General features: G+C 38.0%; 2 protein-coding genes across 3 annotated transcripts; one reads left to right on the forward strand and one right to left on the reverse strand.

Moving 5' to 3' along the window:
• The first annotated feature begins 16,661 nt into the window (after nt 1–16,661).
• SMARCA4_2 (Transcription activator BRG1) lies at nt 16,662–44,189 on the forward strand. The gene is made up of 13 exons (XM_051211025.1): nt 16,662–19,448; nt 20,803–21,233; nt 21,799–21,976; nt 27,543–27,785; nt 30,205–30,426; nt 33,060–33,353; nt 34,419–34,673; nt 35,348–35,716; nt 36,576–36,761; nt 38,545–38,747; nt 39,800–40,007; nt 41,328–41,706; nt 42,868–44,189. Exons 1-13 carry the CDS (start codon nt 18,867–18,869, stop codon nt 43,215–43,217), a joined length of 3,900 nt encoding a protein of 1,299 aa, XP_051071055.1. The 5' UTR covers nt 16,662–18,866; the 3' UTR covers nt 43,218–44,189.
• Nucleotides 44,190–47,480: 3,291 nt separating this feature from the next.
• MS3_00003280 (uncharacterized protein) lies at nt 47,481–58,443 on the reverse strand (the record flags this gene model as incomplete). Of its 2 annotated transcripts, XM_012945291.3 has the most annotated exons (7): nt 57,752–58,443; nt 57,642–57,719; nt 57,500–57,600; nt 55,947–56,227; nt 54,303–54,615; nt 48,950–49,179; nt 47,766–48,138 (listed from the first exon to the last, which is right to left on the reverse strand). In XM_012945291.3, exons 1-7 carry the CDS (start codon nt 57,822–57,824, stop codon nt 47,766–47,768), a joined length of 1,449 nt encoding a protein of 482 aa, XP_012800745.2. In that variant the 5' UTR covers nt 57,825–58,443. The 2 variants fall into 2 exon arrangements, with proteins under 2 accessions (XP_051071056.1, XP_012800745.2); XM_051211026.1 differs by having other exon boundaries at nt 47,481–48,138; nt 54,303–56,227.
• Between the last annotated feature and the right edge of the window lie 13,646 nt (nt 58,444–72,089).

Consider the following 72,089-nt stretch of genomic DNA (forward strand, 5'->3'; position numbering starts at 1 on the left):
TCTCAACGAAAGCTTCACCTACAACTCAACAGGACCCCCAGAAGTTAACATGTGTTCTGACTTGGTGTATCAGAAACCGCAGCATCTAAATTAAAACACTTCCCTGGCCCGGATACTGTTCATCCTACTATACTGATGGAAACAGCTTTAATCTTGGCGACACCACATAGCTTGATGATCTCACATTCGCTAAGCTGAGGCACTTTATCGGGAAACTAGAGGCTGGCTTACATCACAACAACTTTCAGAAGAGGTCCACGCAGCAAACCTTCAAGCTACCGACCGATAGCACTTTCTTCCATACTGTCAAAAGTTATGAAGTCCTTGATATGAGATTGTCTACGTGACTACTTACCACCCAACTTCTTTTCACCTCAACAGCACTGTTACAGAAACGGTTATTCCTGTATAACCAGACTGCTGACTGCGCTGGACAAATGTACAACCATCCTTGATCACAAGGAGAAGGTTGGTGTCACATACCTTGACTTCTCAAAAGCTTTTAATAGGGTCAACCATATATGTCTTATCAATAAGCACAAACGATTAGGTATCAAATCGCCTTTAACTGATTGGCTCACTTCATATCTAAAAAATCGACATTTAAAAGCCAGGGTTAGCTTCTCTTAGGTAACTCGCCTCTAGAGGTATCCCGAGTTGAAAAATACCTTGGAGTGCTGGTACCATACGATCTGAGGTATTACACCAATAGCGTTAAAAATGCCTTCCGATAAAACTTCGCACTGATAACGTGGAAGCGTTGCCCATTTCGTCAGAACTTCTACCTCATTTTCAACAGTTTTAATCGACCCCATTCAGAGTATGGAAACATAGTTTTTCTTCCCTCGCTGCAAAATGAAGAGAATTCATTAGAACGTATCTAGAGACGAGCCACGAAACCAGTTCGGGGACGTGAATAAAGCACGCCTTTAATCACTGGACCTTAACCCATCAGAGTATGTCCGTCTTAGAGGCGAACTTCTAATGAATTAAAATTCAGTGCATTCACTTAGACACTTAATTCAAGTCTCAACCTAAACCTAAGGGGTAACACTCAGAAACTAGAGACAAAACAGCGGAACTGACCGTAGGCACAACTTCTACTCTTGAAAAGTAGTCGAATGCTGGAATTCACTGCCGGCTGAGCTATTACTAGCGTCTTCTCAAGAGTGTTTTTAGAGAAAACGTGACATATTCTTAGGGACTAAGTAGAACGTCTCGCTATAATTTACTAATATTCTTTCTCTTTTATCGTTAAATATACCCACGTTTCTGCCTGGAGGGTTCAGCGATCCACTGTCACTAGATAAAGACGCCCGTCAAGTCCAAGCTTCTTCTCCGTTCAGAACCACTTGAACTATTCGAAATTTTTGTTATGAACGTTTCTATATTTCGGATTATTGAATTCGCTGAATTTTCATATCACTCACTCCATTGTGCTAAGAGAGCACACAGGTGATCTGTACCATTCGATTTTACCTTATAGTAAATTCTTAGACTTCAGTCACTTAACAACACAGTGGAATTCACCGATCTCTTTTCAGCTCTCGAATATCACCAATATACTTAATACAATAGAATTATTGCGGATGAGTAGCAAAGTCACCTAAATTGTGAAAAACGAGGACATGAAATCTCACAGAAACATCACGTAATGACCTCAAATGAGAAATTCAGTTTTATTTGTTTGTTACACATATATTGGATTTTGCAAAAGTGGTGAAGCGGCACTGTCAGTTTTAACGTGACCTGGCGCCAATGCAAATCGAGGTTACTTGTCCGGTAAACATAGCTTTGCTCAAGTATTGTGAGTAGCATTTTATGAAAACCAACATTAACCTATATACTTCATCACAACACCAAAAGTACCATCAACAACATAGCCGCTTCCGAATAATGTAAACCTACGTTCTCCAAAGATCTCTATATACCGGTCAGTACAAGAAGACGTTACACAACTTAAATGACTTTTCCTCTTTAGTAACGATGACAGAAATACTTGTCCGAACAGAGGCAATAAGTAAACGAAAAGCAGCCACACAGGAAAAACGTGCCATTGAACTTAATAATAATCGCTCTGCACTCACCATACTCCTCCAAAGTAAACTTAAACGTTCTAAATCGAGAGGAGTATATTCATTAAAGGCAAACAAGTATACGAAGATCCCAAACTTGTCACAGAATTATTTAGTGAACACTTTTGTTTCTCACTAACTAACGAAAAACCATTTAATGATTCCGAACCAATCCCAGTACCTCCCTGTGAAATTGCTAATGTAGAATTCAATGTACAAAATATCTCCAAGGCAATCAGTACATTGAAACACTCCTACACTGATGGACCAGACGGTATTCCATCTAGCATGCTAAAACATGGAGGTGATGATATGTGTGTTTTGCTTCTCAAACTATTCGCGATATCACTCTCTACAGCGTGTTACCCTAATGCCTGGGAAACTACACATATCATTCCCAAAGTAAAAACAGAACCTGAAGCAAACGTTGAAAATTACCGGCCCGTAAACATAACTTCAGTGGTCTCCAGAGTGATGGAAAAAGTAGTTAAGGCGGCTGTAGTCCAACATCTACTTGGCAATAATCTCATCTCGACCTCCCAGCATGGATTTCTTAGGTCCAGATCATGCGATACATGCCTAGTAGACTACCTGAATGATATAACTCTAAAACGAGACGGCGGACTCCTTGTGTCAGTCCTATTCTTGGACTTTAAGAAAGACTTTGATAAGGTCCCACACAAAAGGCTACTCGTCAAACTAAAGTCCTTCGGAATAAACAGACCACTGTACTCATGGTTTGCTTCGTTCTTAACAGAACGTAAACAGATGGTAAAGTACAACGACTGTCTCTCGTCACCTAGACCAATCACCAGTGGAGTCATCCAGGGAAGCGTATTAGGTCCACTTTTGTTTCTTATGTATATAAATGATATATGTAACACCATAGAATTTGGGAAACCATACTTATATGCTGATGATCTCAAAATAGTATACAGCTATAAGCCTGAGGCACTAAGCGGAAGTGTATCCCAGATCCTAAAGGACCTCAATAACTTAACCATATGGAGTGAAAAATAGCAATTACCATTTAACCTCAAAAAGTGCGGGATCAAGCACTTTGGAAAGCATCCCTATAAACCGCAACTTCACTTAAATAAAAGTAAAGTCCAAACACTCGAATCAGTACACGATTTAGGAACTAATTACACAGGAAGCCTGAACTTTGAAGAACATACCTCCTCTATTATTTCTAAATCTAGACGGCTAATTGGTTTTATAATGAGAAACTTTTTCACAACAGAGGCTAAGCTTACTCTTTACAAAATATGCGTACGGCCCTCCCTTGAATACTGCTCTTTTGTCTTCTCTAATATGAATATCACAGACAAGATAAGAGTAGATGTTCAAAGACGTTTCACTCGTCAATTGCTAGGGTGTAACTCGAATCTCGATTACACAGATAGATGTAAGCACCTCTCCTTAGAACCTTCATGGCACCGTAGGCTAAAGAACAATTTAATTCTCCACAAAGTAATATATGGTCTCTCCTTTCAAACCTCCTGTCCGACTATGACCCACGATCCAGCCTATAGATTTAGAAACAACGCATATACACTACTTACCGTAGAACACCAAAAACAAATGCGTTGTAAGTTTTTACAGTAAGGTATAGTTTATTGTGGAACAGGCTGCCAATGCCTATCCGTAACTGTGATACGTTTACCAGATTCAAAAAGCTAATTACCGTATTTCCAGACTCTAAAGAGCTCCAACATTTCCTTCAACTCCCGCCCACCAACGAGGCACTTTATTACTGACCGCCTAGTATCTAGACAGAACAAGAATATAACTAACCCCTGTTATTAATACGAATATAACCAAATCACAGAACACATGGTTTACCCTATTCCATTATTCGTTGATTATTAATCATTGCCTTATGCTCCTAACTCTCACTTAAAGTTCCTAAATCTCTCTAATGGTTGAAGATACACTATTCTTCCTAAGTGTCATGCCTTTTTTTTCTGTTGCAAGTAGACAGATAACTCACTAATCTTATGGATGCTGATCTACTAAGGCCGATCATACAGAGCTCAAAATCTGGCTACAAAGTCTTGTGAGTTTCTTACCCTAAAATCCTTTTTTCCCAACAATTTTATACCCTCTCACATCCCTTGATTTGCTATTAGTCCTTACTTCCTTAAACCATTAGTTATCTTTATAGCAGTGTGATATACTATGTGGACATCTAACCCATAAAACAAACTTCTTAACTATCTGATTTGCTTGTAACATGGATCTAGTAAAGACAGTGTATTCCAACTATGGGCTTTGCTTAAAGCAGTATTCATACTTACCACAAACGTAAGAGAGCCTAACATCACAAAAGGAGGGAGGGTGGCGTTACTGACCAGCAAACATGATGGTGGGGAGATAACTTCAACCCACCCATGTCTGTAGGGCAGAACATTTTGTTTAATTACAGCTCCCTATGGTTTAGTGGGATGTTACGAACTTAAGGTATTAATGCTGATTTATCATGCAAAAGACCTCATTAAATCGTGTTACAAACGTTGAATTGGTTTCACTTCCCTCCCAGTAATTCTATTGCAAGCAAACTAGACAATTCGATAATATACGAAGCCTACTCAAGATCCTGTGATACCTAAAACGAATAATAATAATAATACAAAAAAAGATGAAAAGGGCTCCAACAGCCTCCATAAAAAAGGGAGATAGTCAATTGTATATCACAATACTGTTTTAGCACTATATTTTATGACCACACATAATCTCATACTTTCAGCTCCTTTCTGAATCCCCTCCATTTGTCAGTTGTATGTCCACTCATACCTTGTTAACACTTATTTTCTTTAACCTATTAAAATGCTCTTCCTTAACAAAAGAAAATTAGACTGAGTAATCATACCTTAAACATTCCTTCATGAATATTGGCTACTCTGCCTCTCGTGTTCTCTTTTACTTGCTCTCTCTTTCAGCCCCTTGAGATATGGAACGGGTGACTTCATCCTCCACCATCCTTAAAGCCTTAGATATTCCAAAGGGACATAAGGTTGCGATTTCTAGAAGCTCCCACCTTCAATGGACCTATCCTTGACCATCAGTTGCACATTCGCTACGCAACTTTCCTGAAGCGCCCCGACGGTGATACTGACTAAAACCATCTACATTCATATCTTTTATATTATCAACCCAGCTGAGTAATTTGCTACAGTGGATATTGTATCATTTGTAAAAATTTGATCTTGCCTGTAAACTGGCCTGCCTCATGCAACAAACTGTTATTTGAGAATAAATTATTATTATTATTATCCCCGACCCATATTTTGCGCAACATAAGTCAAGTGTGACTAGTTAACTGGAAAATATTTTTACTCAGCTATTTTTCTTATTTGTTTATCAGAACACATGAAGGTTTGCGCTGCAACGTCGAATATTACTGAGTCGTCCATGCTATATCATATAGAGTTCCCATAGTCCAGAGACTTATATTAGTCGGGATATTCAGAAGCATTCAGTCTGCTGTGTCACTGTAGTCATGAAACGGCTCCTTTCTCAATGAGTTAGGAATCCTCCATAACTACTACCTCATTGAAATTACTGAGTGAGCTTTATTTAGCCTTCACGTAAACAACTTGAATACCTTGGAGAAATATCAGGTTCGACAGAATTTTTACCCATTAGTTTCGGTAGATCTGTAGTGGTATTGGTCTCTAACCATACGACCTTTTAATCTGAGAGTATAAAAACATAGAAGACTCACTTTTAACATGTAACACTAGAAAATGTCAATTATGGTGAAGACGGAGACAATTAATCAAAATATCATGGCTCGTTTATGTAAATGCGGTCACTCTGCATAACCCTACGGTGCAGGTATTTCCCTCATGCTGTACGTATTTACCCTTGTATACATGAGTTTCTTCCACTCTGAATGCAAGTTATTGCTTCAGAACTGGTCTGCGTCAACACCTGAACTAAGGATAGGGAGTGAAGTAGTCGAACGCGTTGACAACTTCACTTATCTTGGAAGTCTGATCAACCCTAATGGGTTGGTGTCTGACGAAATCTCAGCACGGATTCGAAAAGCTCGCTTGGCTTTTGCCAACTGACGTCACCTATGGCGAATGCGAGATATCCGTTTATCAATAAAAGGACGAGTATACTGCTCAGCAGTTCGTTCTGTTTTACTTTATGGGTGCCGAACGTGGTCATTAAGAGTTTGAGATTCTCGTAAGCTACTAGTATTTGACCATAGATGCCTTAGAAATATTGCTGGCATCGGCTGGGATCACCGGGTAAGTAATAGTGAGGTTAGACGCGCAGGGTATTAGGGAATGATGGTAAATCGGTTGATGAGGTTGTTAATCTTCATCGACTGAGATGGTTGGGTCACGTGTTGCGTATGCCTGAACACTAATTGCCACAACGCGAAATGCTGACTAGTGTTGGGGATGGTTGGAAGAAAGTTAGGGGCGGCCAAGCCATCTGTGCCTTGTCCTACGTTATAGCTGACTGACTGACCCTTGTATCTTTAAATTACACTTAGATGCACTTTGCTGCATTGATAGGCATCAGCCACTTTAGTGTAGCTAATCACAATACTTAATTCTACCTGAAGTGCGCACGCATCTGCGTCTCCTGTTATTTCTCGCCAGATTTTTATCTCATCAACGTATAGTGACATTGGAGGCTCAACTGTACTTGGGAGTTCATTTACATACAGTATAAAAAGTAAAGGACCTAGGACAAATCTTTGCGGTACTTTACGGAGTACTGGTCTCCAGGTAGAACATTCGGAATTTACTCTTAATTTCTGTCTGCGACGTACCAGGAAATTCTTAAGCTATTTTTGGAGAGGTACGTCAATGCCTAGATTTTTCAAATTTAAGGGCAGTATATTTGTTGGCACCTTATCAAGTGCTTTGTTGAAGTTTATGTCGACACTCCCCTGATTTTCCGTTGTTTGTATCTTCTATCCATCGCTACCTTTCTATAAAGAGGTTTGTTGTGCAAGATAACCCTTTTCTGAAACCATGTTGTTCACCGTTTAACAAGTTGTTGGTTTCTACGAACGTCATTATGACCTTTTTGGCTATTCTTTTCACTATTTTTGTGGTGTATCCTACTGATGTCGATAGATATAAGTAGTATGTGAAATATCTGGTAGCAGAATGTTAGTAGGAGAGAAGAAAACGATAACAAAGAATGATTGCTGTGAAAATGAAGGGATATTGAAGTCTGAGACGATTGACATTTTGCAAGTGTTTATTTTATGGTTCTCAGACTTTACTAAGAAGTTCTGTAAATCAGTGTTCAAATACACCGATTGTCCTCACCTGTGTTTTTGTTCGCTACATTTGGTGCGCCGCCAGGATTTGAACCTGGGTTGGTGCGGACCCTGGTGAGGCTAACAGTCTGTAGTTTGTTGGAAGTTGTCTCTGTCCAGTTTTATGTATTAGAGTGATAATTGCATCCTTCCATTTTGTAGGTAACACACCTTGAACAAGTGATATCGAATATCACAGTCAGTGGGGCTGCAATATATTGGGCAATTTGTCTCAGGACCTTGGAGTGTAGTTCATCCGATCCTATTGACTTTTTCATGTTTAAAGTGCTAAGAGCCTCAAGTGCATCGTTTCTGTCAAAGTCCACGGTGAGCAGAAGCGCTGTTGACTTAGTCTAGAAGTGGCTCCCTGGTGAAAACTATCCGAAAATAGTTTTCCATAACCTCTGCCTTTTCCTGTTTATCCCCTATCATTTCAGATCCACTCCGTTCCGTAGTTAGGTTAGGAATCCAGTGCTGTGTCCTTGTTCTATAATTTATGTACGAGAATAGTCTCTTAAGCTGCTTGGTTGCAGATTGTGCCAACTGCATTTCATATTTTCTATGAGCCTCCCGCATTGCAATTATACACCTGTTTGTTACCGGCCTGTATCGTTCCATCGTGCTTGCTGTGCTAAGGCTGATGACAACGTCGCAACATTTCTTCTTCTCTTGGTAAACGTCGAATATGCCGGCCTATCCAGGGATGGCCGTGCTCCTTCTTTGGGACTGTCTAGGGTATGTATAGTTGAGTTACTTGATTGTATAACTGCCTGAAATGAGTCCATGCCTCTTATGCTTATGCCCCTGAGACAGTTATCCAGTTTTCAGTCAATGCTCCAGAGATTAGATTGCCACATCGTGACATATTTACAGTTTCGGGATTAGATCTATTATTATTGTAGCAATGACAAATGTACTTATATCGAATTACGCCGTAATGCTTCTTATGATAGAATTGTGGTTTGATACTACTATTCTTTTTTTCTGTTCTTCAAACAAACTAGTGACACTTACCTAATGTTCTGAGGATCCAGACTCAATCGTCTCTATTTACTTTACCCACTCTTAGACACCGTCATTCTTCTGATACCTAGATTCATAATACGCCATTAAAATTGTACAAGTTCATAAGCTTCCCACCAAGTCTAAAAAATTTCCTGGGTTCGACTAACAACCACATTTTAGATAGCGCGTCTTGAGATTTCGAATAATATTCATTCATTCATCCAGATAAAATATAATACGGTAAAGATGTCACAGATATTAAGGTTTGACAGCGCATTAACACGTAACACTTTTATAATCGAAGGGTGCCAACTCAGTCAAATCATATGTCAGGATGAATAACTTTGAAGACATAATTGGGTTTTCGATAATTTGAAGAGCGTTTGATTTGAGCTAACTGTTTGTTGCATGGGATACGTTCCACATTGCACCCACTCGTAATCTGTTGCGCATGCGTGACCGAGCGCCTCCAGCTAGGGTGTGCCCATTAGAAGTAGTGAAACCAGTACCAATGTCAAAGGCTTATTGAAGTACTTGTATCGGTCGTTTATTAACAGCTAATACAGTATTATAGCTGAGTTCAGTCTCCTTTATAAACACTGGCTAGAGTCTATTACTCTAACGCCAAAAGTTACTTTTAAATACGAACTTCGATATTTCATGCATCACTGAGGAAGCCTGAACAGTCAGAAAACAGTGTGGTGCTACGAGTTAATCTATAATAAAAAGAGCCACAAAACTACTAAAAGATAACATGTTTCAACACTATTTATGATCTTTTTTATGTGAGCTACTTCTCGCGAAGCCACTGACCTCTACCATTTATCCGAATAGTTGATACCACATATTCAACTTCTCATGGAAACCTTAGTAATATACATATAAAAATCCGTTACAATTTGCAGGGTTCTTTTTCTCGATCATAACTGAACTTGTTTCCTAGCGAGTAGCTCAAGGTTGTACGTTTCACTTCCACCAAGTTCCTGGCGGAACCCCTAAACTCAATTGGTAATCCCAATTCATGACTAGTTTAATTGTTAACCCCTAGATTTTGTATTATGGCTGATCGTAATAACCTTCAGGGGTTATTACGCTAGTGTTGAGTCATGGCATTACTAAACCGGCTCCTAACATATAAGGCTAATCTTTTTTGTCATAATGAATGAATAATTCGAAGCATTACGCCTTAATAGTCCTATCAAAGTTTGAATGCATTACTCTAAGTCGTGACTTATTATTACTTCCAAGTCTTTATGTTCCTGAACGCATGAATGGGATGTACCATCAACAGTATATTGGTAACTATTACCGTGTCTGATGTGCATGAGCACACTCTTCCTAGAACTAACGCCTAAACCTCAACTTCGAGCACATCCAACTACTAAGTTCAGATCAGGCTGGAGATCAAAATGATCAACCTCACTTCCTAATGTTCTCCATATTTTGACATCATCCGCAAACAATAATGTCGACGACTTAGACAATAGCTGTAATTCGTTGACATAGAGAAAAAAGAGCAGGAACCTAAAATGGTGCATTGGGGTGCACCATTTCTGACCGAATTTCATCCAGATAGCGACTCATTAGCCGTCGCTCTCTGTCTTTGACCACATAGGACGTTTCTTGTCCATTCCTGAAAAGCACACTTTGTTCCGAAGCTCCAAAGCTCCTGTATAAGACCTAAGTGAAAAGCCATATCAAATGCATTGCTAGAGTCTACGAATATCACATCTACAGACACACCTTTATCTTGGGCTGCTGTCTACTTTTTCTCGCAATAAGTGAGTCAAGTATGAATGCTTGTTTCGAAACCTGTATTGCTCGGAAGTTAACAGATTGTATGAATCTATGTGACTTAGTAACTTAACCCGAATTGTCTTTTCAAGTGACTTAACAACTACGCTGGTTAGACTGATAGATTGGTAGTTAGACAGGATCTCTCTCTGACCATCCTTAAATATAGGACTGACTATAGCAAGTTTTTAATCTCTAGGGAGTGGGGCGAGTGAAAGGGAGGTGTTCAAGAGCGTCGCGAATGGTCTTTAAATAATGTCCGCTCCGGCTCCGTTGGATAAAGGCAAAGTTCTCCGCCAACAATCCACTTCTTAGCTGCTAACATTAGTTGTTTCTTGCTAGGAACGTCAACAATGACGTATTGTTTGTTAGCAGGTTAAGCATAACATAAAAGGTAATGAAATGGTTTATATTATGAATTAAGCACAAATGAAACAAAATACATTCACGTAAAAGTATGCAACAATGGAACTATAACTAAATAATTGATGCAATTAATGGCTATACATTTAAAGTCAATGTCCTTAACCGATACCCATTTGTGTTCATGGCTAACCACGGAGCACATAAATACTCCTATATCACTGGATGGGAAAGGATCTTCGAAGTAATTACGTGGGTCGTCGAAAGACCTTAATTTTAGTAGTCCATCCTCCCTATATCAGTAACTAAACCAGGCTGTCCGTTTACTGCTACAACATTATCAGGCTTAAATGAAGTTAATTTACTATTCTTAAACATAATTACTTGTTTATTTGAGTCCTCCTTAGAGGCTGTTGAGGTAGTATTGGTTAAACTGCTAACTTTAAGCCTATTGCAAAAGAACATTTTCTCTGCATAACGCTGAGCTGCTCGCTTTGCAACATCATACCCGCTATGCACAAATTTTTTTATTTGTTGCATATTAGACTCTAACGGAAAGGCTGAAAACTATTTAAAGGTCCATGTACACTAACATCGTCAAGAAGGTGCCGTAACAACCAAAGTTCAGCATATTTTAGCAGATTGGTTTTCAATCCAAGATGGTAGTAAACCCCACTGCTGATGAACTTTGGTTGGACACTTGTGCATGCCCTCAGAACACTTCTGATGCTCCTTAGTAAGTCCGGAACCAGATCTCGGAAATCATTCAGAATTCGATCAGCATCACTGATGCTCAGGAAGGTTTTTGTAATTGATGTCATCAATACACTGTTGATCTGCTGTTTACGATTTACGATTTAAGAGCATAAATTAACGTCATTACATCTTATAAGAAACATATTAATGTATTCACTTCATGTACACACCATTATTATCTAGAATCCTTTCATCGCTGTAGCTAGTGGATGGTGTAACAGTTGAAGGATTCTCATTACAATTAATTTCTCCCTCGAGTGCTATCAATTAAACATACACCACTGTTAAGGCCAGTTACCTTTGACTGTGCTTTCATTAGCAAACTGACTAAACGAAAGCAAGCTGTGTTTTTTCATGAAAGCTGTTCGCATTTTATTCCACCGTCTGTTATAGGTCGATCTATGATAGCCAAGGACGCTTGACAAGTTAATAGTTGCCCTACGCCTGATAGTTCTCTCAGTGACTTTAATTGAACTTATCGTATTGGACTAATGAGGTAACTAGTTATAATGAACATAGAAAACGGAGAGCACGTGATTCACTTGCATCACGTTAGTTATTTGTGATGGCTACCAGGCATGTCGGAACACTTTAGTTAGACAAAAACAAAGTCGATGTATGTGCGTCTCAGCCACAGTAATCACTTTTAGTAAATTCTACGTTCAATGTGACAAATATGTTTTAAATAATGTCAAATTAATTGTAACTTGGGAATATGAGAATCCAACACTGTTTCTTGGGGAGGATAAACCCGGAAAATTTAAAATCCGAATCTTAAAATGAGGGAGGTGTTATGTCCCGATAAGAATAATGAATGTTAATTTTTGGGATCCATTTATGGACCAATACTATGAGTGCCCTCTCTGTTTGGCTATATCTTTGCCTTATAGAATCAACAGAGCACACTGTTTCACAGATTATAACTTTTTATCATTATAAACATGTATTCCTGCTTATAGTTTCTGATATTCGATTCATGGTTTACTAATTATTTGCAATATTTTATCTGATAGACTGTTTTTCAGCATAAATATCTAAAATCGTAATTTAATCCCGCCTGACTTACTATAAATGGGAAGTTATACAAGTAGACAATCGGAGTAACATTGGGATGTTCTCCGTGTCCTCATCTGTAATCAGCCTGTCTATCTTACGCTAAAAGTAAGAAATTTTCGCCAATGACAATAAATCACGAATTTGTGTCGAATATGTAGATGATATTTTGTTGACATGAACTCTTTATAAGTGCAAACAAGATAAATACATCTGAAAACGATAAACAAAAATAATGAAAGCATGTAATTAATGTCTTACAATTTATTAATTTTTCTATGAAGAGTAATAAAAATGAAATAAAACAAAATATGTTACTGCTAAACGATAACGTGAATAAAATTTCATGAATTTGTACTGTAATTTTACCATACCAACATGGTACGATAGAAGAAACTCAAAGAGTTTTAAAAACAACACAGAATTAAAGTATGTTACAAAAAAGAACACCCTTAGAAATACTTTTGTTCGCTTAGAGAAAAAAATCCACATTATGTCATTACAGAATTATGTATACAATTGAGGTTGTGTTGATTGTGATGTTTTCTATATAAGAGGGTAATCTCGTGAAATCCTGACAAGAGACAAAGAACGTCTTAGGTTCACAAAAAACAACATAATAACCCCATAGAACTAAGAAGACTGAGGATTGAATCGGCAATAGCAGTCAATGCAATTCTCAATAATATTCAAGTCGATCTTAAAGACTTCAAGATAATATATAAAGGCTTTTACAACTATAAAGAAAATAGAGTCACTGAATCTCTCTATATATTGTCTAATCCTGATGCCTTCAATAGAAAAAAAATGCCTCACTACCCATCTAACTTGAACTATCCGTCCGAGCTACCATGTCTGGTTCTAGTCACATCTCACACCATTATCCTACAAAAACTCAGCTTTGTCCTTTTGAGCCACAAATGTCACATCTTTTCATCCTTTAAAATACATACGTACATACAAATATACAGACACTCCTCACGTAATTCGCCTCAACCGAAATGACATGGAAGTAACTTGATTAGACCTTTTTATTGATCGCACTAATATATTCTTGCTTTGTGCCTTTGTACTACTTAAGCTTGAGCTAATTTGTTTGTTTATTCCCTGTAGAATTAAATTACATTGAGTGATGAAGTGCCAGAAAGTTTAATTTTTCTACACATTGGGATATTACAGATATATCATGTTTATTATTCATCCACATTTCGTTTTTTCTTAATTTTTTACTACTTGTATTTCAATAACTGATGAGTAGTGTAGTAAGTAACCTTGAGTTCGTTGGATTTTATTATGTTTTTATGATTCATAATCCTGATAAAGCAGCTCATGTTCGAAGTTTTGTTGTTTTGTTGATTCTTTTAATTCAGAAGATTATTACGCTTAATCCAAATAAGTGTTTATTATATGCATTTGGTTTGCAATGTTTTAAATATCTAGTCGTTGACAAACACACTGTCAGCGAAAAGCTAGTAAAACTACATTTACTGTGGATTATTCTTCAATATTAATTCAATTTTCCTCCTGAAATTTTTGTATACTATTTGCTTACTTAGAATCTTAACATAAAACTCATTTGAATAAGGTGGGAAACCAGAGTCATACATACAATGTCTACTACAATTTCTTCGTAGTGCTGCTGTTTTGCACGCTCAGTTTAAAAGTCTTCGTTCCGTACTTATTAATGATAAATCACCACTGGGTTTTGATACAGTTTTAGAGCAGAAAGTTAGATCAGAAATCTGTGTCTTGTGCAGGCCTACTGTTCCTAAGCAAGGTTATTCGCAAGCTCAGCGAGAAGCATTGTGTGTTTCGGGCAGTTAGACTACATCAAAAATATTTAATTGTAAAGAAATTCACTATTGTTACAGAACATGAATTTTTAGAGTTAATTTATCCTTCTGAAAAATCTTTAGCACATTTCCCAGCTACTATGAATTAACAGTGATGTACTGTCCAGATTGCTTGTGACAAAAAAGGGCAAACAAGACCAGAAATCATTGTGCCAAAATGTTTTACGCTATCTTATTTATTCTATACGCACCCATGTTTGTCATTCTTTTCGCACATTTTTGTCTATGCGAACGTACGAGTGTACTTATACATGCGTGTACAAATCTTTTTTACCAGACGACCGGAAAAGAATAAAAACCACGAAGAACATAACAAATAGAATTTTTCATGGCACACACTTTCATTGCTATATATTGCGCCATATAGCCCCTTATATTGGGGAAAGGCAATCCGATTATACTGAACATAGCAAGGTATCTGAAGAGTGTTTAACGACGACAAGCTCGTTGTGCCTACGCTCCTGGCTGACTACGTTTTAGTGTCATCACTAGCGCACTAGGTGGGGGGTGAGTTGTAGGAGTAAATAAATACTCAAGATAAATAGTTCTGTAAGTTTTCGACGCTGACTATTTTTCGTGGACACATCTAGCTGAAGGCGCTTGGTCACGAGTTCGCATTAGATCACAAGTGGGTATACCGTGCTGTGCATCTCGTACATTCGTTAGACAACTTAGACCAAACACTTCGAGATATCAACAGCCCTCCAAATATATCTTCACGTCTTCATTTCTGACTTCTGATTTGACTGGGTTGGCATACTTCGATTATAAAGGTGTTATGTGTACTTGTGGTATATTTATGTTAATGATCTATTTCGATGGTATTCACGAGGTAAATATGTTGATACAGCAAACTGCCCATTAATACGACTTCTACCGGTGAGCCGTCCAGATCTCATAAGTGAAACTGTTCTATACTTTGGGTGTATACTCAGTGCTATAAGAAAAGTTAGAAGTGCCAATTTGAAACGCAGATTCCATGTCTATTTTTCCAGGAGAGGAAACTCGCACCGCTCCGATGGTTTATTGTATATAAATAATCGTGTTGCTACTCCTCATTCATTATGTAAACTCGTCCTTGAGGTTGTCCAAAGTATACACTAGTGTAATGATTTCTTTTGAATACGATTCTGCGGCTGGTTTTGACTCCGGAAATACAGTGTTTACGGTTATGTTCAGTTTGTTCTCCTTGGCTTCAATATTGTTAGCTACTACGAGCCACATCATTTCTGATAATCACTTGTCACTCTGTCATTTTCTAGTTGACAATTTATGCCCTTTTGAGCAAAGAATGTTACCACAGTTTTCCTCTTCAGTATGCTCCCACAAAATCTGGTGCTAGTGTACAGATAGCTGTAATTGCTATACGACCACTCAACTTAATTAAAAAATCAGTAAACGTTGCGATTAGTTATTTGAGAGCGACAAGGGAACGTAATTATATGTCAGCACGGCTGATGGACGATTATCATATGATAGACTAGGCTAAATCATTTCAAGTTTTATGTCGTATTAGAAGTGCGTAGCTCTATTTTAATTGGACAGATGGATGCATAGTGCACTGACATTAGACCGAAAGAGAATGACAATAACCATATACAACTTTTGTTTGATAAACATCTTTAACACAATGTATTTGACGCACTACTCTTCTCGTCTGCCTCCCATAATCTTGTTAAACGAGAATGACACAACTAGAGTAAAGTACTTCAAGTCTTCTTCAATACTGACCATAAAAACTTCCCTTCAGACGCTACTATCGCCACATCTAAACTGGTCAATGCGTCGACTCGTCCAAAAGAATGACACTTCCGAACAACGGCGATCAATTAAGTACGCGTCTCTGTAGGAAAAATATTGATTCGAACCTAGATTGAATTCATGCCCATCTAGATGATTTACCCACATAACTAACTCAAACATTTACAATCAAAGATCATCCAACGTGTAATTCATCATTTGTAAAAACCACCTGTCCAGTATGATGTGCAGAAATCTTCCACTTTGTAGCCTATCCTGAAACTATAGATAACAGATATACGGAAAAATCACCTTTAAATTCGTCCGACGAATTATAAAAAATAAAAAAGGAATCTGAAAATCCCACGAATCTCGTTAAACTTGGTCATTAGGATCAGGGACTAATGTGGAAGATGTTAATACCTATCAGAGAGAGTAAACTTATTACTATACTCAGGTTGGCTAAAATACTGAACGTCCTGTCGAAGGAAGTGTCGTTTGTCTTCATAGACCTCAGTTTCAACATGAGATTAGACAACCACAGATGAATTCCAGTTAAGAACAGAAATATGGATACTAGTCTATCATCTTGAGCCAAGAAAAACTATATTTGAAAATGTACATGTAGTGTGAAGTATAAGTTCTTTTAGAATTAGTGACTGGCTGTACTGCAATCGATTAGCATTTTGTAGAGTTACAATGATTTTAGCCATTGGACATCTGAATCTCAATTGCGCCTAATTTGGTGTTTTTCGTCTTTGGTTTGACCAGTCTGTACTTAGACCTTTTAGATTTCAGCTTTGTTATGTATCATATCTATTACCTTAACTTACAGAAAGACGTTTCCTTGTCGCTTTTCATCCTTCAGGTGGCTTTCAGGCTTTTAGAATGGCTTTAACTGCTACGAAATTGGTTTCAATTACCAACTTATGAGTTTTCTACTCTTTCAGTTTACCAAATAAATTTACGGAATGCAAATTATGTGTATGATGGGACCTTGTAGGTACGGGTGAAAAATCAGTACACCCAGTGGTTTGTTCGATTTCTCTTTGAAATGTCTGGTTGTAATTTGTTTCTCGAGAAAGATCTTTGGAGTCACTAAATAAGATACCCTATGAACCGGAAAATTGATTTTAAGTGTCATTTCTGAAAACTGGTCCTCGCAAAATATATCCGGTCTTGTTATTGTCGTTGGTGGAGTGTGTTGTTTCATTATAGGGACAACAACAACACCGTATTTGTTGCTTTCATGAATAAATCCCCAGCTTTCGTATATCTGTAGGTCATTTGGCTTCTTTTAATAAGCAGCTGAAAATCGTTGAGGAAAATCTTGGAGGTGGTAACATTTTAGATGCCAGTAGAGATACTTAAAAACTTAATTGCATTAACCATGAAACGGTAGAACAGTGTGAAAAACTGTTAGCATTATTTTAATATTGTTAACCTCTGTCAAGTGTCAGAAGCCAAAAGTTATACATAACTTTCCATCAGTAATGTTGATTAGGCCGTAATTTGGTGATCATTGACAAAGATCATACATGCTGTGTTGTGCCAAGTGATTTTTTCGTATTCTATGTGGTGAATCCACTTCTTGACAACTGACTGGAACATGGGTATAGATTTATATTAAAAGTGAACTGTTCTTCAACAACGGTGTGTGCCATCTATTAACTCCTTTATCCAACCTGAAATATGACTTCGTGATACTTCTTTTATGGTACAAAAATAGTAACCAACATTTACGGACATTATTATTTGTACTTCAGTCGTCTCATGATAAGTGCGCGAGATAAACTAATATCACCCTACAAGCAAGTGATCAAGTTACAACTAAGTAACTTAGTTTTACAATACTTTTCTTTCCCTTTCATTTCAACGTCTTTTTGTTTATTTTTCCTCTGTCTTTTTATGAAGTTTGTGAGTTTAAGCTCATCAACCTTTTAGCTCGAGGTCATACGTTGTTATGCCTATCGATTCACATGAAATGTGTTTTTCCATTAAACTATTCAATTTTTCTTTTACTTTCTGTATGTACGAAGGATCAATGAGAATGTCGGTCGCACCAGTTCAACAGGGTCCATTTATGAAGGATCAGTTGGTTCAATTGCGGGCACAGATTAATGCTTTCAAGCTACTTTCCAAATCACAGCCAGTCCCTGAAACATTATTACTAGCGGCCGAAGGAAGACAGTTACTCAGTCATGCACCTATTGTTATGAGTGGACCACCTGCACCAAATGTCCCTGTACAACAATGGAATCAATCTTCTGTAAACTCCATGCAAAATTCGCCATTTGTCGGGTCTCCTCAGTCGTCTGTCGTTCAGAGTGAATTCCATCCGGTGAATCCTGCCCTAGCAATATCTCGAGTAAGACCTAATATCCAACCCAGTTTAGTGGCTGCACGTATAGGTCCCCCAGTAGGCTATCAATCATATACAACCTCATCTTCAAATGGAACCTTTCTGCCTGGGGGTACTGGCACATATGGAAGGAGTAGACTTACTCCTATTCAACGACCTCAGGGTTTGGATCCCGTAGAGCTACTAAAAGAGAGGGAACAGCGTATCCAGTCTCGCATTGCGCAGCGTATCAAAGAACTAAGTAGTCTTTCTGTATCTAGTACATCGGAACAAAGAGTATCATTATTGATTGAACTTCGTGCTTTGCGTCTACTGAATTTTCAGCGACAACTAAGGCAAGACATAGTGTCAGCTATGCGCCGAGACACGAGCCTTGAGACAGCTCTTAATGTCAAGGCGTACAGAAGGCCGAAAAAACAAACTCTTCGAGAGGCTCGGTTCACGGAAAAGTTGGAGAAACAAATGAAACATGAGCAAGAAAAAGGCGTCGTCAAAAACATCAAGAATTTCTGAATGCTGTTCTTAGCCACGGAAAAGATTTCCGAGAGTTTCATCGTAATGTTAACAGCAGAATGGTGAAAATAAACAAAGCCGTTCTAAATTACAAAGCCAATGCTGAGCGTGACAAAAGAAAAGAACAAGAACGAATTGATCGTGAGCGTATGCGACGTCTTATGGCTGAAGATGAGGAAGGTTATCGCTGTCTTATTGATGCGAAAAAAGACCAGAGACTTCATCACTTACTCACCCAAACAGATGAATTTATTAGTAATTTGACTAAACTTGTTCGTGAACATAAACGAGAGCAAAGTAAGCAGCGTTTTAGGGAACGGTCGGAAAGAAGAAAATTCGCACAGGAATCAGCTCTGCAAAATGCTGTTGTATTCTATCGAAAATTGGCTGATGATGTCATTAAAAACGGTGGACAACCCCCGGCCTATTTTTCTACTCTTCCATCTACTGAGAAATTTCCTGAAGAACTTAATCAAGTGAATCGTGACTGGTTATGTGGCAAAATGTCGTCTTCTAACATCCAGTTACCTGACGTGCGTATACCTATGTATCAAACAACAACAAAAGAAATTGTTGAAGGTGATGCTGCTCCTTTAGCCTCAGAAGTTTGCACTTGGCTACAAGAACACCAGGGCTGGGAGGTAGGCTGGTATCCCTTTTGTTTTTAGATATTAATTTGGTTCTTAATACTTATTGGTTACTCGTCATGACACGCTGAAAAAATGAAGGGAAGGATTTTAAGTAAATCCAAATCATGAGTTATATCTAGGCTCTCGTATCAGGATCGTATCCGTATATATTTTGTGTGAAGCTAAATACTACAATCAGTTAATTGTACTGATACAACTGGAGAGGTTTTAATGATATAAGAGTACTTATATCCCTTAATTTACAGAAGGAAAACGTATAATTTACGCTCATTGGATTGAAAACAAAACACTTGGTAGAGGCTTATGACATTGTAACAAATTCTTAATATTAAAGAGAAGACAAAATTTCGTCTCTGTCGAGTACTTTCAGATTTTTATGACATTCCGCTTCCCGTTTTTAACCCACATGAATCATTGACTTGGTAATTGAAGCATCCAATTTTCTAACAATAGATAGGTTCAAAATGTGACTGAATTCCAGACAAATGAATTAATATTTAGTCAGTTACAGTAAAATTAAACTTGGAATTCCAAAAATTACTACGTCTAAATATATAGTAATGTCTATGTTTTACTATATGATTGGTCAGTACTAGTTTCATCTTATACTTTTTTAAAGAGAAAACTAAAGATTGCAACCACTCAAAAGTCATTGACCTGAGTTTCAGAACATTTATATTTTATTTTTATTGATTTCGCAATCCACGTAAGATTTCGTTCAACCTAGCACCAAAATTAATATGCTCCACAAAGCAAAGCAACAACGTGAAGAAATGAAGAAGGACAATAGATTACAGTCGATAAAGAGTAAGTTTAGAGTAGATACAATGCAGTTAACAATACAAACAAGTAAAACTTTCAATTAAGGAAAAATCGTCTCTTTCATAAAGAGTCTAAAACCAAGTTACAACTGGATCGTTATTAACTTCGTTGTCATGTCTGTTAATGAATTACGCAACTGATTTACGGAATCTCTAGGAATCGTAATAGCCTGATGGATACCAGCAATATACAACTTTCATGACTCGTCACCGTCAGTCAGTCAGTAACAACGTAAAACTTCGTACGTACGTGCATCAGTTCTAGTTGCCGTACCACCGTGTAACAAACTATCTCTCTGCTTTTTGGCCTAGTCCAGGCCTCGAAAGATAATCCACAAATGAAGGTTGTTGTAAGTGCTGTTATCATGATTTTCTTCTCATTGGTTGGTATTTTAAATCTATTCTAATTCTGGTTTTTTTATTTCTCACTATACAATCTTGTGGGTACGTTCTTGTTAGATTCCATCCAAAGAAAAGTAATTTTTATGTAGTTGAGATTTTTCTGTGAATTATTTGCCTAACAGATTCTTCCAACTGATACTGACGGGTCAGTAATACATGACTTATTGGAACCAGACGAAGAGTTCAAGCGTAAACGTAAATTTGATGACGATGATGATGATGATGACAATAGTATGGTACATGTCGGGACGGAAGATGATGAATATAATAAACGTGGTGAATCTGGTGCAAATGCACCTCAATCCTATTATACTCTTGCTCATGCTGTACGAGAAGAAGTTAAAGAACAAGCTAGTATTCTTGTCCATGGTCGATTAAAAGAATATCAATTGAGGGGTCTCGAGTGGCTTGTTTCATTATATAACAATAACCTTAATGGCATACTTGCTGACGAGATGGGTCTGGGCAAAACGATTCAGACAATCGCTTTGATTACGTACCTAATGGAAAGGAAACGCGTTAATGGACCGTTCTTGATTATTGTACCGCTTTCGTAAGTTAAGGTTTACGTTGCTTTCATTATCTTATTTTTCTGTGGTAATTGTTTATCCTCTTGTATCTACATATTGTATTGAAACCATTTTCATATTTGTCATTAAACAGATAAGAAACTGCCTATTCTGTTCTGCTTATTCATATATTCGCACAACTTATTGTATTTTTGATCAAAGGTTTTACAACCAGTTGAAACTCAGGATATCCGTTTTTGTCGGTCCTTGCGGTTCACTTGGCAAAACTTAGTGAGGGTTCGCGATTCTGTAAAAGATGTGTTTTTTTTTTGTTTTACACTTCCAAACTATTTACGTAAATCTGCTCCGTATTTTAACAGAAATTTTACTTATTTTTATTTACCGTTCTCTCAGTTTCTGTCATTCTGTTTCTTAACTCAACCATTTCTGCATTCTAAGTGGTTAAAATCAACCATATGTTATCTAACTCGTGTTTGTAGTTTTATTAGAATTTATATATGTCATAGATAACACAGTTGTTGGCAACTATATATTTTTGGTACATTCACTTTAAAGGTCTTTTGATCTTTATTGATTTTGCGATTGTAGAGTCATGTCTAATTGGGCAATGGAGTTCGATCGATGGGGACCAAGTGTGAAAAAGATATTATATAAAGGTTCACCTCAAGCTCGTCGACTTCTTCAAACACAAATAAAAGCATCAAAAATCAATGTACTGTTAACAACCTACGAATATATTATTAAAGATAAATCAGCTCTTTCTAAAGTACGTTTATGATTCCATTAGTTTTCAGTTTTTATAAATATATCATGTTTGTGGGTAGTTATATTTATCGAACAATATAGGAACTGACAGTTTTGGTACATGACAAAAACGAAAAGCAAGTGGATATTGTATACTATAGCATCCAAGATTTACGATAAATCTAATGGATGGATTTATTTGCATTATTGTAATTAGTTTTGAACATTCTTACTCCGGGCTTCACTAATGTACGTTATCATATATAAAGAGTAAATAGTCCCACTTATATCTCACAGTTATTCATTTTCCTCATGGTGCAATACTATGTCTTCATACAATCTCTCTTAAAAGAATACCATCCTACTTATATTGCATCTGGGTGATCGGTAGTTTAGCACGTGTTACATACGACTTAAACACATCAATCAATGTAGGTTTACAATTTCATTAGCTGACTTGCTGTTCTCCATAGATTCTTTAAACCTAATTCACGTATTACTCAATCAATTTTGTAACCACAATCGAGCTATGCATCATAAAAAACAATAATAAAATCTCTGCTAAGCTTATGGTGGAACTCGAGAAAGTTTAAATTAGCAACAGATTTTTCCAAGTGAAAGAACATCCTGGTCTGGAGTGTCTGTAAATACATGTATACCGTTAAACTGCCTGCAAACACTACCGTAAGATTATTTTGTTATTGTTTGTAAGATGACGGTAGATATAATTAATGGGTGCGTATTAAAGTTGTTTCGTTTCTCTATATAACGTGTCGTACTCCAAGCTCTATAATTCGTTTTAACTGAGTTCGGCTATTTTTACTCGGTCATTTATCTTCATTCTATATTCTTCGTTTTTACATCCTTTACATTCATTATCTGATATCCTGATAGACGTGATCACCGTAAAGTGTATAGTAATTACCCTATATCTAATGGTTTGCTGAATATGATTATGCACACTAACTGCGTATCTACGATATTGGCGGATTTAAAAATCCTTATATTAAAGATTTGTTTTCTACCTTTGATTAGCTACAACTAAATAAAAATTTTATCAGTTCCGGATTGTTTATAGTAGTTGGTATTTCGAAAATATTCACGATTAACTGACAATATCGTTGAGTGAGGTGCAGTAATGAGATAGATCTTATTTATTTCTGCATAACCCGACTGTTGTTGCTACCTTGAGGTGGTGGTCGGGCTTGCCTATCGTGATGAAGCAACCGAGCTATACTGGCTGGAACAATCGTTCTTCGAGGTCCTACCATGCCAGGCAGATCGGTTGGATAATGGTAAGACTAAAAGCAGCAAACCCAAGGTCCGAAGAAGTCGAACTAATGACTGTACAGAGGTGTGACGGCAATAAGGTGTTTCCTTCAGACAACCAGCATAACATCGATGCTGCCTTCCCACAAGGAGGGGTGGGGTTAGAAAAGATCGACCCTAAAAATGCACACCTCGCCTTGTCCCACGATATCCGTCTCCGGCGGTAAGGTCTCAACAAGTACGGAGCTAGCACAAAATTACCCATAAAAGGTCGTGTGTGACCGACCTCAAGCAGCTGACCCTTGGGCACTGCGGTCACACTCTCAGGTCACTAAGACCACATCTAATCTAATTTCTTTTTCAGGTACCTCCAGAAGAACCCTTCCACGGTATGGGCAATCGGGAAGTGACAAACGAACTCACAACATTAACATCACATAAGACCACTCTGTTCATAATCAACCTCCCTCTTCAATTCCCATTATTCCCCCTACATCGACTTTCGACTATAAACTTCCTCTTCTGGCTTCCACCTCAACTGTCACCATGACCGACGACTCTAGATCGCGAAATGCTGTCCTAGGTATACTGGGACCTCGCTATGAACTACACATTGGAGCCTTCAACGTACTCAACCTATGTCAACTCGGTCAGCAGGCCTCCTTGGCTAAAATCCTAGAATCTCGTGTCATCGATATATGCTGTGTCTCGAAAACACGCATACAGGATCCTAGTGTGGCCATTCACTTGATCTCACCTCGCCAAAACGGAGAGCCGACGAGCTACACCCTCCGTGTATCTGGCGACCCGATGGCTAGTTCTCGTGGAACAAGCACTATTAGAGTGGATCCCCGTTAACAGTCGTCTATGTGCTGTTCGGTTAATAGGCTCTGTAAGAACTCGGAAAGATCGGGACACACGTCGTTGCCTTTTTGTCGTTTCTGCCTACGCTCCCACTGACTGCAGCTCAGATGATGTGAAAGATGAATTTTGCAGAAAGCTTTCTGAACTTCTGCAGAAAGCTAAACGCTCAGACATAGTACTCGTAGGAGGTGACTTTAATGCCCAAGTAGGTAGCTTAAGCCAAACAGAAAGACATTTAGGTGGGTATTTTGGTATTCCGGCACAGCGAACAGATAATGGTGATCGTCTGCTGCAACTGTGCTGTGACAATCGTTTATTTTTAGCAAACACAAATTTTCAGCATAAGGAGAGACATCGTCTAACATGGCGAGCCCCTTCATCAAACCAACGATGGACTCAAATAGACCATATTGCCATCAGTCATCGTTGGAGATGGTCGATAGAAGATTGTCGCTCATTCTGGAGTACCTGCTTGGACTCCGACTATGCTCTAAAACGGGCACGCATCTGCTTGCCCCTCACTGGATGCAAAAAAGCCACACTAAAATGACCCATTAGAACTGAGTTGAGTAACAAGGGCATTGATCTCCTTCCAGGAGGTCCACCTATCAATTTAGAATACGCAGATGACGTAGTCCTGTTTGGTGAAGACGTTGATAGAATGCAGAGTCTTTTGGTAGCACTAAACAACAATACCAGAATGTTTGGAATGCGCTTCTCTCCCTCTAAATGCAAATCGTTGCTTCAAGACTGGCCTGCGTCAACACCTGAACTAAGGATAGGGAGTGAAGTAGTCGAACGCGTCGACAACTTCACTTATCTTGGAAGTCTGATCAGTCCTAATGGTTTGGTGTCTGACGAAATCTCAGCACGGATTCGAAAAGCTCGCTTGGTTTCTGCCAACTTACGTCACCTATAGCGAGGGCGAGATATCCGTCTATCAATAAAAGGACGAGTATACTGTGCGGCAATCCGTTCTGTTTTAATTTACGGCAGCGAAACATGGTCATTGAGAGTAGAAGACACTTGTAAGCTACTAGTATTTGACCATAGATGCCTTAGAGATATTGCTGGCGTCTGCTGGGATCACCGGGTAAGTAATAGTGAGGTTAGACGCGTGGTATTAGGGAATGATGGTAAATCAGTTGATGAAGTTGTGAATCTTCGTCGACTGAGATGGTTGAGCCACGTGTTACGTATGCCTGAACACCGATTATGACGATGCGCAATGCTGACTAGTGTTGGGGATGGTTGGAAGAAAGTTAGGGGCAGCCAAACCAAAATGTGGCATCAGTGCTTGAAGTCACTAACTTCTGGTCTGAGCCATGTTGGTAGATGCAAACTACTTGGTTGGGGTTCGCGTGACTATCGTAACCAATGGTTGGGGACTCTTTGTGACATGGCTCAAAATCAATCATAATGGCATAGGTGTATACACTCTTTGTCTTCCATTAATCTATGAGGTTAAAATTGCTTCATATCATGCTACGTAATAATTGTTTCTTCCTGTACTATATCCTTACATGTAATCTTTCTTTCATATATTACCACCATTGAAATAACTACTTCTATGACTCCGGTGTTGATTTTGCTTTGCTAATGCTTCCTTTCAACTAAACGGTCTCGAAAAGGCGATTCGCGTTCAGGATATTGTTTAAAAATTAGTATTTCCCGAAGGCCCACATATTCGGCAGAATTTCTGTATTTTTAGTCAGCGCATCCACACTCTACCAATGTGACAGTAGCCAAAAGTTTGATCACCAGAGTTAAAAAGCTTGTCACTAAACCAAATGATATAGAAATGGAAATGAATTCAATGATATCCACTCTTTTGATGAGTAATTATCCGAAAAATTTTATTAAAAGAATAATTAAGAATGAAGAACAAAACGATATTATTAAAAAAAGAGTTAAGCAAAAGAATGAATTAACACAGTGGTGATCCCATATCGTAAACGTATTTCAGAAGGATTCTAACTAGTAAGAATCATAGATCCAATACACAAGGAAGTACAACAGGATTGTGCTTATGAAATCAAATGTAGTGACTGTAATGCAACGTATGTAAGTGGAACATCAAGGTAACTGAATGTAAGGGTGAAGGAACATAAACTATGTTTAAAGCACATCCCTAAATCTTCAGTTGAGGTAAAAAGAAACCGAGGACAAATCAGCGATAGCATTACACTCGATAGAATCGGGTCATACAGTTGATTTCAATGGCACAAGAATCCTTCAAAAAGGCTTTAATTCTTACAAAGAAAGACTAACAGCCGAAGCCCTACATATATGGGCTAATCCAAACAGTATTGATAGGAGAGATGGAATACAATTAGCTGTCCCATGGCAACAAATAATTAATAAGTAAACCTGAACTCCTTATTCCATTCTATCTTTATCGTATTAAACTAATTAACAGATGTTACTTTCAACGGTTCAAATCAGTTATCTGAATATGTTAAACAATCGGCTGAAACATTAAAACAACACAAACTTTCGATTACAAATTCTTCCGCTTTGAATTCATTCTTTTATCGTGTTTATTTATCTTCACTTAATCCATGCTGTGACATTTTTGATTCATATCGTATATAAAAAATTATATGTTTTCTTAATATTCACCGACCGAAGACAATATACAGTGAATGAAATTTCTTCTCACTTACGTACACACACAATCTGTTATCATAACACATCTCGTTTTCACACCACATGTCTCGTACACACTAATGTAAATACATACATTAAACATTCTTAACGTTGATTGGATGACTTATTCAGTATACAGTAAACCGGAGAACCATGTACCTATTTATATTCGATAATTTTGATGTTTGATTATATTTCCTTGAAAAAGCTTGGACTAGATTGCCAGGCGAAACGTTGGATTTACTTCAAATTCATTCGCTGAGATTTTACAAATACATTCTTCCTGTTTAATGTCTATGGAACATGTTTTTTAAGCGAAAGTACAATCTCACAATATTGGGAAATTTAACTTTATAGTTTGTCCATTAAGTAGAACTGTTTTTGTTTATTGAAGCGTGCTTTGGTGCTTACCTTATAAACATGGTCAATTTCATTTTATTGGTCGAACCTCTTCTTTATGGATCGTTTAAATAAGCTATTACATAGTCTCTCGAATGATGTGTGTTACTAGTCAGGTTTGATACTTATTTGAGATTTCAACGTATCGGTCATCTTTTAGTTTGTATATAATTGTCATATAAAATTGGTGACCAAGACTGTGGGACTTATCATTTTTCAAATTTATATAAAATCCCCATATCGTTTCTGAGGATTGTATATTTTTGTTTTAATGTAGGTGGTTCCATTTAATTACCTACCAGTTTTTATTTTAGTGAGAATGAATAATTCTTTTCTTTCAAAAACATTATTTGTTTGTAATGTATTAGCTACTTTCATGCATTTCTTTTTATTTAATTATTGAACAGGTGAAGTGGAAATACATGATAATTGATGAAGGTCATAGAATGAAAAATCACCATTGTAAATTGACTCAAGTATTAAACACATATTATACTGCACCATATCGACTTCTACTCACTGGTACACCACTGCAAAATAAATTACCTGAATTATGGGCTCTACTGAATTTCTTGTTGCCAACAATTTTTGAAAGTGTCAATACATTTGAACAGTGGTTTAATGCTCCTTTCGCTGCAACAGGAGAAAAAGTATGCGTATAGTCATGTCGAATTTTTGTTTGTTTTTAAGAAGTATTGTGTTTATATTTTCGGAATTTAACGTATAGTCAGCACTTCTGAGATGCACTGCTTTCTACTTGCTAAATAATATTGCTTTCCTTATTGGTGAATATTAAATATCAGACATCACTTCTTGGCGTATTGTTATAATTTCTCTTATTACGACACCGCCTTATCCCATGGATTTCCGTCTCCAGCGGTAACGTCTCAACAACTACGGAGCTAACACGAAGACCCACTCTGTCCCTATTTCCTTTTCAAGTACCTCAAGAAGAATCCTTTCACAGTGTGCGTAACTGGGTAGTGATAACCGCCCTCACAACTCGAACAGCATTTAAGACCACTAATTCATAATAAACTTCCACTCTTCGATCCCTACTATATCTTCTACCTCGACTATTAACTCTAAACATCCTCGAGTGTCACCATGACCGACGACTCTAGATCGCGAAATGCTGTCCTAGGTATACTGGGACCTCGCTATGAACTACACATTGGAGCCTTCAACGTACTCAACCTATGTCAACTCGGTCAGCAGGCCTCCTTGGCTAAAATCCTAGAATCTCGTGTCATCGATATATGCTGTGTCTCGAAAACACGCATACAGGATCCTAGTGTGGCCATTCACTTGATCTCACCTCGCCAAAACGGAGAGCCGACGAGCTACACCCTCCGTGTATCTGGCGACCCGATGGCTAGTTCTCGTGGAACAAGCACTATTAGAGTGGATCCCCGTTAACAGTCGTCTATGTGCTGTTCGGTTAATAGGCTCTGTAAGAACTCGGAAAGATCGGGACAATGCAGAGTCTTTTGGTAGCACTAAACAACAATGCCAGAATGTTTGGAATGCGCTTCTCTCCCTCTAAATGCAAATCGTTGCTTCAAGACTGGCCTGCGTCAACACCTGAACTAAGGATAGGGAGTGAAGTAGTCGAACGCGTCGACAACTTCACTTATCTTGGAAGTCTGATCAGTCCTAATGGTTTGGTGTCTGACGAAATCTCAGCACGGATTCGAAAAGCTCGCTTGGTTTCTGCCAACTTACGTCACCTATAGCGAGGGCGAGATATCCGTCTATCAATAAAAGGACGAGTATACTGTGCGGCAATCCGTTCTGTTTTAATTTACGGCAGCGAAACATGGTCATTGAGAGTAGAAGACACTTGTAAGCTACTAGTATTTGACCATAGATGCCTTAGAGATATTGCTGGCGTCTGCTGGGATCACCGGGTAAGTAATAGTGAGGTTAGACGCGTGGTATTAGGGAATGATGGTAAATCAGTTGATGAAGTTGTGAATCTTCGTCGACTGAGATGGTTGAGCCACGTGTTACGTATGCCTGAACACCGATTATGACGATGCGCAATGCTGACTAGTGTTGGGGATGGTTGGAAGAAAGTTAGGGGCAGCCAAACCAAAATGTGGCATCAGTGCTTGAAGTCACTAACTTCTGGTCTGAGCCATGTTGGTAGATGCAAACTACTTGGTTGGGGTTCGCGTGACTATCGTAACCAATGGTTGGGGACTCTTTGTGACATGGCTCAAAATCAATCATAATGGCATAGGTGTATACACTCTTTGTCTTCCATTAAATCGTGAGAATGAATTTTCCTAATAGCTTTCTTACTACGAAGTAGTTTTTTCTTCCTGTATCTCATCTTCTTATGAAGTCTTTTTCCTTTTATCTGTGAACTAACTGTTTCTATGATTTCGGTGTTCATCTTATTTTGCTAATGAGGTATGGCACGTTGAATTGATGTTCATATATTCTGCGTCCTACTTTTTAAGTGACTGACTGACGCTTGTATTTGTTGATACTTAAATCATCAACGACTATGGAATAAATAGCGATAATCCGCTGTTTATTCGTCCAAGCAGTTGGATTATCATAATGATAGTTCTGCTAATTTCTTTCCACAAAAATGTTGACTGGAGTTATTTATAATCAGTTCTCTTGTTATGCACTTATTACGTTTGATTTCTGTCTGTGTTTTGAAGTATGTTCAGTTTGTCCAAAAAATGAGCGACAACTTAACTAAAGGAACATATCTTTTGGTTCTCTATTTCTTAAAATTATCAAACTCATATATTTAAGCGTGCAATCAAGAGGTCTATTTCGATCATTTAATAATCGTAGTATGACATCATTTGACCTGTCTTCCTTAAAATAAACTAAATACAATGAAAGTGGAAATGTTGTTGAAAAACCAGATATCGTGTGTGCTATGCATGACGTTGTCTTAAACTCCTGTCAGTGAAAGCCTTTATTTAGTAAACCATGTATGTAAATATAAGCAGAAGGCAGTTACATCATGCTTTCTGTATTAAACCGTAATCGTAGCTTTATAAGTATTAATAAACACTGGTCTCACTTTTTTATTTATTAAAGGTCGAATTGAACCAGGAAGAAACCCTGCTTATTATTCGTCGATTACACAAAGTATTACGACCATTCTTATTACGTCGTCTCAAACGTGAAGTAGAATCGCAATTACCAGAAAAAGTCGAATATGTGATTAAATGTGAAATGTCAGATTTACAAAGAGTTCTTTATTCACATATGCAATCTAAAGGTGTAATTTTAACTGATGGATCAGAAAAAGATAAAAAGGTAAGAGTAACATTTCCGCACAGTTAATATTATAATTTCATCAGAAAAATGTTGAACCGCACTATTAATCATTAAATGTCCTGCCTATGTAGTTGAGTGTCAAGTTTTAACTCCCCAAATGCCCTGGTACGGCCGAGGGTATGGAGAGACAGCTCTTCCTCTCGAAATACTCTCACAAGGCCACATATATACAGCCACTGCTACGGAAGTCCTACTCGGTGCCTTCTGGGGGCGGGGTAGTTGTATAAGAAATCGACAGGACGGAAAGCAAATGTCCGAATCTTTAACCGGGTTGGTGGACACGGAGAGTCCACCTAGGGGAGTGTGAAAACCCTGATTCCAAACCGTTGGTGCACATAGACTCCAGGATCCTGAAGGAACAAATGGCGTATGTACCAGTCGTTGATCACCGGCTACGATGGGACTGCATCTCCCAACGTTACTCCACTGCCTTGTGGATCAGACCTTTGAGTCCAAGGCTCGGGGTGTGGCCATCTAAGAAAACTATCTACTTCGGTTTGGGCACTCGGACAGTATCATAGCCCACACACAAATCAAGTGACTTGTGTGGCGTATATGTATTCGGTGCCCCTTTGTATCAATAATTATATGTACATATAAATAAATAAATGACTTACAAACTATAGTCTCTACAAAAACTGTATTTTGGTCAGGATTATCGCCTTTTGATGCAATACTTCTGTTTGCTCTTACAACAATTTTGCAAAACTTGGGATCGCTTATTTGAATAATACCTAACTGCTCTGTGAATTAGTTGGAAAAGATCATTTTCTTATAGTTTTATGGAAAAAAAACTTAATCGGTATCAAGAGGGAAACAGACATCAATATTACAGAATAATGTTTTTTCTTTAACAGAAGCTGTATTCGTTTAAAAAATGACCTCCAGTAAGTTGACTCAACTGTGTAAACTTGTGTATCAGGTAACATAGGAAGCGATTGCATACTCGCAGCTGCTACCCTAATGTATTGGTCTATCTTGTCTTTAGCAATTGTAAAATTGATCAATATTGGCTAGAACATTTGTTCTTTTCGGTCGTACTATGCCAGACAGGTTAATCGTATAACGATAAGACTAAAAGCATCAACCTATGGTTCGGGATCGAAGTTTTACTGCAAGCATCTGCAGTGATACTGCATCCTATCAACGGAAGGAATGTATTAATAAAGGTTGGTTCTAAATATGTCACACTTCACCTCACCATACTTATCTCCGCTTCCAGCAGTAAGGTCTGGATCAAACACATGAAAAACTTGCCACGTAAAGGCTGTGTGACTGACCTCAACTGATTGTGTCTTTGACTCTCCGATCACACTCCCTGATCGCTAAAACCACTATTCCAGTTTTATTTTCAGAAGTTTCTCTCCATGTTGTGGACAGCCTAAACGTGACAATAGTTCTCATACCCTTAATAGTAACCAAGATCACTTTGTTCACTATCAAACTCCCCGTCACTTCCTAATACTTCCCCGGTTTCCACGATTGACCCTTTCCATGTGACTTAATTATCATGCTTCATCAATGCTAATGATTTGAGTTCGCTAAATTTTATTCCTGTGCAATCGAAATCGCTCTCTGTACTACATGTTGCGTTCTTCAATGATTAAACCTTGTCAGACAGGACAACAGGCTTCCTTAATTAAAACTCGAGAATCCCTTTCCTTCGATTTATATTGTATCTCCGGAACACCCATATAGGATCTAGATGTGATCATTCACGGCGGCGTCTGTTATTGGAAGGCTTACCGAAGAATTACATTAACTCTGTACAAGCTCTACTCGAACACTGCCGGTCGAGTCAAAGGTTATAGCTAACTGTTATCAAAATCGTCCACATCAAGTGGTGTTTGCCAGGGCTGTTCACTCCCTCCAATCTCATTTAACATTGCGGTGGAAATTCTCTTAGTGGTAACATTCTCATCATCTGACTTTTCAAGTTTATCCTCTTATTAGGAGATTCATTTGTTGACTTGGAATACGCAGATACTAAAGTTTTGTTCTATGGATATTCTGACAAACTACATATCATGACCAACAGTACAAGCATGTTTCGGGTGCGGTACACGTAACTGAGGTTCAGTCACATATGTGTGGCTTTAATAAGTCAATAATTAAAACGAAAAAAGGTGTATTAATACCTTAATTTTTTATTCCTTTCAAATGTTTTGTATTTTTACCGAACATTATTTTTGCTCACCTCAATTCCTATTTTGTCTTGACTTCCTCTTTATAATTCAATTATACAAATATTTGGCTAAAGCTTTATGTTGGGATTTGTTATATGCTGTTCGTATATCCTCGTCATTAGCTGTCATGCGCGTCCGTAAATTATTGATTCACCTAGACTTGTTTTCGTTCATAGACTTCATTTTTACTGACATTTAATCTAACTTTTTCATTTTTAAGCTTTCCATGGTAAGAATAATGTTAATCTAGTGTTCTCTTATTTTTTTAATGGTTATTTTACCTTTATAAAAACGATTTTTATTAGAAAGAGGTACTTATTTTTTGAGTGAGTTATTGAATAAAAAGTAACTGTAAGATTAGAACAACGATAACTCCCTAGTTGTTGTATTATTGACTGCTATTTTTCATTTTTTCATTATATTTAGGGTAAAGGTGGTTGTCGAACTTTAATGAATACAATTATGCAGCTTAGAAAGATTTGCAACCATCCATTTATGTTTCCACACATCGAAATGGCTATAGCTGAACAAAACTTCCTAAATGTACACAATGGTAACCCCCCACCAACTTTACCAGTACCAACACAAGTTGAAGGTAAAATATTATATCGTTCTTCTGGAAAATTCGAGTTACTGGATAGAATTCTGCCCAAATTAAAATGTTGTGGACATCGTGTGTTAATATTTTGTCAAATGACAAGTTTAATGACAATTATGCAGGTTAGTTTATGAAGTATTTTTCTGAATGATCAGTTGTTTATTGTTGTAATCAGGAACATATATGCGAGTTTGTTACTATAATCTCATATTTTTGGGGGTGTATACATAACATCTACTCACATAGCAGTTCGTCTGAAAATGATATAAGCAGGTTAATGAAATAAATTTAATATACTGATTGTTTTCATTAACTAGTATCAATTACCTTCAACATCACCACCAGCTCATAAGATGGTTATAAACTGAAAGCACAAGTTATCTTAAATAATATTTGAGTTATTTATGTTTGTAAAAAAAATCGAACGTGAAATTCTGCATTCTATGTTGAAAGTCACTGTAAGCTGAATAAGTTCACCATTTGTTTCACAAATAGATAAGAAAAACTGCAGCTCAATTCAAAAATAACTTTTGATGGAGTTTTGTTCTCGGAGCTGGATGGTTTGGTCGTAGAGCTTTCATCGTTCTTCTGAACGACGTCGTCAGCACAAACTTCAGATAGACTTCTATCTGAAAGCTCTACGACCAAACCATCCAGTTCAGAGAACAAAACTCCATCAAAATCATCCACCTGAGCTACAAATCTCCATCATCTCAAAAATGACTCTCAAACAAAATTTAATCTAGGTCAGAACATTCTGTATGCTACAAATAGATGATAATAAATGAAAACTGAACAAATACGAATTATGACCTTAACCGAAATTACTTGGGTAATTTTACTGAAACTGGAGGTGAATCACTTGGGAAGTAAATTTCACTTGACCAAAACTTAGTCTTCATACGTTTGAAAAATCCTAAAACGGCAACGTAATAAAACTCAACTTGCGCAATTTTCGGCCACGTTTTCTAAAACTGAAAGCACTGGTTAATTGAATGATTAGTGGCATACTCACTGTTAAACTTAAAGTTCCTTCGTTTCATCCGGAATGTTATCGAGAACAGGCAGTTCAAAAAGAATCTTAAACTAAGATAAAGAGGTTAATCACTGCTCTCTGACTTCTTAATTGTTTTAACTCGTTACATTTTTCATTTAGTTCGCACGAAATATTATTTTTATCTCTTCAGGACTACTTTGATTACCGAAATTTTCGTTATCTACGTCTTGATGGAACTACTCGTTCAGAAGATCGTGGAGAATTACTAGTGAAATTTAATGATACTTCCGAGGATATATTTATTTTCTTACTTTCAACTCGTGCTGGCGGCCTAGGTCTTAATCTCCAAGCTGCCGATACAGTGATTATATTTGATTCAGATTGGAATCCTCATCAAGATTTACAAGCACAGGATCGTGCTCATCGTATTGGTCAACAAAACGAGGTATGCAATTCCCAGTATATTTTTGTCGATGACTTTTCATTGTGTCTGGGATTAGAAAACCTTGAAATATATGAACCTTACCACTTATTCTTTGGCAGATGACTTACTGTAGATAGGTTGTCTGTTGTTCAGACCGAAGTAGATGACAAGGTACGAGAAAGTATTTATTACATTTGTTCATAATGGTGGAAATTCGATTAACTGTTTTTAACGTTATTTTTAATTGATACGATGTATCCATAATTCCCAACTTGTATATTCTAGTTTGGTTAGTATGCCATTTTACATACAGTATGCGTAATCCTAATACAAGAATCCATAATTGTTTTCATTGAAACTACTATCTTACATAGAAGAGGCAAGAGAGTTTTGTTTTTTGCATTACCTGCCAGTTTTACCACCATATTCAATTACTGAAAGACTAAATTAACTAGTAATGAGTTTACGTGCAACATTTTTCCATTTTAAAATAAGTTCGTGTCTATTTTAAAATAATTTTTGGTTGCAATTCTCTTTGAATACCCATAGTTTTATTTGGAGAGATTTGAATAGTACGACTTTGTGATTTGTCCCTGCAGATAAAATAAAGTGAATAATTTACGTGTATAAGGTCACTTTACTGCATAAAAAATTAAACTTATTAATTCATATATGTGACCATGTTTCTATGGTAGGTTCGAGTTCTGCGTTTAATCTCAATAAATTCAGTTGAAGAAAAAATCTTAGCAGCAGCGCGTTTCAAATTGGACGTGGATCAAAAAGTTATCCAGGCCGGTATGTTTGATCAAAAGTCTACTGGTACAGAACGACGTCAGTTTTTACAAGCGTTACTTGAACAAGATGAAGAAGCCGATGAAGAAGAAGATGAAGCACCTGATGATGAAACTATTAATCAGATGTTAGCCCGAAATGAAGAAGAATTCGAAATCTACCAAAGGTTAGATGCCGAACGCCAATTTGCTGAAAGTCAACAGGCCAAACGGGAACCACGTCTAATGGAGTTTTCAGAATTGCCAAAGTGGATTGTACGAGATGACATCGAGGTAAATAATAGTGAATCACTAACTTAATGATTACTTTTATTGTTTATGCGAAGAATCTTGCCGATCACACTAGTCAGTATTATTATTTGTTATTTGTCGTCGTAATAAATTGAAATGTTAAATACTCAGGAAACTGTAAAACAACACCTTTAAATTAGCTTTCACTCCCTGCTTGTAAGTGAAATAGTTGATAACGGAATTACTTTTTAAATTTTTATCGGTTAATGTCATTTGTAATAGTGGTCGTTACCTATCCATATACAGTTGATTGTTACAACTTCATATCTTAATTTGATTTATGAACAATAAAGAAAATATGAATTTTACATTTTTTGATTCCACTTTCTTCAAAAATTAGCGTGTAACTAAGATCACTGAATAGGTAAAGTGCCATGAATAAATACAGACATTCCGATTGTACGTTTGGATCATAAATGTTCGCAATAAGTGTGGAATGAACAGATTAAGAATTAGATAGTGTTTAAAACACTTGGGTATGTGTTTTAATAAGGCAGTTTACTAAAGAAAACTTGAGTAGACTACAAAATCACATGACATCATTTAATCAGGATCTAGTTTCTGTAGAATTATCTCGTATTGTATTTCTGTAGATAATGCAAGTCGATTGTTGGAAGTTTTCATTAATTTAACAACTGAATAAATTATACCAGCTCATGTTTACATGTATTTATCCGTTAAGGATTGGATTGGTATATATATAATTTTTTTCTAGACAGATATTATGATTAGTTTATGATATAGCACACTATAACTGCTTGAAGTCAGCAAATTACTGATGAAGACCCTCATAGTCCTATATTAATACATCTTATTTGATCATTTATTTTCAATATAAAAGCTTGAACGAAGTCTTTCATTAGAGGATAATGTTTTTGGAATGAAACGTCAGCGTAAAGAAGTGGATTATTCAGATGCACTCACTGAGCGTCAGTTTCTTAAAGCAATCGATGAGGGTAGCTTAGAAGAAGCTGAAGAACGTCAGCGTCAAAAACGAGCAGCACGGAAAAAACGCAAGCGATTAGATGTATGTTCATTTAATGTATTTTATATTTATCTCAATATTGCATAACAGATCGGTTTTTAAGTGTACTAAACACTACTCTATCTGTTTAGTGAATCTCTGAGATATGTTTTAGTAGGCTACTGAAATTTTCTTTAAGTTGTGTGATCATTTATAAAAACACTGATTTATATGATTTTTGAAAAAAGGTCAGTCAGCCACCATATTATTACTCGCTACATTGTTAACATCTCAGAACCACATATTCGACTTCCGAATTTTCACTTCTAGTTGTTTAAAGTAATAATTCATAAATATAAATAGTTAATATTAGATCACCAGTTTACATTTATATTTGTGCACACTATCGACTGTATAAATAGTTTAGTGAAGAAAGTTCTTTATGAAAAAGCATTCAGTGTTTTTCATAAGCTTTTTTTCATCACTTAAGATTTAAAAACATCTCTTGGTAAATTTATTCAGCTAACCTTGTTTATCCGCGCACTTAATAGATTTGGTTTATTTACTCACCTTTAGTCAAGCTTTTTATGTGAATTTTAATGAAACTATGTTGCTCAATCTAAAATGATTGCGATCCGGTAGTTAAAGGATGAGTGATTCAACTACTAAGCCACCACTTTACCATGATTCAACAATGAAACTGTGTCCATAGTGGTAGCTTTTTGTATCAATCACAACTAAAAAACGTGTTGTTCAAAACAGTTAGCTAAGTTGATCATCAATAATGTATACTATAGAATCATTGAGTGAGCAATACTGAAGTTCGTCGCAGCGTATCAGGTAAAGACGGAGAATCGGTCGGTGTGGTAGTGGGTCTTCATCAACTGAGTTGACCAGGATATATGTTACATATTCCTAACAACGGCCTACCTGGACGCACGTTATTGGCTGGTATAGGAGTAGGTTTGAAGAAAAATAACAGTAGCCACACCAAGACTTGAAATCGGTCCACGAAATCATTGATTATTATTTTGATCCGTTTATGTAGATGCAGACTATCTGGTTGTTGGCATAGTTCAGAATCAGTCGTAATGGTCTAAATGCATTCACTCTTTGTCTTCGCTTAAATCTTGAGTTTTAAATCATCTTACACCTTTTATTCTTGAAATCCATTCTTTCATGTCGAATCACATTTTTTATTTTATTTTTATTATTATTAGCTTTATTCAATATTATATTATTGGTACAATATAGAATTCTCAGCGCAAAGTATTTCAACAGGTTTCCGTTTCTTTCTTCCTGGTCGGTCCTGGCGATGAATATTGAGTGATCGCCAGTTAGATGTTAGCAGTCCAGTAAATGAACATCTGAATAATGTACATTTTTTTCGTTGTATATTGCCAGCAACCACATTCTCTCTTTTTGAGCTTTTTGTAACCTTGACAACGAAAGATTGTACACTTTTCAGAAACGCAGCAGAATAGGTTATGCGATTAATAAACATAATGATATATTAAAACAAACAAAAATAGATAACTTGTTGAAATATTTAGATGGTAGGGACAGGTAGCCCAGATGCTCTCTACAACCACTGATTCTGTTATTGCTCCTACTACTCTTGCTAACTTCATCATGTTGTCCTGATATAATGTGCCAACTTGAACCGATGAATGAAGACTACAATTGTTCCTCAAAGAATAGGCCGGTTATTCTCGTTTCTGATAGAAGTTATTATCTCTAATGTATTATTGTGGCTCATTTCTTTTTTTTATTAATGGTCCATAATTTAAAGACCACTTGTATTTATGTACTGATATTTATTTCGGGGGTGGGTCGTTTGGTCAAGGATTCTAGTTTTATGGATGATGGGAGCTCAGAAACTGGAAGTGTTATTATGGCTGCACCACAAGCTGCTAAACGTCGCCGTGGACGTCCACCTCATGGTTCTTCTACTGGGAGTACATCCAGATCATCTAATCAATCAGTTTCACCAAAGTTAGCTAAAAAACTACAACGTTTATTAGATATTGTAATAGAATACAAAGACAAGTATGTCTCGCTTATTATTTATAGCTTCTGTTAATGCGTACCATTTTCTGAATAGTGCACTGACTCTATATTTCCTTCTAGACTCGGTTAAATACTATCATTTTTTAACTTCGTGTGATAACAAAAAAACATACTTCTGCCATGAGTTAACAGAAGTAAAATAAACTACATACTAACCTGCAATCACCTAGAATTACTTGACCTGAATCTTCTTTTCATGTGGTTTCTCTTTAGTAACGTCTCTGAATTCGAATAATCAAAATGTGTCTCCACAATCAAAACCAGTAATATAGAACTGTTCAGATCTCAACTAACACCATATAGGTTCACGCTATATAAAATAGTCTATTCGAAATAATTTCATGTTATGTCGTGTTCAGTTATAACTGGATTCTGTTTATATTAGCATTATGATAACCAGGTTAGCTACCCTCTAAGATAATTCTGATAGTGTTAATACCATCATATTATTTCTAGCATTCATCTGATTATTGGTGCAGAAGCACCCAAAATTGTACCTTTATGACGCTTCTCAGTCTTCATTACTATGTTTCATTAATTTACTTTTAAATGGTTTATTGGTTTTTGTACTTCTTAAGTACTTTTTTCTCTTTTCGTAACTTATCCAAAATAACTGTGAGCATTATTTAGTAAATTTTAATCTATTTACATCATGCTTTAATCAGCGTTTAAAATTTATACTCACACAATTGTTTAAATATTCGTCTTCTCAAAATTGTCAGTAATGTTATATTTAATGTCATCAGACTAGATCTCAACCAGTTGACCTCACTACTCATGTTACCTGTTTAGCATACTGGTAGAACTGTTCAAACTGAAATCAAGTTAGTTATATCTTAATCAGACGTCTATTACTTCACCGGTTGCCCATACACATATATCTATCTTAATATGAACGTGTATTTTTATCTCATATGTAGTAACTCCGTTCTTTTTAAATACTTGACACTTTTGTCTCAATTAGATTTCTTCAGAATTGTTTTTCTGTTTTGTTTTCGGATATTGTTTTGATAAATTGTTGTTTGTTCTAGAGATCAAAGAATTCTTAGTGAACCGTTTATGAAATTGCCTACAAGAAAAGAATTGCCAGACTATTATGAAGTGATTAAAAAGCCTGTAGATTTTAATCGTATTCGACAGCGTGTAAAAGATGGAAAATACCGATCTGTAGATGAACTGGAAGCTGATATTTTACTTTTGTGTAAAAACGCTCAAACATATAATATGGATGGAAGTCTAGTAAGTTATATGTGTGATTAAGTTGCGGAACAAAGTTTATTTTGAATGTGACCTTAGTGTTGAGCGTACAGTAGATGAAAATCAAGAGTCTGTTCATAATTTTGTTCTTCATGTTATACTTAGCGTTTTCTATTGTATTCACCTTACCCTGAAAACTACTGTATTTTTTTATTGTTAAGTTATAGAGAAGCAGTGCTATTCACTTTCCATAAAAAATAAAGTTCACAAACTTGGTATTATGTGTACTTATTTACAAAGGGTAGTCAATAAAGCTCTATGCCTCGTTCCGCGAACAGTCGATTGTTTAGCCATCGCATCACATCTTAAATGGAACGATAAGTTTATTACAGCCTTGTTTTATATTACTGAATCTAATTAAGTTGTTAAAAATTGGACTGAATATTATGCTTCATGATCTAGAAATAGAACTGTTTATTGGTTCTCATGTTTTGGGCGCTTTTGTGGTTAATTATGCGAACTGAAGTAATTATCACATTTTTTGAGGTCAGATCTGAAATTCAGTCGTAAGGTGGTTTCCTAATTTTAAAGATTCTTTTTTTATTAGAGACTTACAGTGTGACATCAGTTTATGACAAAGTGCATAGACTTGTACCCTGGTAGATGCAAATTGAACGGACAAACACATGTGCCACGTTCTGCGTTGCGTGTGGCTAACTGACTAATTTTGCATAATCTCTTTCCTTTTATTTCACTTCTGTCTACCTGTGGTTCTTTATTAATTCTGGTACCAATTTGTATTCGTTTTCTTGTTAATATCCACTTGTATCTCTGCGAAACTTGCTTACATTGGGTGTTATAATTCTCTCTTATTACAACCCAGCTATTCCTACTGCTTAGTATTCTCGGACACCAATTCACTCGGCAAGTCCCCAAATCAGAACACGGTTGAACAGGAAAGAGATTATATTCCAAATGACAAGGTTAGATAGAATTAAGAAGCACATTAGGGAAAACGTTAGTGTATTTATGGTTTTTACATGGAATTTCTAGACCATTCTCCAAGTATCGACTAGCGCTGATTGGGTAATAATTAGCCAATCAGTGTGCACCAAAGCAGTCGTGCATTGAGCATGCTTTAATCCAATCTATGTCCCCCTAACATTGGAGTTTATTCAATTTTGTGAAAATCTACATTATTACTACTGAACCGTTTAATAGTCATTTCTCTTTTATTACTAAAGTATAATTCCATATATGTATTCAATTAGTAGAATGTTTTACTCATCTTCAAACATCGGTATATGTTTGTTTTATAATTGTTATCAGATAGATTAAACTATGCTATTTTTCTTCGAAAAGATCTTTGAAGACTCAGTGGTATTGCAGTCAGTTTGGACTAATGCTCGAGAAAGATTGGAAGAAATTGAATCACGTCAACAATCTGATTCTCGTCAATCAAGTCAGTACAATAGTTACTCTAGTCAACATAGGCATGTTACTATAGACGATGAAGATGATGAAGAAGATGAACAAGACGATGAAGATGAGCCAAGTGAGACGTCAAAACATGCACCTATATCAACAGGACCACGATATGTTGTCTGTAACACACCAGCTACCGATGTAACCGGTAATGCAGGTAGAAATGGTCAGCAAAATATCCCCGATAATTCAATGAATGAGGATAGTCTTGGAGGGTTGGATGATTTAGATGATGAGGAAGATACTATGGATGATGGTAAGATTTTCAATAGTTCTAGGTTTTTATTGGGGAAGCTTTATTAGTTTTCTTCCGAAAAAATGTGATAAGTAGATGGCGGTATTGTTGGTGGCTAATAGTACAACCACAAAGTGGAGGGTTTGTTATTGTTTTTAGGATCCCATACGTACCTGGGAGGTCAACGCTCAGACTTTGGCTGCTATACTAGATCTTTACTTAGTAGTGATTACTTAACGAGGAAAACTCTTGCGAAAAAGCACTCCATTCATCTTTCAAACTATATTATAAGCTCTTAGTTATGTCCCGTTAGGGCCGAGAATGGGGGCGTCTACTTTCTGTTTCTCTTGAAGGGCTCTCATACTGCAATCATATCTCGTGTTTTTTCGATTTGGTCGATATAGAGAGTTTACCTAATAGATCTAAAAACCTTGATTCTAAACCACTGGGCTCCAAAACCCTGAGAGAACGAATGGCCTATGGACCTACTTTTGGTCACTAGATACCATAAGGCAGCAACTCGGGGACTGGGCTCTTAAGAAAACAACCTGGTCTTATTAGTGTTTTTGTTATTATTCCAGTGTAAATCACGACAATAGATAGGATGTATGTGTCTTTATTGCAGGAAGTTACGAAGTATTTACATAATACATATCCATAGCCTTCATTCGTCCATTTGCATCTTTCGGTGTGTTCTGCCAACGCCGTGCTTTCAGTGCACTGAAAATCTTCACTCTGCCCGACAATTGTTGAAACTTTAACACCATGTTTTGCTACACACTGATTACAAGCATCCTTGTGAATAGCGTCCACTACACCAACACACAAATTTTGTTTTGCGTGGCACTTTCTATTTTTAGTGCTGTTGTACGAGATTTTGACATAAAATAATTAATGCTAGTTACCAGAAAAGTGCTATAAAATAATCAGCTGACATATAGGTACCCATGTAGCCTGTTTATTCTATCCGAAGTGCACACGAACAGATATTTCGCTGTTCCGTTCTCTATCGTCTTGATGGGAAGAAGTAACTGGGTCTCATGTGTACTGACCGACCATCTAGTCACATACTGTTGACTAGTTATCTGCCTCAAACAAATCATCGCTTGTATATTTATATATAAAATGACCCATGCATATATTCCTACTTGATTTTGGTGGGGGTTTTTTCTCACTGGGTAGATGACAGTGCCAGTCGAAGTTCTTTCAGTAGCAAAGCGAGACGCATGTCACGTAAACCAACGTATTGTATATCTCGTACAACAAACAGTTCCGTCTCTGTTATCTCAAAAACGAATCTTCCACCTGGATCTCATAATCATCCCCGTTCGTTATCTGCTACTGAATCTAGAGGAACAGTTTCTGTTGTTGAATCCATACGTATCAACACATCAACTGTAGAATCTCTCCTACCACCAAGGAAAGCTCGCTCACATAAACGTGTTATGATGGTTGATGATAGTGAAGAAGAGGATGAAGAAGACTCTGATAATGACGCAGTCGATGATGATCCTGATGATGAAGACTTCTAAACAATTATTTATGAAATGTTTATTCCGTAAACCAACATTTTCACTTCATGAACTTACCCTTCATTCAATTTGGGTTTTTTTTCTTTAAGTGTTTAAATACATTAGGCATGTTATGTTGTAATTTATCACCTTTTCTCTCAAAATATAAACATTGTTGTTGTATGTTAAGTGGAAATATAGTACGTTTCGTAATTGTTACATTCTTATAATAGTTCATTAATATTTTTTGTGTTGTTAGTTATTCCTGAAGTTGGTTGTAATGTAAAATAATTATCACAAATAGAGCTTGACGGTGAGGCTAAATGTGGCCTACTCCTAATATCTACATAGACAATTATTATTTTATTGTTCTAGTCTTACTGGATAAATGTTAGGAGGTTGATTTACAACATTTTTGAGCAGCTTATTGCTTCAATTATAGTTAACCAAAGTCACCAATCTCGCTCAATTACTTACTCGTTTTCGTGGCTTTAACAAACGATTAAAATGTTCACAAGACAGTCATCTTATCGTGATTTATTGGTTTCAGATCTTAATATATACCAGCTATAATAAGTACGGTAGCTGCTTAGTGTTAGTTGCATCTACTTTACCGAAGTCAGTGTTTTGAGTTCAACCCATTTATTTCGAAAATGACCTCCAGCTTCTCCAACCACACTGCATTACTTTACATAATCAAACATGCTGGTCTTACTCAAAAATAGTAATCTTGTAATCAATGTACACTAGTTGGGCAAAGATTAGTATCAATGTATGGATGACGATCTACATCAGCATTTACTACAGATACAATTGCCTACTATTGTTTAGACACTTGCGTATCAGTGATATACATTGAGTAACATTTGAATACGTTGTATATCATCACACAGTAAGATGAAACCAATCACGTCACAATGTACTTTGTTAATAAAATTTCCCAAATGTCATGGAGGGCAAATCATGGGATTAGGCAACCTTGCCAAATCCAACTAATGGTACAGATTATTATATATATTGTGCCTGGTGTTAGATGTTAGAAGGCTTATCAATGATACCTCATCTACTCGACAATTCATATCGTAGATCAATCCAACTGACAAAAATTATCTCAAGTAACAAAATATAAGTATAATATGTGTATTATATAGTAACATTTCGAGCCTGTTATGTTATCGAGTGCGCAAAACTGATACTCCAATTTGTTTCCTAATTTTGACGGTACGTTTTCGATCTGACGTTCCCTTGTAAATTTCTGTTACAGAAACGTGGAGCCTCAGTGTAATTTTCATAGACATCGTATCGTTTTTACAGAAAAAAAACTCATTACTGGCTTCAGCTCGAAATTTATACAATCCAACTTTAGTTCAAAAGGTGTTTACATGGTTTTCTATCTGCTGACTTGTGCCCTTGTTAGTTATCACGTGACTTATTTGTTAATCAGAACACGACTTGTGCAATCTTAGCACTGTACCAAGCCAATGACGCGTTGACCAGTGCGAGCAGTCTAGAGTCCTTATTGATCCTAGCGTAGCCCTGTCAGTTGAGTCCAGAATACCAATATCAGCTTGCACTGTATGAATAATATTTCCCAGACATACTTGGTTTATATACAAGCAAACCAGACTACGTCATAAAACAAAAAATAACAATTATACAGAATCAAGCCAAAATGTGGCTGTGAGAGACTGTCACTAATAAACTGGGAATAACATAAGGATAATAAACCGTATTTTATTTATTTGAACATATAAATATTGGTACAAGATGGCACCAAATATATATGCGCCATACAGTAAACCGTATAATAGTAGTCCATAAGTCAAATGAAAGCTTATGATAAAAGGATTATAAATATACACAATAAAATTACTTAATAGTTATTCGATAAGAATATAACAACAATAATCCACAAATAGATTCTAGCGATTGGTATTTGCTTATTCTTCGTCCAGATATCAGAAAGCCCACACAGGTTACTCTGGTTTACGGACAGAGCAGTTTATTCTTCTTGAGTCTTATTTTCACCTTGTCAACTATTCGCTTATCATACTTTCATATGAATGGTTCTTTGCATCGCTTACCCTATTTATCACATGCTTTTAGCTTATTTTTCTGGCTATAAATATTGAGTCACGCTTTGTCAAATGGAGTTATCACACTTGCCTTCCCCCTTTGCTTTTCTTTTCCACTTCTCATTCTTAATATCTGTCCGTCCAAATAAACCAGCGCCGGAAAAAATAATCCGACTCTATTTGAATTTGGCTTAATACCGCTGTCGCACAAACGGGGATAGTTTAGGTATAATATACAAAGTTGAAGATTCCCATTCACGGCATATCCATTCATCCTTTCAAATCGAAGTTAGATTAACGGGCCGCTTAGGTACAATAACAATAACATTCTTCTTAAGTCACATTTTGACCTTGTCAATTGTTCGTTGACTAACCTTGATTGTGTTTTCCACGACCTTGTGTGTGTATTACTTACCCTATTCATTACGTCTGGAGCTTGTTTTTTGTCTGACTACAAATATTGAATCCCGCTTTATCAAAACGAGTTGGCTCACTTGCTTTCTCTTCCTTCATTTCTGTCCCAACAATAGTCACTTCGTATCGCTTTCCCATCCGACTTTTTGTTGAACTCATAATGCGCTTGCTAGAATTAACTTTTTTGTTCAAATTCGCTTAGTGTACTCGTGGCTTATTGATCTGTGTTATTCGATAAGTCAACATTTACTCTTGACTGTGGGTAAGCAGAGATTCGCAAAAAGAGAAGCTGGATTTCTCTTGGGGCTTTGTACACTTGGACATAGTGAACATCCTAGTACATATTCTCCTACTTAATTATCAATGTTTAGCCAATAAACATAGCTTCGGGGATGCTCTTATTCTCGCAATACCACTACGCGTGGTATGTAATTGTACCATAACGTTTTGACATGGGCAAGTGGGTACAACTGCTGGACATCCTAACATAATTCAACTACCTTAGTGGTCTTGAGTGCTGTTAGAGGTATGAGGGCGGTTATCACTTCCCGGTTGCCCACACCGTGGAAGGGTTCTTCTGGAGGTACCTGAAAAGGAAATTGGATTAGAGGTGGTCTTAGTGACCTGAGAGCGTGACCGCAGTGCCCAAGGGACAACTGCTTGAGGTCGGTCACACACGACCTTTTTATGGGTAATTTTGTGCTAGCTCCGTACTTGTTGAGACCTTACCGCCGGAGACGGATATCGTGGGACAAGGCGAGGTGTGCATTTTTAGGGTCGATCTTTTCTAACCCCATCCCTCCTTGTGGGAAGGCAGCATCGCTGTCATGCTGGTTGTCTGAAGAGAACACCTTACTGCTGTCACACCTCTGTACAGTCAGCAGTACGACTTCGCCTTCGGACCTTGGGTTTGTTGCTTTTAGTCTTACCGCTCTTCAACCGACCTGTCTGACATGGTAGGACCTTGAGGAACGGTTGTTCCAGCCAGTATAGCTCGGTTGCTTCATCACGATAGGCAAGCCCGACCACCACGTCAAGGTAGCAACAACGGTTGGGGACTCAAATACCTACAAATGAGAGGTCGGTCGATGAGAATATTAGTGAAGTTCCTGTTGGGGCGATCCAAAAAACTTCTCTCAAAAGACAAGAAAGGCTCAGCAAGCATTTTGTCCAATCAGCGTTCACCAGAAGTTTAGCCAGAAACATTAAGAAAGTGAAGAGTCACATGTAGAGTTTCTGATTGGCTGATTACTATACTGCTACTATGCTTAGTAGCATTCCAGAATTTTCGGGAAACCCAAGGACATCTACAATATAAAAACCCTATATTTTCTGTACTAAAACGAACCTTTGGAGTATAGTGCTTCTCGCATATTTTGTGCCTTTCCTCTCGTGTTCAGGACACTGTGTATTTCCAGCTTGGGGGTTACGAGAATAGCTTAGGAACCGAATATAGCGTTCAATTTGCAAGACTTATCAGTTCCCTGAAGTGTAACTGTGAGAACGAACCACATGACAGGTAGCGGGAAATATGCTGACTTTTTTCGTCACTTATTTTACGTAAAAACCACTTAGTTGATAATTTCCAGCAACTTTTTCTTTACTTCTTGCATTATGTAAGAATAATGAGAATTGACGATACGTGTTTTTATTATAGAGACTATGATTTTAGGGACGAGATTATACTTCAATACCAGTCACTTCCAAACTAAATATAAAGATTTCTTTACTGCCTGATAATGATCATCCGCACTGTCATTAATTCTAATAAAATTCAGTAATAATACCCAAGTGCATAACTCATATGTATTATTTAGAAAAATAAATATTATTTATTCGCGAGGGTTAGTAAGTTACTTTTACTTTATTAGTTATGTATTTATCCATGATACGACAGTACAAATAAGAATTCTAATTAATAGTCAGTATAACAAAAGTTAACAGCCAAAATCATTACTAGCCTAATTTTTTCAATGAAAGTTGCTTTTACAGACGTATACTAACTTTCAAAATAGAATAACTGTAAGTAGAGAAGAAATTAAAGTAGGAGAAATAGAAAGATACAGCACATATCAGTGAATCAAACTAAGGTTTGAATAATATCTGTATTCACTTTTGAAAGCATTAGATTATCGAATTCATCTTGTTGAGAGGAAGTTTGATTACTCTTCAGTGACAAAGAAACAGGATCACCATTGAGTAAAAGATGCGGATAGTCTCCTAACAAACTACAAACGTACTTCAAGAAAGAACTTGCAACAACTTCACTTACACATCGTGAGTCAACTGACAATGTTAGCGTTATATTGGTTGAAAAAGTTATTTTATTTTCGGTATATGATGTTGAGATACAAGCCTCTGGCAAACCACTCCCAACAGCCAAAATAGCGACTTGAGGATGATTCACAATAGTGGTGAACTCTCGAATATCGTAAATTCCAAGATTAAAGATTCTGTTAAGAAAATAAAGACGGATAAATTTGCGAAATTTGCATAACACTAGTTCACGAAGTCGTGGGTGGAATACCCTGTACAAAATAAAGGGCTCATGAGTAGTGAACCAGATTATTCATAAAACTTGACAAATTCTGGGTTCCCCAATACATACTAACGAAAAGCTGAATGTTATATAGTGTCTTATTTTTACTTCTTCCCAAAGTTGAAAATCTAAGCAATTCATGAAGTATTTAGTACTGAAATTAGTGGTGAATTGTAATGCGATGGTAGTTACGTAGTGGGAAGATTCACTTTTAACTCAAATAGTTTTAGTGAAATTCGGAAGTTTTGCCTAAAACTATGAATACCAGTACCTCTCAATATTTAAGGTTGAGATTAATTTCATAGTTGGTCATTCCCTATACTCTACTTTCGTGCTGATAATCCCCAGTGTTTCTAATATCTTTAACAAAGCCTTGGAAAACTAGTTTAATGACTTTAAACGAAGTTGAGTTACAACACTTTTGGCTCTTAATAAGTTAACCTTACCAATAGCAGTGGTCGCTGGATGATCTAGCGATCGCACCGCGTTTTAATTTAAAATAATTGGAATCTTCAAGGATTTGGATGGCTTATTTCTCCCCCATCTTTGTTGATGGAAATTTAATATATATATATATATATATATATATATATATATATATATTAACAAACGTTGCTTCATATTTTGATGCATATGGTTGTTGAATATTTAAGGATTATGGTTTACAAGGAAACATCTAAAAACACCAGAAATGAATGTGATTCAAGCTCTAAACAGACACTTACGTGAAACTCCCACCTTCAAGTTCATGTGGTTGTAATATACCATCTCGTGCTTTCTGCACCAACTGTTGCGACAACTTTGAGATATCAGAAACATTAAGTGTATCTGCAGAATGCAAAATTGGCGTAAGTAACCCTGATTTAGTTGCTACTGCCATACTTAAATCGACCGATCTCAGATAAATGGCAGATTCAGCTTGAGAATCATAAATGGCGTTCAAATCTGGAACAAGCTTAACAAATGCAGAAAATGATGTGTTTTCATGACTATAACTATAGGATTTTAATCATAAATAAAACAAAAGTTGATAGGTAGCTGCAGAACTGTATCTGAATGTTGTTTATTCAATGTGTTCAAGCTAGTAAAACGCTTTTTTCAAAAACTTGTAGATGAATTTAATAGGTTGTCTACTTATGTATCACCTAAAAACAGTAGTTTTTGGACATTGAGTAGGCCTGATTAAGAATCAGTAGTGTAGCAAACTTAAGCGAGATCTCGTTATGCAATAAAGTCCAAAAAACTAAGTCGTATGCACTGCACACCCGTTTGTAGGTCACATTTAACCTTGTCTTCTACCTTCGGTGGATATATAAGACATGTCACAATAAAAAAAACATATAAGCTAACTGATGAGTTGTAAATTAAATCGACTTATAAACAATTGCAGATCTTAAATTTTCCACCTCATGTTTTCCCCTAGAAATATAATTAAAGCACTTCAGACCAGATTCAATCGAATTGTAAGGAAATCCACCTTTTCTCTAAATAATTTGAAGAATTAGATGATTACCTACCTTATTTTAACGAAAAGATTGCGTGACAATAAAAAATTCAAGTATGTCACTAAGATAAAGTACCTAGTTCGATATCGTCAGATAAAGTATTCATATTGGAAAACTGGTCTATTTTGAATCCTGTTAGATTTTGACCAGAACTGTTAAGGACTCAACGGTGAAATTTCTTACCTGAATAATAAGTCTAAAAAACCAAATATAGCTCTCATTATGTTGTTATACAGGGTGATGTAAGTGAACAGCTATTTTTATAGTTTGATAGGACCTTCTGGAAATACAAGCACATTATATCAAACGTCTAAAATCTCGAAAGTCAATATAATCAATGAATGAAACTACATGTTTGAAGGTAATTCATACTGTTTGGCGTCTATGAGAAAAAACAGGAAAGTAAGCTTATGACTAACAGTCAGTCAGCCACAACGTAGGACCAGGCACATATATGCATCGGTCCAAGTTGCCATACCTCATTAACACAACAAGATGAACACCGGATTCATAAAGTAGTTAATTCAGAGGTGGTAATATATAAAAGAAATATTGCAATAAGGATATAGTACAGGAAGAAAGAATTAGTTCGTAAAAAGAAAGATATGAAGCAATTTTAATCTCTTAGTTTAAGGGAAGACAGGGAGTGTATACACCGACGCCATTTTCATAGGTTCTGAGCCATGTCACCAAGAGTCTCCAACCATTGGTTACGATAGTCACGCGAACCCCAACCAAGTAGTCTGCATCTACCAACATGGCTCAGACCAGAAGTTAGTGACTTCAAGCACTGATGCCACATTTTGGTTTGGCTGCCCCTAACTTTCTTCCAACCATCTCCAACACCGGTTAGCATTGCACGTCGTGGTAATCGGTGTTCGAGCATACGTAACACGTGGCCCAACCATCTCAGTCGATGAAGATTCATAACCTCATCAACTGATTTACCATCATTCCCTAATACCACGCGTCTAACCTCACTATTACTTACCCGGTGATCCCAGCCGATGCCAGCAATATTTCTAAGGCATCTGTGGTCAAATACTAGTAGCTTACGAGAATCTCAAACTCTTAATGACCACGTTCGGCACCCATAAAGTAAAACAGAACGAACTGCTGAGCAGTATACTCGTCCTTTTATTGATAAACGGATATCTCGCATTCGCCATAGGTGACGTCAGTTGGCAAAAGCCAAACGAGCTTTTCGAATCCGTGCTGAGATTTCGTCAGACACCAACCCATTAGGGTTGATCAGACTTCCAAGATAAGTGAAGTTGTCAACGCGTTCGACTACTTCACTCCCTATCCTTAGTTCAGGTGTTGACGCAGACCAGTCCTCAAGTAACAACTTGCATTTCGAGGGAGAGAAGCGCATTCCAAACATTCTGGCATTGTTGCTTAGTGCTGCCAGAAGACTCTGCATTTTGTCAGCGTCTTCACCAAACAGGACTATGTCATCTGCGTATTCTAAATCGATAAGTAGACCTCCTGGATGGAGATCAATACCCGAGAACTCAGTCGACGAGAAAGTTATTTCCATCAGTAGATCTACGATGAAGTTAAACAAAAATGGGGAAAGCGGACAGCCTTGACGGACACCACTTGAGGTTGCAAAAGTAGATGACAGTTCGCCATAAGCTCTGACTCGACTAGTAGTGTTCGAGTAAAGAGCTTTTACAAGGTTTGTGTACTTCTGGGGTACGCCTTTCAATGACAGACACTGCCACAGAATCTCGCGGTCTACCGAGTCAAATGCTGCTTTTAAGTCAAGAAAGTCCACCATTGTCGGACGCCGATAAGTATGCCTATGTTCTAGAACCTGACGAATGGTGAATATATGGTCGATGCAGCCACGACCAGGTCTGAAGCCAGCCTGGTTCTCTCGTGTTTGCAGTTCACGAGTCTTAGTTAGGCGTCTGATAATTATCGAGGCTAGTATTTTAGATATTATATTAGTTAAACTAATCCCTCTGTGGTTGTCACAAGATAATTTTGACCCTTTCTTATATATTGGGACGATAAGTGATTGTGACCAGTTAGATGGGATAACGTCTGACTCCCAGATCTTAGCTAAAATATTAGTCAACCTAATCGCTAAAATTGGACCACCATCCTTAAAGACCTCTGGAGCCAATCCAACTGGACCAGCTGCCCTTTCTCGTTTCAGATTAACTATAGCCTTTTGAACTTCTGCTAGAGTTGGGGGACCTACTTCAATGTCCCATTCACACTGTCTGGGAATGGAGGGTAGTTGTAGAGTAGCTGAAGGCCAGTTGAACTGTTCTCTGAAATGTTCCGCCCATCGTTCTAAACGTCTCGACTGGGAGCAGATGAGAGTATCGTGTTTTTCCGAAATAATCTCACTTACACTTGACTTATTAATTCCAGTTTCTTTTATTAGTCTGTAAAGCTGTCTTGTGTTCCCTATAGTCGCCGCCTTTTCCATCTCTTTTGCTTTCGTCGCCCATCACTGCTCACGGTCGTTCCTTAGACTTTTCCTTAACCTAGATCTGATTTGTTGTCGCTCTTCATCATGTTCAGAACCTGATGGTATGAGTTTACGAGAATCCGTCAGTGTGATAGACCTTGAAGAAATCCACTGGTTCTTTGTAACTCTGTGGTTTAATTCACTAATAGATGTCACTGCTGTTTCCACAGCTGTTTGTATAGCTTTCCAAGCAACATCTGGGTCAGCCTCGTCTTCAGAACTACCTAATTGTGACCTCAGTTGTTCCTGGAACCTACTTTTGGTTTTCCGCTACTCAACTCAGTTCTAATGGGTCTTTTTACTGTGGCTTTTTTGCATCCAGTGAGGCGCAAGCAGATGCGTGTCCGTATTAGGGCGTGGTCGGAGTCCAAGCAGGTACTCCAGAATGAGCGACAATCTTCTACCGACCCTCTCCAACGATGACTGATGGCAATATGGTCTATTTGAGTCCATCGTTGGTTTGATGAAGGGGCTCGCCATGTTAGACGATGTCTCTCCTTATGCTGAAAATTTGTGTTTGCTAAAAATAAACGATTGTCACAGCACAGTTGCAGCAGACGATCACCATTATCTGTTCGCTGTGCCGGAATACCAAAATACCCACCTAAATGTCTTTCTGTTTGGCTTAAGCTACCTACTTGGGCATTAAAGTCACCTCCTACGAGTACTATGTCTGAGCGTTTAGCTTTCTGCAGAAGTTCAGAAAGCTTTCTGCAAAATTCATCTTTCACATCATCTGAGCTGCAGTCAGTGGGAGCGTAGGCAGAAACGACAAAAAGGCAACGACGTGTGTCCCCGTCCTTCCGAGTTCTTACGGAGCCGTTTAGCCGAACAGCACATAAACGACTGTTAACGGGGGTCCACTCTAGCAGTGCTTGTTCCGCCCTCATGCTTAGTGCTATGCCTACACCTGCCAGTCCACGAGAACTGGCCATCGGGTCACCAGATACACTGAGGGTGTATCTCGTTGGCTCTCCGTGTTGCCGAGGTGAGGTCAAGTGAATGACCACACTGGGATCCTGTATGCGTGTTTCGGAGACACAGCATACATCAATGGTAAGAGACTCTAGGGTTTTAGCCAAGGAAGTCTGCTGACCGATTTGACATAGGTTGAGTACGTTGAAGGTTCCAATGTGTAGTGTGGAGCGAGGTTTCAGTAGACCTGGGAGAGTGTTAGGAGCACTAGGATCGTTGGCTATGGTGACACTTAGGGTGGAAGCCGAAAGAGGAAATTTAGAGTTGAAAGTCGATGTAGGAGGAATAATAGGAATTGAAGAGGGAGGTTGATTATGAACAGAGTGGTCTTGAGTGCTGTTAGAGGTATGAGGGCGGTTATCACTTCCCGGTTGCCCACACCGTGGAAGGGTTCTTCTGGAGGTACCTGAAAAGGAAATTGGATTAGAGGTGGTCTTAGTGACCTGAGAGCGTGACCGCAGTGCCCAAGGGACAACTGCTTGAGGTCGGTCACACACGACCTTTTATGGGTAATTTTGTGCTAGCTCCGTACTTGTTGAGACCTTACCGCCGGAGACGGATATCGTGGGACAAGGCGAGGTGTGCATTTTTAGGGTCGATCTTTTCTAACCCCACCCCTCCTTGTGGGAAGGCAGCATCGCTGTCATGCTGGTTGTCTGAAGGAAACACCTTACTGCTGTCACACCTCTGTACAGTCAGCAGTACGACTTCGCCTTCGGACCTTGGGTTTGTTGCTTTTAGTCTTACCGCTCTTCAACCGACCTGTCTGACATGGTAGGACCTTGAGGAACGGTTGTTCCAGCCAGTATAGCTCGGTTGCTTCATCACGATAGGCAAGCCCGACCACCACGTCAAGGTAGCAACAACGGTCGGGCCTTGCTGATGTTTTCTTTTCTATTTTAGATTTAGTAACAAATACATGCATTTAAATTCTCATTTTGAATATCAATAAGATAAGAAAAAAGTAATATAACAGATTCGACAACTGATTGGATTTAGTTTATACATATATATATATATATATATATATATATATATATATATATATATATATATATATATATATATATATATATATATATTCGATATCAAACAGAGAAACAAACTTACCCTTAAGCCTAAAGCACAAGCTTTGATGATGAAATCATTTATAGAAAAATCCACATCCGAATCCACTTTCAGTTCAGTTCTTAATTCATTTAGACGATTAATGCGAGTAGTTGCACGAATATATTGATGTGGGACAGACAATTTTGATTCCGACAAACGTTGGGCAAAAGCACTCCCCATATTCAATGACGTGATATCTGTGAAAGTGGCTACTGACGAGACAGTTTGCATAACAGGGATATCAATAATTGGCTTCTCCTGATCAGATACAACAGGTTTAATCTGGTTGTTAGCTATGTAAGCCAAAACATCCCTAGGATGAAGATAACCAAGTAAAATGAACACATAGAACATAACAAATAACCTTATCGATGTTGAATATTTGGTTTAAAATTCCCATCCTATTATTACTAATAAGTTCACGCATGAAAGAATCAAATTTCTTAATTTCTTGAAAGGAACTAACCTGAAGAAAAATATAATTAAATAGTTTTGTGCTTAACTCGATTAACGAACCAGTTTTATACACTGATCTTTATGAATGGGGGAGAAATACTACTAAGCAGGCCAAAGCAAACTGGATATGAAGCAACAAGCCAGCAGCTGAAATTCCGTTGATGAAATCACTGCTTCAGTGTTTAATCTTAAACCGTATAGATTATTGTCAAAAGAAACAGTGTAAATGGTTAACTTTAGAATTCACAACGTAAACTCCAGGACAATGAGTTGCTAAGTTGATCATGAAACAGTCGACTATGAATTTGAGTGATGACACTAAGAGAATAACGCGATATAAAAAAGTTGTTGGATACTTTCGTGGAAACGGACCAATTAGTAAATAAAAATAATAACAGTATAAAACGTATTAAACACTGAACCGATTGAAACTACCGTATCTGGAGTTTGTGCTGATGATGTCGTTCAGAAGCATGATGAACGCTCCACGACCAAACCATGCAGCTCATAGAACAAAACTCCATCAACGACACTTTATTGTTGAGAGCACATTTTCCCATCGTTTCGCTTCTACGTAGTCATGGTTTTTTCGATTGACTATCGACCAAAACTTAAGTATCTTTTGTCAACTATTATATGGAAAAGCGTGAACTGTTAATTTTCGTTTTGTCCTTTCACTATCTGCATCCCGGAACCAGATAGTTTAAAGGAAATGAATAGAAACACAATTAAAAGGCTATATGCCTTAGATATTCCTTGTTGCCAACTAAGAAGTATCAACCGCCAGTCCTTGTGCACAGTCGACAACCTGATATTCATATAAGTTGATAGGAAAATTTCCAGACATTCAATAACCATTTGGAACCTTTGACCAACTGGTCGTAAGCCAAATACTTCAGTCAATATGCTACGAGCCAAAACCGTCAATTCCATGACTCAGGGATAAGGTCACTCGCGACGCAGACTAGCAGTATGTTATAAATAACCAAATAGAAATACGATATATTAACACAACTATAAATCCTCTTACAAACCCCGTGTTAGTTTTAAAGCCCTAAGAACGAGAATATAGTAAGTGAATGGTAGCAAAAGTAGAGTAGTTTAGTGGTTGACCACTTATTTGTAGGCTTAAAATCCTGCCACATTCTTCCGTTTCATTGTGGATCTCGCGAAACCAGTTCATCTTACCCTTTGAGCAACTGACCATGTGGTCCTGTAGAAATTATTTGAGATCCATCGATATCGTGTGATTGTAACAGAAGACGAACCGCAGGTCCCATTGGACAAAAGCGATATGACTGTGGTTCCTGGATGGTCCGGTTTTTTTCTGACTGTTTTGGAGTACTGTCGGCTTTCAATGGCTGTGATAGCAATACAGCGGAAGTAGCCACCTCTTGCCAATGCTCGTCTGGAGTGGCTAACACAGCAATCAAACCACCGACTTTGATATTCGATGAGCCAGTGGGTGCCTATAAGACATTAAATTGTAGGACATTTTTAATTAGAATCAAGTGGTCAGTAAAACACTTTGTACGAGGGTAAGGTTTCACCTAATTAATCAAAACAGTGAACTTATCAGAATTTTGACTGTTAAAACTGCTTGGTGTTTTCCAACACTTATTTTATTTAAAGGATTAGGTCAGTATATTTATTATACAAATTAAAAAACGATTGACAAAATGAAGACATCAGATCTTACCTATAATGGAAAAGGTAGAGGGAAAAAGATACTAATTGGAACAACTATGCGATGTAATGGATTTGACAAAACGTTTTCGAAAGCGAAGAAGCCCTTTATTATGTCTTGTGAGGGCTTAAAGAAAAATGTATTATTATTCAGCATAATGGATATACTTCTGTTTCATGTGAAAAATTCGGGTAGATATACACCTAATCGCGATGCCTTTGAAGCATTGGATGCGCACTGATGTCGACACTAACTCCGAGATTAGCCGTGTAGTATTAGTCAACGGAATTTTACGAGGCATAGTTTTTGGCTTTAACTTGCTGAGATAGCTGCGATAAGCATGTTTCGATACTGCACACAACATTCTAAGACAAAAAGATTAAAATGATGAAAAATCTGAGCAGCTGAGATTGCAAATGACCTATTATTTGACAAGATTCAGACGGAATCCCAGACGTTTTGCTCTGCTGTTAAAGTAGTAATCCCCAAAACAAGACTAAAATTCCTATATTTTGGGAGAATCTGGTAACTTTGGGAAACACTAGTTTTACACTTGCAAGCAAAGGCTTCCTAGACATGACGTTTAGCATCTTGCATTTCATTAATTCGCAATTGAGAGGGGTCTTAGTTGAATACACTGAACACATCATATGAGAATAATTGAATTGCTATAGAGATATTACGCTCCCTTAGGAAAAACACAAAACGTCCTGATACGTTGACTGTATGTAAAATGACTTTCAGAATATATCAGACCTTAGTTCCGATCAGCGAAAAGAATGGACCTTGCAAATTGGACTGTTTTTCACTATATTTGATGGTCAAACATTACTATGAAATCACGTAATATAGGAAATTACCAACTGAATGAAACTTAGGGAAACCCAATACCAAAATGTAGCCTTAAGTGTGAAAGTACTTATCAGAAGAAATGGACGTTTAATCTACACAAGTCTGGAACTGTCCAGAGATAAACAAGTAGAATTACGATCGACAGGACACAGTGAATGAAAAAGGTCGGGGTGCAAACAATGAATAATGCAAAACAACATACCAATATTTTGGCAAGTACACCTTCCTCCTCTGATTCAAATGCAATAACGGATTTGTCCGTCTGAACTTCGCAGAGGATATCTCCAGCAGCTACCTGCTCTCCTTGTCAAAATAATGTATATTGCTAAATAAATACTAAGTACCTTCATTCTTAACCCAGTTGACGATTGAACCCTCAGACATGGTTGGGGACAAAGAAGGCATTTTGATATGTACTGGAACTAAACCTATGAAGCTTAGAAATTGATCTTACATTGTAGTTTTCTTGAAGTATGGACGAAATGTCTCAAACATGACAATCTCGATAGGTATAAGCGGACAGACATCTCTCGTTTTCAGCGCGGTTTCATTATCCGATATTTCTGTGAATGGCTTGTTTAAAGCGATCGATTCATTTATGCTCGCTTCTTCCGGTTCCATTACAAGTATTTGGTAATATCTAGTGGCTGTAGTCAGGCCACTCAACTGTTACAGTATTAATCACTTTGGTAGCTATTTTCGGGCTTGTGCATCATGTAATCTGACAATGTAGTCTAACAATGGTCTTTGGTGGAGTGCTAGAATGTGTTCTAATTAATCCTTCTGAGCAGCTTTTGTGTCTCACACGGTGAAAAAGTTTGTGTCAAGTTGAACTATTATCTTCATACTGCCTAGGTTTAAGCTTGACTTAATTCAATTTAGTCAGATTATATACGTACAACCACAATTTGAAATGATCATTACTAAATGGGTTAATTTTTGTTCTCTTGGATTTCACAGCTTTCAATTCGGAAATTTTTACGTCGAATGATCTTGGGTTGACCAACTATCGCATTAAGTTGTTAACAACCGATACAATCTAGCTACTACTCTTCCGTTGAGTGTAATAACAATCGGACTGATAAAATAGAAATCTTGTTCGGAAGTAACATCTACTCCTAGCAAATCATTGAAACTCTACCCTCCATTTATCTAAACTCGTCCTCCTTTTCGTAGAAACATAAATACAAGAATATGTTGCAATATTTATCATTACACATTGCATTCAGCTATGTGCTTAGGTTTAAGTTTGACACCTCTAGTTACAGCTAACTTTGGTTTGGCGTATTGCTTTTTTAGCGGTTAGTAGGGCATATTGTTGTTTTGCAATGAGGCTTAGTGGATGGAAAGAATTCGAAATGGGTTTGTTTTTTTTATGGTAGCCGGTCAACACTAATCTCCGTACAGGGAGGTGCCTGCACTCCCATGTATATATCTGTGGACACATTTCATGTACACATATCCAGACTTCTGGGGTTACTTAAGTGTTTGCTGAATATGTGATACAAAGTCAAAGCCCGAAGTGTAGTAACAATAAGAAACAACTACATATGTAATCTATTTCAGCATCTAATTATTATTTGTGATTAATTAATCTACTGTACCTAGCTGTAATACAAAAGATCGAGGACTTCTCGACGTAATCTTTACTGGCATCGGCTATCGTTACCATCTCCATAAATGAGTCCAGCCAGATAATCTAGATTGTATGAAAATAATTCATTAGATACTGATATGAAGACCCATATTCTTTAAATATAGCTCCCTAGTTTCTGATAAACAATGTCGATTTAAATAGCCAGTATGCAGTTAGTTTAGCTGTATTTAGAAAAATGTTTTATAATTGAATGATTAAACAAAAGCCAATAGTTTTTCCACTACGTTTAGGGATTCGCTAGCAAAAAACCAAAGATAGGTCTTTTTGCTACAGTACGCGTTGATAGTTAACCACAAAGAAGTTTGACCATACTAAATTTAATCTTCAGAAATAATTTTAGAATTGATGAACTAGTCTTGAAAATATTTGTTCAAGTAACAGTAAATCAGTTGTCATCTTTTATATGTTACTGTTGAGCCACTTGATACAATACGTCAGTTCGTCTAAGTAAAAGAAATTAAAAAGGTGAGTAGTGAAGCGTATGCTGCAAATGAAAGTAAAATGCGGTGTATGCATGAACTGGTAATTCCTTTGTACTTGATGACTGCTTAAATTCGAATTCCAAATGCAATACATGTAATAGTGTCAAGAATCATCACATGTGACGTTACTAACGTGAGTCGGTTTTTCTTATTGCAGGGCAGAAAAGAGTAAATGTAATGGAAAAAGAGGAACAAGCCCTACGTAAGCTGAACCTGCAGAACGATGGATGAAAATAACTTGTAATAAGTTTTCCCTTTTTGTACCCGAACCGTCACGGTTTTGCTCTTGTGATTTGCTGCATGATCACTCGTGATTCCAAGTAAACGCTGATGCTACGTGCTATACCTGGTGATGGGGGTGACTACGGCAAAGTGTGATGGAAACGATGATGATCCGCCGGTAATCCCAGTCAAAGTAGCAACCGGTATAACCACTCTCCAACCACCACTACTCTGAACCTTATCAGATTATGCTATCTGGAAAGTCAGAGTAATGGCATATCTGTGTTGAGTTCCGACGACAGAACACTTTGACTGTCTTTTATCTTACCTAGATGATGGGGCAGCAAAAAGAGCAACAGCTCCGCGGCAAGCAATTTGTCGTCCCAAAACTTGAAAATTTTAGGTGAATGTTTTTCTTTAACCATGAACACTCAGCAGGTGACCAGTCATATTCTGTCACGTCACCAGAAGGCGAGTGAAGATCCCATTGACTATCTTCACTCTTTGCAACTAACAACAGTCCAAGCGTTTCCTCATCTAGATTTCCCGAGGCGAGAAGAATTAATGCGCTCGCGATTTGTTGAGGGGCTTTTGCTGGGTGCGCTCCGAAAGCACCTTCTACAAATGCCATCAACTAGCATGCAGAATCTAAAAATCATGGCTCTTCGTTTTACGGCCGCGGACAAACTATCCAGTCCTTCAGGTGAACCCCACCAGATGGTAACGTTTACCAAAGAATGTGATGCATCGCATCAGTTTGATACCGCTCAAACTGTTTCCGCGGTCAAATATCTGTAGTGGAATCGGGCCCTAACTACACAACCCAACGATAGAGAAGGCGGGAACAAGAAATTGAATTAATTCGAATTGATCGGACGGCATGGCTCGGCCTTGCAGGAGTGGTCAGTCTTAAGTGTTATAGCATAATCTTTAATTCACATTAAATATATTGCCCTATCTCAAAAACTTAATGTGTTCCTCATCATGTATTGATAATTGTTACGACGCAATGAATTGGCGTAGACAATGATGTGACTTACATGTAAGATCTCATGGACTAGGCAGTTACATCACGAAAAACCTACAATTTAAGGATCAGGTCTATTATTAGAGCAGTACTAATGTAATAGTAGATCATAATTCTGCAATGGTAAGCCCGATTGAAGAAACGCAACCTGTTCTTAATCCTCTTCTACACTTTCACTTTTCGATCTAGATTTACTCATATTTACGCATAGTCCATTAAACAATTGACGCTTGCACACGCGTAGCATCGTAATGTTATGATGATTAATACTCATAGCAGATTAACTGAGTCGATTACAATTAGTGGGACAATCGAGTAAATAAAAGTTAAGACAGAATAAGGTAACGAACAGTTCTCAACCCACTAAGGGGGGAGAAAGACGGGATCGCTCACTTACTCTAAAATTCAGGGCTTCAACTCGGAAGCTATAATGCTGTCTCATCACAGTTTCGAGAAAAGTATGAGAATATTTGAGAGGAGGCTAGGAGGCAGATGGGTAAAGAGGTCTGAAGTTCAATGTGAAATACTTAAGTTGATCGGTTGTTTTTTTCATTAAATTTTTTTGGATGATCAATACCGTCTGCATATGGTTCCCTCTGTTACACTGAGAAAAACAGCTTCAATCTTGGCAAAACCTCTTAATATGATACCCTCATATTTGCTAAGCCGAAACACGGTCTCATAAAATTGGAGGTTGGTGGACATCATATGAAGTTTCAAAGGAGGCTGAAGCAGCGAACCTTCAGGCTACAGCACTCCTCTCAATACCTTGAAAGATCATAAACACCATGTTATGCGATGGTTTATGCAACTACTTACTATCCAAAAAATTCTTTTCACCTTAACAGAACGGTTGCAGTAAGGGTTATTCTTGTATAACCAGACTCCTGACTCCAGTGAACAGATGAACAACTATCCTTGATCACAAGAGGATGGTTGATAACTCATACCCCGACTTCTAAATCACCTTCAATAAGGCCAGCCATATATGTCCTATTAATGAGTTCGAACGGTTAGGTATCATGTGACTCTTAACTAATTGGCCTTTTCGATATTTAAATAATCAACTTTCCGAGGTCAGAGTAAACTCGACATTTTTCAGGCTACAGAATATCACAGAGAATACTCTCAAGGTTCTGTACTAAGAGCTCTTCTCTTCTTAGTTTGAATAAATGATCTTCCTAAATACGTATCGTCTGATTCACTAATTTTCGCTGATGTTGTGAAACTCTGGATGGAATACAATCTACCACGTTCGAGGAAATTCCGGGGAAGAACCACAAAGTCAGATGTCCTTCCCCAAAGTTTAAAAAAAAAAACATCGAACTTTAGGGGAAAACGCGAAGTTCACCCAAAATTGTGAAAAACTTTGAGTTTTTATTATTAAATACAGGACGATTTCCCCGAATCGTATTAAGATTCTGAAGAAACTTTTGGGAAGTTTTGGGGTTTGGCTGATATCCCTCCAAAATTTCCTGATGCGGCTTCACCAAAATAGGTCAAATTTTCCCCAAAATTGTGAGACTTGGGAGCTTGTGACCGAGTTGATTAGCTGGCGCGTCAAAAAGATCTGACTCGACTTCAAAGTTAAGCGAACAACAACAGACCTACTTTCAACACTTCACACTGGAAAGTAGTCCATCTCAGACATGTTGTAGTCCATGCAAACAACTTAGGTAACCCATCTTTAGATGTATCCCTGATTGCATTATAGGCTCTTCAATTGTCAGTGGGCCAACATCGATTGGGAGGTCCGTGGGTGCTGCTTCGATGTTGGGTGGGTTCGGTGGGGCTAGTCGATTCAAGAGTTCTTTGAAGTGTTCTACCCACCTGTTTCGCTGTTCCTCAATGTTGGTGATTACCTCGCCTTCCTTCCTTTTCACTGGCCATTCTGATTTACGATGATTTCCAGCGAGGTTCTTTGCCGTGTCATACAATTGTCTCATGTTTCCTTCTCTTGCAGCCTATTCCGCCGTCATTGCTAGTTCTTCCACATATTTACGTTTGTCAGTTCTGATGTTCCTCTTCACTTGTTTGTTTACTTCTATGTATTCAGCTTGTACCTTGGCTTTTTCTGCTCTTGTTCGGCTGGTATTGTTTGCTGCCTTCTTGTTCCTCCTTTCTTGAATCTTATCCAGTGTATCAACAGTGATCCATTCCTTGTGATGGTGTTTCTTGTGGCCCATAACCTCATGACATGTTGAAGTGATTGCTTCTTTGATCCCCTTACAGCTGCTCTCCATAGTAGTTTGTTCTCCGTTGAGTAGATCATGAAAGGCCTGGAACTTATTGCTGAGGACTATCTTGAATTTGTTGAGTTTGTCAGTATCCTGAAGAAAGGTCGTATTAAACGTTTGTGATTTTGTCCACCTCATCGTCCAGTGCTTCTTAAGTTTAAATTTCATCTTGGTGATCAGCAAGTGATGATCTGATGCTATATCAGCTCCACTCTTGGTTCTCACATCCTCCATCGTCCTCCTGAACTTTTTGTTAATGCAGATATGGTCGATTTGGTTCTGTGTAGTGTGATCTGGTGGAGTCCACGTGGTTTTGTGTATGTTTGTGTGGGAATATGGTGCCGCCTATGACCAGTTTGTTGAAGTCACATAGGTTTGTAAATCCCTCACCATTTTCGTTCCTTTCTCCTGGAACAACACAGCATGCACCAATCCAAATAAATTTGACGGAGACGATTTGGGAGATGTAAAAACCTTTACATATTTTGGGCAGCATCATTAATGAACAGGGTGGATCTGATGCAGATGTGAAGGCGCGGATCGGCAAAGCAAGAACAGCATATTTACAACTGAGGAACATCTGGAACTCAAAACAACTGTCAACAAACACCAAAGTCAGGATTTTCAATACAAATATCAAGACAGTCCTACTGTATGGGGCAGAAACCTGGAGAACTACGAAAGCCATCATCCAGAAAATACAGGTGTTTATTAACAGTTGTCTACGCAAAATACTTCAGATCCGTTGGCCGGACACTATTAGCAACAACCTGCTGTGGTAGAGAACAAACCTGACCCCAGCGGATGAAGATATCAAGAAGAAGCGCTGGAAGTGGATAGGACACACATTGAGGAAAGCAGCCAACTGCGTTACAAGGTAAGTTCTCACTTGGAATCCTCAAGGCTAAAAGAAGAGAGGAAGAATAAAGAACACATTGCGCCGAGAAACGGAGACAAACATAAGAAGAATGAGCAAAAATTGGATAGAAGTAGAAAGGAAGGCCCAAGACAGAGTGGGTTGGAGAATGCTGGTCGACGGCGTATACTCCTTCGGGTGTAACAAGCGTAAGTAAGTAAACCGGAAAATATCAGGTAATGTTGATGCTCTATTATCTGAAGTTTTACTCTAACAAATATGCCTTTCTAGAAAACTTCACACTGATAACGTTGAAACTCATTTCTGGGCGTTTAGACTGTGGAACTTTCCACTTGGTATTCAACAGTTTTATTCAACCTCATTCAGAGTATGAAAATACAGTGTTTCCCACCTCCCTTCAATAGGATAAGAATTCATTAGAATGTATCCAAGGGTGAGTCAGGTAATCAGTTCTAAGACAACTTCAAGTCTTTGGAAGAGTGTCTCAAATCACTAAACACTTACTCATTAGACTATAGGTGTCTTAGAAGTGACCTTCTAACGAAGTACAGCATCCTAAACACTTCTGAACATCCTATTGAAGATGACACAGGTATTCAGTGTTTGACAACGCTTCTACCAGTAACACCTTCTAATATAATTCGTAACCACCCAGAGAAATCAAAAGACAGAGTCGAGGAGATCGGAAGAGTGTATTTGGCGATAACCAAAATATCGGAATTCTCTGATCTAATCTGGCTAGCGATTGCGGTAGATGTTGAGCACGGCGTTACCACACGTGATTGGGTACGGATGCCTGACCGAGCGCCTTCAGCTAGATGAGTCCACTAAAACATGTGGTCAGCATCCAATGTCGGAAACTTACAGAGGTATTTATTTTAGGGATTTATTTACCGCTACAGATCACTCCCCCCTAGTGGGTTGGTGATGACCCTAAGACGTGGCCAGCCAGAAGTTTGAACCCAGCGAGTTTTCGTTGGTAAACACTCTTCTGATAGCTTGCTAGGATTAGCAGCGTCTGGTCGTCTTTCCTTACTACATGGGACCGAGGTACAACATAGTAAAAAAAGAAAATGTACAATGAAAATTTCGGCTCCTCATAAACATCATCGTTCTTTTCCAGCCGTCCTGGAAAAGAAAAAAGAAAATGTAAGTGCATGTCAAAATACACTTGTATGTGCGTAAAAACACAATGTCGGCGAGAAAAATATAAACTAATTTACACGTAATATCGTGAAAAAAAATCATGTTTTTTTTAAAATAAACATATATAAGCATATTAAAATTGTTTTTTCTTTTTTAAATATATTATACATCGTAAAAAGAAAGATCAAGATAATATTAAATGTCTAGTAGTGCCTAACTCTTCTTCCAGAACGCGTCGTTTTAGGTTTATTTTCAGATACATTCGGAGTATCATCGCGCGTGTTGGTTGTCGATTGAGGAATTATGAGTGGAGTCGTGTCGTTCGATTGTACCGAAGGAAAATCGACGTAGATAGGATTTCCTTCTAAATACGCTGCTTTGAGGCGATTGATGCTGATGCTATCGTTGGTTCCGTTCTTATCGATTACATAGTACTTCGTTTCGCGTTGAAGGACTTTGAAAGGTCCTTCGTATGCTGATTCGAATGGTCGTCGATGCGAGTCTCGACGAACTTAAACGTGTGTACTATATCGTGAGTCAGGTTGAACGAAAACATCAGTTGATTGTGGTAGAGTGGAAGCAGGTTTAACTGAACACATTGCGTCTGTAAGCTTGTTCGTGTAGGAGGTTAGATCCATGTTCATTGAAGAGGACGAAGGATCCACGGATTCTCCTGAAAGTCGAAGTGTCGTTCCATAAACGAGTTGAGACGCAGTGTATCCAATGTCAGCTTTCACTGCATTGCGAGTACCTAGTAAGACAAGTGGAAGAGCGTCGGTCCACTGTGAAACGTTTGCAGCTGATAGTAAAGCTTTTAGTTGTCAGTGAAAGCGTTCTACCAACCCGTTTGCTTGTGGGTGGTAGGCGGTCGTTCGGAAGCGAGTGGTTCCTAAAAGTGTGGTCAGACGACGGAAAAGTTCAGATTCAAACTGACTTCCGCGGTCTGTAGTGATGGTTGAAGGGCAGCCGAAGTTTGCTACCCATAGTTCGACGAAGGCGCGAGCCACTATTTCAGCAGTGATGTCCTTGATAGGTACTGCTTCTGGCCATCGAGTGAAACGGTCTACGCAGGTTAAGAGGTAAGAGTATCCATTTGAATCTGGTAAAGGTCCTACCAAATCCAGATGAACATTGTCGAGACGAGCGTCGGGAGTTTTGAAAGAGCCTAAGGGACATTTATTGTATCTGATAACCTTAGAATTTTGGCAGCTTACACAGGAGCGTGCCCACTCCCTCACATCTTTATTCATGCCAGGCCAGCAAAACCGTTCTGCTATAAGCTTGATGGTTGCACGGACACCTGGATGAGAAAGTTTGTGCAACGTATTGAAGACGTTACATCGATAATGTTTAGGCACGATTGGGCGATCCCTACCTGTAGATGTGTCACACAGTAAGGTTTCCTTACCTGTTCCCATCTGTTTGATACGTAACTTGAGGGATGTGGACGATAACTCGTGCTGAAGATCACTGTCTTCTTTTTGAAGCTCGGTGGGTTTAAGAAGGTCGATTCCTTGGAAACTGTTCAAGGAAGTTATGCGAAATAAGGCGTCTGCAACTACATTGTTTGCTCCAGAGATGTGTTGAATATCTGAAGTAAACTGCGAAATGTAGTCCAGTTGTCGAGACTCACGGGGAGAGTACTTGTCAGAAGGAGAGCTTAACGAGAAAGTGAGCGGTTTATGGTCCGTGAAAAGAGTGAATTTACGGCCTTCGATATAGTGTTGGAAATGCCGTACAGCACAATACATAGCTAGGAGTTCCCTACCGAATGTGCTGTACCTTGATTGTGTATCTAGCAACCTTCTAGAGAAAAATGCCAAGGGTTGCCAGGAGTTGTTAACCCATTGTTGCAAGACTCCTCCGATTGCCGAGTCGGATGCGTCTACTGCGATACTAATGGGTGCTTCGGTGTCCTGATGTGCGAGCATTGTTGCTTTAGCAATCAGTTCCTTAACTGTGGAGAATGCTCTTCGTGCAGTGTCGTCCAAATTAATGGATTTCGTATTTCCACGAAGTTGGTCGGTAAGAGGCTTCATAAGTAATGCGCATTTCGGTATTAAACGTCTATAGAAACTTACCAGGCCGTTAAACGTGCGCAATTGCTTGACGGTGGTTGGTTCTGGGTAATCCAGAGTGGCCACCACTTTGGTTCGAAGGGGTCGGATACCTTGAGCATCGATAGTGTGTCCCAGAAAGTCTAATGAGTCGGTTCCAATTTGGCATTTCTGAACGTTTACAGTAATGCCATGTTTTTGTAGTCGTTCGAAAACATGATCCAGATGCTTGAGATGTGTTTCTCTGTCCGAACTTGCGATTAGACAGTCTTCAACGTCGTCTATGAACCTTTGAAATGTTTGAGCTACGTCTCTTAAACCGAAAGGCATTCGCAAAAATTCGTAGAGTCAGAAGGGAGTTATGATAGCTGTTTTCGGTATGTCGTCAGTAGCCATAGGGATTTGGTTATATGCTTTAACTAAGTCGATTTTCGAAAAGACAGTTGTAACTTTCAAGGTAGCTGTCAAATCGTGAATGTGAGGCAACGGGTAACGATCGGGAATGGTTTACGCGTTCAATCGCCGATAGTCACCAGTTGGACGCCAATCGTTGCTGTCCTTTTTAGGGACCATGTGCAACGGAGATGCATATGGGCTACTTGACGGTCGTATAATTCCTAAGTCTATCATATGGTCGAATTCGTTTTTCGCTAACCTTAGCTTTTCAGGAGCTAGTCGTCGTGCTTTAGAGAATACAGGTGGTCCTGTAGTCGTGATGTGATGTGTAACATTGCTGGTTACACACGGTAGTTCCGGTTGAGTTTGTTGTATCCCAGGGTACTTATCGAGTAGTGGCTGATAAAGTGGGTCGATCATATGTTTAACTGTGACTGGGGATACTCTACAACCAGTAAAAGAAGTTACGCAAACGGACAAATTAGTGTTCCCGTCTACTAGCCTCCGTTTGCGCGTGTCGATGATCAGATTATGGTGTTGTAGAAGATCCATACCAATGATTGGCATAGAGACATCTGCAACAACGAAAATCCAGTGGATGGGTTTGCGTAAACCCACGTTAAGGTAAACGTACCTTTTGCCATACGTAGCGATCGGTTTTCCGTTTGCCGCCTGTAAGTTTAGGGTCGATTCGTGAAGCCGGTCGTTAGGATTTGCTGGGAGAACGCTAACTTCTGCGCCAGTGTCGACGAGGTAGCGAACTCTCGTTGTCACATCTGTGACGAATAACAGACGGCTTTGTTCGCCGGCTACGGTTGCCGTTAACGCGTGCCGGCTTGGAAGTTTCCCGAATTGTTTTTCGAGTCGGTCGGTTTCGTGTTGGGAAAACTGCATAACTCCGTTATGTCATTCTGAGTCGTGTGAGGCTTTTCTTTGACTGAAAATACCTCGGTAGTAGAAGATTTCGTAATTTCTAAGATACGATCGGCAGATGCAGCCAGTTCGTCTAAGGCGTTGTTCTGAAACGAGATCAGAACCGCTTGCACCTGTTGGGGAAGTTTAGACAAGAAGAGTTGTTTGAATAAAGCTTCGTCGAAAGTTCTTGCGCCTACCACCTCTCCCATTCCTTGCAACATGTCCGTCGCAGAACCGTACTGCAGGTCTGTTATTAAAGAGTTGATCTAACCTTTGTCGATCGGTTAGGTCTCCTCGTTTAAGAATCGAGCGTTTTAAGATTTCGTAAGGATCGGAAACATCACTAGTAAACATACTAGGTGTTACGTACCTGTTGAATTCGCGCGGTAGTGCCTTGACTACTGCGAGGAATTGTGCACGCGTGTCGATCACGCCGTGCTCGGAGAAGTCGGCTTCTGCGTAACAGAACCAGGCTTCGATATTGTCGGGCCAGAAAGGCATGAGTTGGAACGAGGGTGGGGACATGGTTTTAATCTTAAATAACTTAGGAGTCTGTTCAGTCATAGGGGAATATTAAGTACGAGGATACGAGGGAAAAATATAGATATCCTGAGACACGGGAAAAAAATATCACAATGTATAAGAAAAATAAAAAATAGGGTAATAATATATGAAAATCCCAAAAAGGAATAGACTCACAGTTGCAATTCGGTGTACCAGATCACGTCGGGCTCACCAATGAAGATGACACAGGTATTCAGTGTTTGACAACGCTTCTACCAGTAACACCTTCTAATATAATTCGTAACCACCCAGAGAAATCAAAAGACAGAGTCGAGGAGATCGGAAGAGTGTATTTGGCGATAACCAAAATATCGGAATTCTCTGATCTAATCTGGCTAGCGATTGCGGTAGATGTTGAGCACGGCGTTACCACACGTGATTGGGTACGGATGCCTGACCGAGCGCCTTCAGCTAGATGAGTCCACTAAAACATGTGGTCAGCATCCAATGTCGGAAACTTACAGAGGTATTTATTTTAGGGATTTATTTACCACTACACTATTAAACTCCCACTTAACCTCAGTCCTAACACAAACTTCAAGGGTAGCACCTCAAATTCGAAGACAGAGAATAGCGAAACGAAGTATAGGCATATCTTTCACTCTTTACGAATAGGTAAGTTCCGGAATTCACTGCTAGGTGAGCTAGTCCAAGGGACTTTCGGGGAGTGCTTTGTAAGAAAACTTGACATGTTCTAAATGATCAAGGAGAGTATCTCGCTGAAACTTAATTTTTTTCTCTTATTGTTAAATTTGCCTGGGTTCTAACTTGGCGGCATCGGTGATCCGCGGCCACTAGATAAGGAAGCCCGTTAGGCGAAGGTTTCTTCTATTCCGTCGAGAATGATTTGAACCACTCGACAAAATATACACGTTCGCCCTTCGTGTGTCGCTAAAGGCAAACAAAAAGTGCGGAACGACTACATGACACCATTAAATAAAAGCGAAAAATCAAATATTTTATGCTAGCCTGTTACTGTGATATTGGGTATTGAATATAGAGTTTTACACCACTTCAAGCCCGCGTCATATTCCGATTATCCGGCACGGTAGTTATGTTGAACCACTCGCTGTATCCTGAAAACTATCGACAGATAGGTGAGAGTTTCGTTATGGAGTACTACGATACCATGCAGCGAGATAGAAGCTCTCTCAAACTTTTTTATCACGTAGTTGGTTCACTCATTTAAATGTTTGTTATAGAACCAAGCAAGGATGACATACGAAGGTGATGTGTTAGTAGGTCAAGATAAAATTGGTGAAAAGTTTCTTGTAAGTTTTCTGATGATTCAAGTAGTATTTTTAAGTCACTTCCTGCTAATAAAATTCAGGTGGGTATAACTAATGTTGATGTTCATCCAAACGAAAATTCTGTTCTTATTTTTGTCTGTGGACAAGTTCAGGTAAGAAGTCATACTTCTCTGACACCCTTTAATTTGATAAATACACCCGGAACTGCAATAGCATTTTTTGGCTTGATATGTGTTACAAAATGCTTAAACCAGTAGAAACTATACAAGTATATGTTTGAAGTCTACAAATATTTATAATGGCCAGTTTCCCTCCTTTAATGAACATCATGAGTACACTTAGCCTACACGAGGTCTGTGCACTATACTTATTCATAAATGTTTCAAACATACCATTAGCTCTATTCCCACCGAAAAAAAATTATAATAGGGATGAACGATTTATTTAACACAAGTTGGCCGGTTATCAAAACTTTCCAAAACCATGTCTTTCAAAACAGTCCAGTATCATGTTACTGATATCCCGTTTGAAGTAATCAAGGATGTTACCCAAAGTAGATCTCACAGTATTTGGATTGAAGTTGACGTACTGAAAGTTTGGAGAAAAACACTAAGTAAAGCCATCAAGTTCATCGAGACCAATAGTGTTAAATGTTATGATCTTCGCTACATGTCTAAATGTAGGTGTCCATTAGAATTATGGTTTACAGTTGATGGTTACAGTTAGCAATTAGGTTTTGGGTTTTTCATCACGAACTAACATCAGATAAAATGCCAAAAAGCTATTTAACCAAGTGGATGGACAATTTAGCGTCAAAGCTTGTTGTCATAAGTCTTATTGGTTCTTCCATCAATTATAGCCTCACCGGTGTTCATGTAACGAAATATCGTTCCTGTCACTAATATTTTTCCGAACTTCTGTCAGAAATATCAACAGTGGTTGATCTAGGACTAGTGGTCATTTGATAGAATTTCTCATCCCTAACGTTCTCTTTTACAAGCCATGTCCATCATCTAAACTAACTTCCTTACAAGTTCGTCGCTCTTTTACTGACATCGGTTTTACGTCTTCACCGTTCTTATTAAGCCTTTAACTGGTAACTTGTTTGTATTTTCTATGCCCTTTCACCGTACTACTTATAAACACCAAGTAGACAAGTTATCGATAATTCATACCCTTCTACTTTCATAACCTCTTGTACCATCTAATTGGAGTTCAGATCGAATATTGTGTATCTGAATCAGGTTTGCCTGTATGCCTTAACATCATATATCTAGTTAGCTAAATTTTGAAACTCGCGATTGTGACTTATCTTTTAAAGAGATACTTTTCGTCTAGTTTTAGCAAATCAAGTGTGGGATGACTGAAGAGAATATTTAGGATTTCTATTCAACTTATTCAGGCAGCATTTTATTTTCCGTCATTGCCAAATAAATTCTATATGTACTTAGATTTATATCCTAAAAGGTATCTCAAATAAGGTCTCAATAAATGGTCACCACGAACAAGACCGCATGCCAATCTTAGAAATGTCCTTATGGTTTTCTGCTTCGTCTGGTTGTACTTGTTTGTTGAGTTTAACTTCCCACACAATTGTTATTAGATAAGGTCTACGCTACAAGAACTTAAAAATCAGTTAAGGTGCGTCTAAGTTTGAAAATATCTTATACTCTCAATAACTATGTCTGTATTTTTCAATATGATTACTCGCATTCCCCTGTATTATCTTTTTTTAGTGTGATGAAGATCAGGTACTACCGTTTTGTGAAGTGTTTTTCCTTCGCAAATTTAACCATTGTTTTCTCATCACCGATTCTATGTTTCGTTTGGGTTTGCATAATTTCTAACATGTATTCAACTATCCTAATACTTGTTATATTTGCATGTGCTTGTTAGTCTATCATTGGTTCCCTGTTGCAACAGAAAATTGATCTCATGGATAAACTGTTGCAAGCATATATT

Source organism: Schistosoma haematobium, chromosome ZW (genome assembly GCF_000699445.3).
Source record: "Schistosoma haematobium chromosome ZW, whole genome shotgun sequence".
Taxonomy (NCBI): domain Eukaryota; kingdom Metazoa; phylum Platyhelminthes; class Trematoda; order Strigeidida; family Schistosomatidae; genus Schistosoma; species Schistosoma haematobium.

Bases quoted from the DNA above. Each gene is read 5' to 3' on its own strand.
- SMARCA4_2 (XM_051211025.1), top strand. From the start codon at position 18,867: ATGGTGAAAATAAACAAAGCCGTTCTAAATTACAAAGCCAATGCTGAG. The intron at 27,786-30,204 runs GTATGCGTATAG...TATTTATTAAAG, and splicing joins TCGCTGCAACAGGAGAAAAA to GTCGAATTGAACCAGGAAGA. The intron at 40,008-41,327 runs GTAAGTTATATG...TTCTTCGAAAAG, and splicing joins ATAATATGGATGGAAGTCTA to ATCTTTGAAGACTCAGTGGT.